This window comes from Xenopus laevis, chromosome 3S (assembly GCF_017654675.1).
Source record: "Xenopus laevis strain J_2021 chromosome 3S, Xenopus_laevis_v10.1, whole genome shotgun sequence".
Lineage (NCBI taxonomy): Eukaryota > Metazoa > Chordata > Amphibia > Anura > Pipidae > Xenopus > Xenopus laevis.
The window spans coordinates 23,043,001-23,115,089 of NC_054376.1; the positions used below are offsets into that span (position 1 = coordinate 23,043,001).

The 72,089-nt window shown below is 40.3% G+C and overlaps 2 protein-coding genes across 5 annotated transcripts in view; one reads left to right on the forward strand and one right to left on the reverse strand.

The window, feature by feature from the left end:
* Positions 1–915: 915 nt before the first annotated feature.
* On the forward strand, positions 916–45,980 carry bin3.S (bridging integrator 3 S homeolog). The gene is made up of 9 exons (XM_018255038.2): positions 916–1,067; positions 32,833–32,878; positions 34,001–34,041; positions 34,595–34,656; positions 34,733–34,869; positions 36,406–36,446; positions 38,906–39,047; positions 44,065–44,199; positions 45,537–45,980. Exons 1-9 carry the CDS (start codon positions 1,060–1,062, stop codon positions 45,681–45,683), a joined length of 759 nt encoding a protein of 252 aa, XP_018110527.1. The 5' UTR covers positions 916–1,059; the 3' UTR covers positions 45,684–45,980.
* Positions 45,981–64,777: 18,797 nt separating this feature from the next.
* The window catches only part of LOC108712697, a 12,341-nt gene continuing 5,029 nt past the window's right edge, over positions 64,778–72,089 (reverse strand). For 3 of the 4 annotated variants that reach the window (XM_018255039.2, XM_041588092.1, XM_018255040.2), the window contains exons 2-7: positions 70,132–70,757; positions 68,822–68,968; positions 68,069–68,234; positions 67,152–67,249; positions 66,937–67,040; positions 64,778–65,789 (exon numbers count right to left, since the gene is read on the reverse strand). In XM_018255039.2, coding sequence (XP_018110528.1) covers positions 65,702–65,789; positions 66,937–67,040; positions 67,152–67,249; positions 68,069–68,234; positions 68,822–68,968; positions 70,132–70,757 — 1,229 coding nt within the window. In that variant the 3' untranslated portion in view covers positions 64,778–65,701. Of the gene's footprint in view, positions 65,790–66,936; positions 67,041–67,151; positions 67,250–68,068; positions 68,235–68,821; positions 68,969–70,131; positions 70,758–71,042; positions 71,667–72,089 lie in introns of those variants that run through there. The other variant, XM_041588093.1, reaches the window with a different exon arrangement.

Here is a 72,089-nt window from a genome sequence, read left to right on the forward strand (position 1 = left end):
CCATGTTATTTTGACAATCTAACATTATTAGTTTTGGAGGAGAGTTGGAACATATATGTTCATATACATTATAAATAAATCCTGCAGTAAGTAATAGCTCCAAGTAAGTTTCATTGGCTTATAGTCAAGTGAGTTAAGGTATCTGCAAAGAAGAACAAATATTATATATATATATATATATATATATATATATATATATATATATATATATATATATTTCTTTAAAACTTAACTTTTATTAATCAGAATTAAAAGGACCGGCAAGAGACTTGTTTGTCTTAAATTGTTACAGTGTATCAAAGTGCAGGTGCTGAGTGTTCTGGGCTCTCTGCCAAAAAGCCTCTTATTTCAATTAAGTTTCAGAAACGTTTTCTCTTTTTACCTCAAGTGGTCTCCAGTAACTTCCTGTAACATCCCCCAAAGAAGAAAAATTTTGAAAATGCCCCAAAATTACCTCTGTCCTCACGCATGTAGCGATGGGTAGTAATGTTAACAAGACACATCTAAAAAGCTCTGGGTTGGCATCAGTGAGACCATAAGGGTTCTTTTTTTTTTGTTATTCTTATATTTTATTGCTAATGTTTGTGTTGGTGCCCTACAGCTTTTTCATCCTCACTTTCAATATGTTGCCTGGTTGCTGAAGCAATTTAGCCATAGCAACCACATAGCAAAATAAATTCCAAACACATTGTATTATGTAAATATGTCAAAAAAACAAAGAATTTGTAAAAAATTGTCTTAGAAAATGTCTGTGTGGGTCACACTTAAGCATAATTCTGAAGTGAATTTGCCCTCGGTAATTATGAATAGCAATAGAGTGCTACTTGGTTTTTTACTCTTCCATTGGTGTAATTGCTACCCATCCTGGTTGCCACGGAGATTTAGACGCTAAAGTAATCGGAGCATCCTACTGGATGCATCGCCGCACGCTTGGCGTCACTTCCGGTTACGTGTAGCTTGGTGTTAGACCTTCCTTGAGGTGGCTTGATGGAAACCCGGAAGTGAGCGGCAGGGGTAAACATCGGGAAAAGAGGAGACAGCCTAATAAACCTCGTAGAGATGAGCTGGTAAGCAGGCGATGTGTATACGTGACTATCTGGCTAAATGGCTCTGTTGTCGGTGGGTTTTCTTTCCCAGACTGCCTTTCTGCAGTTGTTAAACTTTCACGCTCAGACTTTACTTTGGCTGCTGGCGTGTGCGGGCGAAGTTCTGAAAGGGCCAGGGAACAGCTTTATTTTACATCTGCTATTCTGTAGCCGAACTGCAGCAGGCAATATCGTCTGGGCTGCTAAGGGTGGGCTCTTAGCATGACAGGGGGGTGGGTTTGGGAGCTAGTAAAGTGTCCAATCTGCAGCAACCTGCTCCCAGGTCCTGACCAATCAAAACAACAGCAGCTTGACATCCCTTTTGTATTTACTGCCAAAGTCCCCTCATTTGGAGGACATCATTCTTTCTGAATTTCTTCTCTAGCTGTGGCCCTGCTTGAATTTTCAAGGGGTTGTTCACCTTTGAACAACCCCTTAACTTTTATGTATGATGTAGACAGTGATACAGCAATTGGCTTTCCTTTTTTATTATTTGTGGGTTTTCCGTTATTTCGCTTTTTATTTGGCAGCTCTCCAGTTTGCAGTTTTGGAAGTCTGGTTGCTAGGGTGCAGATTACTCTAGCAACCACGCATTGTTCTGAATGAAAGACTGGAATATGAACAGCAGAGGGTCTGCATAGAAAGAGGAGTAATCAAAAGTAGCAATAGCAATGCCTGTGTAGCCTTACAGAGCATTTGTTTTTAGATGCTGTAGAATCAGAAGAAGATTAAATAATTAAAAAAAACTATACAAAATAAACAATGATGATCATCTGAAATGTTGCCTAGGATTGGCCAACTAGGGATGCACCGAATCCACTATTTTGGATTCAGCCGAACCCCCGAATCCTTCGTGAAAGATTCGGCCGAATACCGAATCCGAATCCTTATTTGCATATGCAAATTAGGGGTGGGAAGGGGAAAATTTTTTTACTTCCTTGTTTTGTGACAAAAAGTTGTGCGATTTCCCTCCCTGTCCCTAATTTGCTTATGCAAATTAGGATTCAGTTCGGCCAGGCAGAAGGATTCAGCCGAATCCTGCTGAAAAAGGCAGAATCCTGCCCATATCCCGAACCGAATCCTGAATTTGGTGCATCCCTATGACCAATAAATTAAAAGTTAGTTCAAAGGTGAACCACCACTTTGAGACACTCTCATCAGATCTATCCTTGGGCCCCCCATCTAATCCCATCGCTTTATGTAGATCCTTATTTTCTGTATGAATCCCTTACTGCGCTGTGCAATATGTTGGCGCTCTAAAAATACATGTTAATAATCATAATAATAATAATAGTTCTCAGTTTCCCACCAGTCTGGAGCTTCACGGTCACGTGACACCTCTCTGCCTTTAATTCTGCCATTCCAGCCCACACCTTCACTTTGATACTTCTTACTAATTTCTCCCCATTGAGCCCATTCTCTCAGATTGTTTACAACAACAATGTTTACGGTGTTCCCAAACCTCTTAACTGGTTTTGCTACATGTGATGCAAATAATCAGCTGATGAGATGGTGATAATTACTCCTAAATATGTTAGTATATGGGACATAGATACTGTTACTCATTTTATTTAGAGAGTTACTCATTCCATATTATGTAGAGAATGACATCTAACTGTGAATGACTCCCAACCCCTGAATGAAGAGAGAATGAAGCGAAACAGATGCTGAGAGAGTGAAGACAGTAAAAATAAACTTGATTATTTCAGAAACGTTGCAGAATATTTAATTGATTGTGTTACAAAGTTTCTTATTTCAGTGAGATGAAGCAAATTTTTGTGAAAGTTCCCCTTTAATGATACAGCAGTGTCAGTATTTTCATAACAAAGTGACTCCATCATGTCTATACGTTGCTGTAAAATGTGGGTGCTTTTGTGCCACAATCTTTCTGGTAATGTCACTAAACATTCCACCTTCCACAACAGAACAGACTTTACATAAGCATTTATCAAAGATCGTATCTATGTGAATTTTTTTTTACTCTAATAAATTCGAAATATACTCACAACTTGATTGGGAAGTTATTTAAGAAAAAATTTGAATGTCTCCCATTCGATCGAATAGTCCCGACCCAAAAATTAGAATAGAATTCGAATCTAGTTTTCCCTCTGAAAAAAACCTCAAATGTCAGGAAGGCAATTAACATATTCAAATGGTTCAACTGACCTCTGCCATTGACTTGTACATGAATTCGCAGATTTTAGGTGACGAATATTCAAATTAGAACTGTTTCTGTGGTCGAGTTGTGATAAATCTCATAATTGGAATTGGGGGATTAAAATTCGAATGCATGAATTTTTACACCCAAAAAACCCTAATTTACTATTCAGCTCTTAATAAATCTGACCCATAGCCCTTAGAAATCAAACTGCAACACAAGTAATGCACTTGTATCATCAGTGTTTCTGGCATGCTTGCAATCAAGTCCCTGTGTGTCCCTAGTACTTGTTCCAATATCTGCAACTTCTGACCCCACTGCAAAGAGCCCTACAGATTTGGAGCCTGAGCAAAACAGTTGTTTCCCAATAATTATTTTTGCCTGATCTACATTTGTTGTATCATGTTTGTTTTCTGTGCATCTGTTTTGGTGCTGCTTATTTAATGTAGAAAATGAAAGTACAGGGACAGACCTAATCAATAGGGTGTGTGAATTGGTTAGGGCTCCCCCCCATCCCACCCGCTATTGATTATAATAGATTACGTCAGTGCCCCGGCTGGTGTACCTCTTTTCTGCTGAAGGTACTGTTTTGAGGGTTACACCCTCACCTTGTCAACTAACCAGTGATCATCTGCCCTGGGCTGTATACATACAATAGAGTAAACTTAGAACTTGGACACTAAAATCCAAACTATAGTTCCCTGGGGTCTGAAGTTAGCAATTAGAATTAGTAGGAAGTGAAGTTTTCGTTGAATGATCCCCCACCCCTTTTGGAGCAGTTTTCATCTTGTAAGTACAGTTTGGGTGCATGCAGGCCTTACTAAATTAGGAGAATCACTAGTCGTTTTTGGCCACGATAAGGCTTATTTTACATTAACTTATTTGATTTATATTTTTATTTACATTTAATTTATTTTGTAAAAAGTCTGAAACCTAAGCGCTCATTAAAAAGAGAAAAGTCATTTATACTTGCCAAAAGTTAGGCACCCCAAGTGATTGGGGTTGGGTTGAGGTTGATCTACTTACCTGACACCCCGGGTCTGTGCTGCTATCATCAGAAAACTGCAACGACCCAGGGTTCTGCCAGTAAGCACCACAAAGTGATCTTCTTTTTTTTCTGATTTCCTGGGGCAGACGCCTGCGCAGTAGAATTAAATAGCCTGCTTTTTCGTCGATTTGGCTTTTCAATCTACTGCACATGCGCAGCCATGAGAAGAAAGAAGAAGCCGGAAAAGGAATCCCGGGCCAGTGCAGATTTCGGCTGATAGGCGCACCAGCCTGGGGTGTCTGATAAGTAAATACAATCGCATGGGGTGCCTAACTTTTGGCACCGCCATGTATAAAAATACTTTCCTTCTTCTTTAACCCTTTAACCGCCAAGCACGTACGGCGTACGTGCTGGCGGTTCAGGGCTCAGGCTGCCAAGAACGTACCTCGTACGTTCTTTTGCAGCTGAGCCCTTCTCTCTGCATCGGCGGCTTTTGCCGCCTCTGCAGAGAGTCAGGAGGGTAGACAGCCCCCTGGGCAACGTGGCTGGGGGGCTGTCAAGTCGGATCTGCGACGCGATTGTCGCAGATCCGACTTCAAAGTAGCAGAAGCGCAATGTAAGCGCTGCTGCTGGCTTACCTCCTCCTCGTCGCACCACGCGCCCAGTCACTTCCTGCTGCGCAGTAACTCTGCAGACACGCTGCCAGGAGTCGTCCTTCGGTTCCAGCGATCCTCCTGCTACAAAAACGGTAAGTGCACTTTTTTTTACACACTTACCTGCACTTACACATACCTACAGTACATTTATACACTTACATGAACATTTTAGTAAAAATTTGTGTTTTTTTATTTTTTATTTTAGCACACTTAGTTGATTTTGTACACTTATTTACACTTAATTACATGTATTTGCACACTCAGACAACTTTTATTAGTGCACAAATATGTATACACAAAAACTCACAAACAGGGTTTTTTGTTTTTTTTTTACTTATTCATTGTACTGTTTGTTTTGCCTAAAAGCATGTTATTTTGACAGCGTGACTATTGGATAATCGATTTCGGCCACTAATTACGCTGCCGGATCAATTATTTTGTTATTTCATTGATTTACGCTATTTTTGTGGTTTTATTGCAATTTTATCCATGCATTATTGTTCCTTATGTATCTTTAGTATAGTTTTGCTGTTTGGTGCTTTGGTATAGAAAGATTTATTTTACTTAGTTTGATTCGCCAGAATATATGCTTTCCAAAAATATATGGGTTTCTGGGGGTCTTTTTACAGTTTTGGGGTCTTATGGCACATAACGCACAGTTGGGGCTCTCTTTTCTGCAGCTTAGTTGGCTAGCGTGAAAATTCATAGGCATGTTTTTCATTTGGGGTCTGTACACGCCACATACTTTGGTAAATCTATGCATATTGGGCATCAAACTATTTAGTAGACCTCTGACGTCCATATTTAGGGTGATTTTTCTTTATACGTAAAACAGTGTGTGTGATAAATGCGGCAAACTGCAACAATTTTAGGCGATTTTCAGAAATGTAAAAACCTCTGCGTTTAGAAAAGCTTTGCAGTTTGGTGTAGAAAGACGTCTTTATCTTTTTTGGATTCGTCAGAATGTGTACTTTCCAAAAATATATGGTTTTGGGGGGGTCTTTGCTGTTAGGAGGGTCTTGAGGCATATAATATGAAGTCAAGGGTCTATGTTCACAGAAGGCGAATCGGCAGCAGAGAAAAATCATATGCACTATTTTCATTTTGGGTCCGCACATGCCAGCTGCCTTGGTATATCAATGCATATTGGGCATCAAACGGTTCAATTGACCCTTGGCATCAGTATTTATGGTGTTTTAGAATTGTATGTAAGAAATTGGGTGAGATAAATGCGGCCAATTGCAATATTTTTAGGCAATTTTCAAAAATGTAAAAACTGTTGCTTTTATCGCCAAATTTAGGAAAGGCTTGCGGCTTGGTACTTTGGAGTACAAGGACATGCATACCCAATTTGGATTCGTGGGAATGTGTACTTTCCGAAAATATATGGTTTTCTGGGGTGAATGCACTTTTTTTTACCTTTGCTCCCCCCAAAACTATGTATATGTGTTGATTTTGCAGTACCTGAAATGACAGACCATATGGGGGTCTTCCTTTTGGGGCCCCTATATGCCACGTGCTTGGGTACATCTATACATATTGGGCATCAAACTGTTCAGAGGACCCTAGGCTTTCATATTTGGGGTGATTTGTCTTGATACCTAAAAGTATGTGGGTAATACGATGCTGCAGGGTAGATATTTTGAGGTGATTTTTGGAAATGTCACCTAAATCACCAAATTTAGGAATGATTTGTGGCTTGGTACTTTGGCGTAGAAAGACATGCATACCCAATTTGGATTCGTTGGAATGTGTACTTTCCGAAAATATATGGTTTTCTGGGGTGAACTTACTGTTTTCTACTTTTGCCCCCCCCAAAACGATGTAAATGTGTTGATTTTGCAGTACCTGAAATGACAACTATATGGGGGTCTTCCTTTTGGGGCCCCTGTATGCCACGTGCTTGGGTACACCTATACATATCGGGCATCAAACTGTTCAGAGCACCCTAGGCTTTCATATTTGGGGTGATTTGTCTTGATACCTAAAAGTATGTGGGTAATACGATGCTTCAGGGTAGATATTTTGAGGTGATTTTTGGAAATGTCACCTAAATCACCAAATTTAGGAATGATTTGCGGCTTGGTACTTTGGCGTAGAAAGACATGCATACCCAATTTGAATTCGTGGGAATGTGTACTTTCCGAAAATATATGGTTTTCTGGGGTGAACTTACTTTTTTCTACATTTGCCCCCCTCAAAACAATGTAAATGTGTTGATTTTGCAGTACCTGAAATGACAGACCATATGGGGGTCTTCGTTTTGCGGCCCCTATACGCCACGTGCTTGGGTACACCTATACATATTGGGCATCAAACTGTTCAGAGGACCCCAGGCTTTCATATTTGGGGTGATTTGTCTTGATACCTAAAAGTATGTGGGTAATACGATGCTGCAGGGTCGAAATTTTGAAGTCATTTTTGGAAATGTCCCCCAAATCACCAAATTTAGGAATGGTTTGCGGCTTGGTACTTTGTAGTAGAAAGACATGCATACCCAATTTAGATTCGTGGGAATGTGTACTTTCCGAAAATATATGGTTTTCTGGGGTGAACTTACTTTTTTCTACCTTTGCCCCCCCCAAAACGATGTAAATGTGTTGATTTTGCAGTACCTGAAATGACAGAACATACAAGGAGGGGTCTTCATTTTAGGGCCCCTATATGCCACGTGCTTGGGTACACCTATACATATCGGGCATCAAACTGTTCAGAGGACCCTAGGCTTTCATATTTGGGGTGATTTCTCTTGATACCTAAAAGTATGTGGGTAATACGATGCTGCAGAGTAGATATTTTGAGGTCATTTTTGGAAATGTCACCAAAATCACCAGATTTAGGAATGATTTGCGGCTTGGTACTTTGGCGTAGAAAGACATGCATACCCAATTTGGATTCGTTGGAATGTGTACTTTCCGAAAATATATGGTTTTCTGGGGTGAACTTACTGTTTTCTACTTTTGCCCCCCCCCAAAACGATGTAAATGTGTTGATTTTGCAGTACCTGAAATGACAGACTATATGGGGGTCTTCCTTTTGGGGCCCCTGTATGCCACGTGCTGGGGTACACCTATACATATCGGGCATCAAACTGTTCAGAGGACCCTAGGCTTTCATATTTGGGGTGATTTGTCTTGATACCTAAAAGTATGTGGGTAATACGATGCTGCAGGGTAGATATTTTGAGGTGATTTTTGGAAATGTCACCTAAATCACCAAATTTAGGAATGATTTGCGGCTTGGTACTTTGGCGTAGAAAGACATGCATACCCAATTTGGATTCGTTGGAATGTGTACTTTCCGAAAATATATGGTTTTCTGGGGTGAACTTACTGTTTTCTACTTTTGCCCCCCCCCAAAACGATGTAAATGTGTTGATTTTGCAGTACCTGAAATGACAGACTATATGGGGTCTTCCTTTTGGGGCCCCTGTATGCCACGTGCTTGGGTACAACTATACATATCGGGCATCAAACTGTTCAGAGGACCCTAGGCTTTCATATTTGGGGTGATTTCTCTTGATACCTAAAAGTATGTGGGTAATACGATGCTGCAGGGTATATATTTTGAGGTGATTTTTGGAAATGTCACCTAAATCACCAAATTTAGGAATGATTTGCGGCTTGGTACTTTGGCGTAGAAAGACATGCATACCCAATTTGGATTCGCTGGAATGTGTACTTTCCGAAAATATATGGTTTTCTGGGGTGAACTTACTGTTTTCTACTTTTGCCCCCCCCCCAAAACGATGTAAATGTGTTGATTTTGCAGTACCTGAAATGACAGACTATATGGGGTCTTCCTTTTGGGGCCCCTGTATGCCACGTGCTTGGGTACACCTATACATATCGGGCATCAAACTGTTCAGAGGACCCTAGGCTTTCATATTTGGGGTGATTTGTCTTGATACCTAAAAGTATGTGGGTAATACGATGCTGCAGGGTAGATATTTTGAGGTGATTTTTGGAAATGTCACCTAAATCACCAAATTTAGGAATGATTTGCGGCTTGGTACTTTGGCGTAGAAAGACATGCATACCCAATTTGGATTCGTTGGAATGTGTACTTTCCGAAAATATATGGTTTTCTGGGGTGAACTTACTGTTTTCTACTTTTGCCCCCCCCAAAACGATGTAAATGTGTTGATTTTGCAGTATCTGAAATGACAGACTATATGGGGGTCTTCCTTTTGGGGCCCCTGTATGCCACGTGCTTGGGTACACCTATACATATCGGGCATCAAACTGTTCAGAGGACCCTAGGCTTTCATATTTGGGGTGATTTGTCTTGATACCTAAAAGTATGTGGGTAATACGATGCTGCAGGGTAGATATTTTGAGGTGATTTTTGGAAATGTCACCTAAATCACCAAATTTAGGAATGATTTGCGGCTTGGTACTTTGGCGTAGAAAGACATGCATACCCAATTTGAATTCGTGGGAATGTGTACTTTCCGAAAATATATGGTTTTCTGGGGTGAACTTACTGTTTTCTACTTTTGCCCCCCCAAAACAATGTAAATGTGTTGATTTTGCAGTACCTGAAATGTCAGACTATATGGGGGTCTTCCTTTTAGGGCCCCTATATGCCACATGCTTCGGTACACCTATACATATTGGGCATCAAACTGTTCAGAGGACCCTAGGCTTTCATATTTGGGGTGATTTGTCTTGATACCTAAAAGTATGTGGGTAATACGATGCTGCAGGGTAGATATTTTGAGGTGATTTTTGGAAATGTCACCTAAATCACCAAATTTAGGAATGATTTGCGGCTTGGTACTTTGGCGTAGAAAGACATGCATACCCAATTTGGATTCGTTGGAATGTGTACTTTCCGAAAATATATGGTTTTCTGGGGTGAACTTACTGTTTTCTACTTTTGCCCCCCCCCCAAAACGATGTAAATGTGTTGATTTTGCAGTACCTCAAATGACAGACCATATGGGAGTCTTCCTTTTGGGGCCCCTATATGCCACGTGCTTGGGTACACCTATATATATTGGGCATCAAACTGTTCAGAGGACCCTAGGCTTTCATATTTGGGGTGATTTCTCTTGATACCTAAAAGTATGTGGGAAATACGATGCTGCAGGGTAGACATTTTTAAGTGATTTTTGGAAATGTCACCAAAATCACCAAATTTAGGAATGATTTGCGGCTTGGTACTTTGTAGTACAAAGACATGCATACCCAATTTAGATTCGTGGCAATGTGTACTTTCCGAAAATATATGGTTTTCTGGGGTGAACTTACTTTTTTCTACCTTTGCCGCCCCCCAAAACGATGTAAATGTGTTGATTTTGCAGTATCTGAAATGACAGACCATATGGGGTCTTCCTTTTCAGGCCTCTATATGCCACTTGCTTGGGTACACCTATACATATTGGGCATCAAACTGTTCAGAGGACCCTAGGCTTTCATATTTGGGGTGATTTGTCTTGATACCTAAAAGTATGTGGGTAATACGATGCTGCAGGGTAGAAATTTTTAAGTGATTTTTGGAAATGTCGCCAAAATCACCAACTTTAGTAATGGTTTGCCGCTTGGTACTTTGGTGTAGAAAGACATGCATACCCAATTTGGATTCAGGGGAATGTGTACTTTCCGAAAATATATGGTTTTCTGGGGCGAACATACTTTTTTCTACCTTTGCCGCCCCCCAAAACGATGTAAATGTGTTGATTTTGCAGTATCTGAAATGACAGAACAAATGGGGGGTCTTCCTTTTGGGGCCTCCTATGCCACGTGCTTGGGTACATCTATTCATATTGGGCATCAAACTGTTCAGTGGACCCAGGATTTTATATTTGGGGTGTTTTACATTGATACCTAATGATGTGTGGGAGATATGTTGCTGTAGAGTGGAAGCTTTGAGGTCATTTTTCAAAAAATTCACCAATTTCTATAAAACATTATAACTTTAGGAAACAATTGCAACTTGGTGGTTTGGAGTACAAAGATATTTCTACCCATTTTTGATTCACCAGAATCTGTTCTTTCTAGTAATGGGTAGTTTTCTAGGGTAAACCTACTGTTAGCGGAATGTTTGGCCTTGAAATCAAAAGTATGCCGTTTGGGAAGTGTTGCTTTGGAAATTTGGTTGTGTACTGCTTGTAGATTTTGAGCTATACAAGTGAGAAATCTCCATAAAACTATATATATTTGGTATTGTCGCGTTCAGGAGACATAGACCTTTCTAAATCGGCTGTGTTCTCGTACATAAAATGAATGATGTTTCTGATATATGTGATTGTTCTTCGTGCAACATGATTTTTTTCATTTTATTTGACACTTAGAATCCAATATTTTATTAGAGAAGTAGAATTACACCAAAATTCTTGCATATTGTGAAAGTTCAGGTTGTCCTGAAAAAAACAATACATTGTTTTCCTGGGTTAACTAAAAGACCACCCCAGGAAAGGCCCTTAAAGTGAAAGAGTGCAAAATATCTAAAAACTGCTTGGCAGTAGATGTTCGCATCTAGGACAAAACGGCTGGCAGGGAAAGGGTTAAGGCATAGGTACAGTATGTTTATGTGCTTTTGTTATTACTCAAAAAGGCCAGACAATGAATTAACATTATTATTGTAGCGTGGGGGTGCCCTGACTTGTGGTCTAGTGATGTGCAGGCCGTCCTGAAGCGTGCTGGTTGGGCCGTTTGGGCCGACTTCCACAGTACCTCCTTTTTCCCCACCCACAGCCTTTTACTTCCAGTGTGCACACCTTTGTATATACTCTTGCAGGCCCTGCCCCTTACATGACGTCACAGCGGGGTGGTCACAGGTATATAAAGAGGGGAGGGTTGGGTGTGGGCTGAGGTGCAGCTGGTTAGGGTTGGGTGTGGGCTGGGGTGCAGCGAGTTAGTCGGGGTTGAGTTATTTTTGTGCTCTTCGTTTAGTAGTTATAGTGCCACCAGCTAAAGGCATTGTTCACCTTCAAACACTTTTGTTCAGTTGGTTAGATCAGCAGAAATAAAGACTTTTTCAAATTACTTTCTATTTGTGGCTGTTTTTTTAATATTGAAGTGTAAAGTTTAATTTTTCACCTTCTTATGTCTTTCTGAAGCAAAAATGGGAAGGAATTTGCTGATCTAAATTGATACATTTAATTGCTACATTTCAAATCTTTGTCCCTGCTGAGCAGAATCCCATAATTTCAATAAAGGCAGTTAGAATTGATACAATAATTGTTAATTTTCCACTGATGTTTCTGAGCAATGTATCCACTAATGTAGCAAATTGTAACAGTTAAATCTGCACCTGAGCTGCCAGACTGACACACCAGAGACAAAACATTTAACTTTAAAAGGCAGAATTATCATAATGTGAGTTCAGATTTTAATAAATAAAAATTCACCCACGTGCTATTCATTCCTGTGGAATTTTAGAAGGATTACACTTTCAAAAATCCCATAGGATATTGTGGAGAATAGCTCAAAGCAGCCGGTAGGGCTCAGGTAAAACAGTTCTTACAGAGGAGACAGGAGGCTTAGGTTTGCAACAAAAGTGAAACAGGCTCCTGCCTGGGGTTTTATTGTTCAAACCGGACAACTTAAACAGGCACAATTTCCGTGCTAAACAGTCAAATAATAATGTAAACCTCACCGGTTTGCAGTGTTACAGTCCATAGGAAAGTTCCTTGCGGTGGTAACAAACATTTGCCATTTGGAGTTGCAGTCAAACACACAGTTTGTTTCACAAAACACTTCACAGCGTGTGTTCAGAGGTTCTCTCTGACTCCCAGTACAACACACACCCACTCCCCGCCAGGCTCCCTTAAACAGCCCCACCTGCGGACTAATTGGGCAGCATACTGAACTATATCCTTGCTCCAGGGTCCTAACCTGTCTTACCCTGGAGATTTAAAGGAGCCAATACCTCAGGCTGGGTGCTATATACCTCCCATCATATACAGGCAGCCTATTGGGACATAGCTCTTTGTCACATACCTCCCCCCTCTGTTCGAACCCGGGGTTTCGGACACCATTAGCCACCATACAGTGGACCCTTGACAAGGCATCTGCATTACCTTGCAGTTTGCCTGCTCGGTGTTCCACTGTAAAATTGAAATTCTGCAAGGAAAGGAACCAACGTGTGACCCTTGCATTTCTTTCTTTTGCCTGTGACATCCAGGTTAAGGGAGAGTGGTCCGTAATGAGCACAAACTGGCGGCCCAGAAGGTAGTACCGCAAAGCTTCCAGTGCCCATTTAATTGCTAAGCACTCCCGCTCAACAATACTATAATTTTTTTCTGCAGGGGTCAACTTCCTGCTCAAGTAGACCACTGGATGCTCTTCTTCCCCAACTAACTGTGACAATACCGCACCTAATCCAACACCAGAGGCATCAGTTTGCACAACAAATTTCTCTTTGAAGTCTGGTGCGACCAACACTGGATCTTGGCATAAAACCACTTTCAAATCATGGAATGCCTCCTCTGCCTCTGGACCCCACTTAATCATTGTGGACCCTTTCCCTTTGGTCAGGTCGGTCAAAGGAGCAGCCCTGCTTGCAAAATTTGGAATGAACCTACGATAATAGCCCACCATACCAAGAAAAGTACGAACCTGCTTTTTAGTGAGTGGCTGGGGCCAGTCTTTAATTGCCTCCACCTTGTTCACTTGAGGCTTGATAACACCTCTCCCTATAGTGTACCCCAGATAACGGGCTTCTTCCAAACCTAGGGCACATTTCTTGGGATTTGCCGTCAGGCCTGCTTCTCTAATGGAATTTAGGACGGCCTGTACTCTGGGGAGGTGACTTTGCCAATCCCTGCTAAAAATGACCACGTCATCCAAATAAGCAGAGGCAAAATGTTGATGAGGTCTAAGAATTTGGTCCATCATTCTTTGAAACGTGGCTGGGGCCCCCTGGAGGCCAAATGGCATACGAACATACTGGAAGAGCCCTTGTGGGGTAGAAAAGGCTGTTTTCTCCCTAGCTGTTTCTGACATTGGTACCTGCCAATACCCTCTAGTTAGGTCAAGAGTTGTTATGTACCTAGCAGGACCTAGTCGTTCAATCAACTCGTCAACCCTTGGCATAGGGTAAGCATCAAACTTTGAGACTTCATTTACCTTCCTGAAGTCATTGCAAAATCGTATAGACCCATCTGGTTTAGGAACAAGCACAATGGGACTATTCCACTCACTTACAGACTTCTCAATTACCCCCAAATCCAGCATCCTCTGCACTTCCTCGTCGACTGCCTGTCTACGGGCCTCTGGGATCCGATAGGGCTTAAGGCGGACCCGAACCTGAGGATCAGTAATGACATCATGTTTTATCAAATTTGTACAACCTGGTATGTCAGAAAACACCTCAGTGTTTCTTTGCAGAAACTCCCTGACTTCTTGCTTTTGTGGCTCTGACAAGGTTTCAGCTATTTTCACCTTTTGTATACCGTCCTGGGTAGGAGGAAGGGGTTGAATTATAGCCGTGAGGACTTCTCTGTCCTTCCAGGGTTTTATTAAGTTTACGTGGTAAAGCTGTTCTTTCTTCCTTTTATTTGGTTGGTAAACTTTATAGTTCACCTCACCTATTTTCTCGATTATTTCATACGGGCCCTGCCACTTAGCCAGGAACTTGCTCTCAACTGTTGGGACAAGAACCAATACTCGGTCCCCAGGGTTGAAAGTTCGAACCTTAGCTGAACGGTTGTAAACCCGACTCTGGGCCTTCTGTGCTTGCTGCATGTGTTCCCTGACTATGGGCATGACTGCAGCAATTCTGTCCTGCATGAGGGTAACATGTTCCACCACACTCTTATGGGGTGTTACCTCTTGCTCCCAGGTCTCTTTTGCTACATCCAAGAGACCCCTGGGATGACGACCATACAATAGCTCAAAGGGCGAAAAACCTGTGGATGACTGGGGCACCTCTCTAATGGCGAACATAAGGTATGGCAGGAGACAGTCCCAATCCCTCCCATCCTTATCTACCACCTTCTTTAACATGTTTTTCAGGGTTTTGTTAAAGCGCTCTACCAACCCATCAGTCTGGGGGTGATAAACAGAAGTTCTTAACTGTTTAATTTTCAAGAGCTTACATAGTTCCTTCATAACCCGAGACATAAAGGGTGTACCCTGGTCTGTGAGGACTTCTTTAGGAATGCCAGTGCGGGTAAACATATAGAACAGCTCTTTAGCAATATTTTTGGAGGCTGTGTTTCTTAAAGGGACTGCCTCAGGATACCGCGTAGCATAATCCATAATTACGAGAATATACTGATGGCCCCGAGCTGACTTAACCAGTGGCCCTACCAAGTCCATTGCAATTCTTTCAAATGGGACCTCAATGATAGGCAATGGCACTAGAGGGCTACGGAAGTGAGGTACCGGGGCAGACAGTTGGCATTCTGGGCAAGAGTCACAATACCCCTTCACCTCCGCAAATATACCGGGCCAATAAAACCTTTGTAAAATTCGCTGTTGGGTTTTCTCCTGACGTAGGTGACCACCCAGGGGGTGAGTGTGGGCCAGGTCCAAGACCATTCGCCTATAGGGCTGGGGCACTAACAACTGCTCTACCACCCCCCCTTGGACTTTGTCAACCCGATACAGTAAATCTTGACTGACAGAAAAATGAGGGAATACACTCTCAGCCCCAGGTTCCTGAGGTTCACCATTAATTACCTTAACATTTTCCCAGGCCCTATTCAGGGTAGGGTCCCTCATTTGGGCTGTTCCAAAGTTAACCCGAGAGACCTCCAAGTCTGGCATATCGGATGCTTCGGAGGGCTCCAAGGGCAACTCTGTTTCACCTGCTAGTACCTCTAGGGGAAAATTATCTGCTTCAAGCATGGTCTCCCCTTCAGTTACTACCTCTGAGTTAGGTTTACAAACCCCTGGTGCATCCTTAGGAATGCCTTTCTCAGACCCCTGTGGAGAACCTTCCTTTCCCCAGAGCTTCCAAAAGAGGGGAAAGTCTCGTCCCAAAATTACACTATGCATCAAAACAGAGGAAACACCCACTTCATGACATGCAGTACCAGTAACAGTTTCAAATGTCACTATAGCAGTGGGATAACTTTTACAGTCTCCATGAATACAGAGCACCCCAAGATTACGTTCATTAACTTGGTCTGGGCTTACCAAACTGGCGTGCACCATTGTGACTAAGCTCCCGGAATCCAACAGAGCTTGAACAGACTTTCCACCCACCTTTACCACCGCCATATGCAAGTCAGTGTCTGCGGTGCACGCAGGGTGAGCAAACAACGACACCTGCTGAGCCGAGTGACAATCCATGGGCTCTGCAGGTAGTGGGCACCTGGCAGCAACATGACCCCACTCATTACATCGCCAGCATTGCACTTGGCCTCGACCCTTGGTTGGAGGGGACAGCTGAGTTTTGTCAGCTCCTTTAGACCATTCTATAGCCTTTTGGTCAGCCCCAGTATCCTGAGGCAACGAATCATTGGCTTTTCCTGGGGACCTTGCAGATGGATGTTTTGTGGCTGGCTTGCGGTGTTGTGGAAACGATCCTAAGTTGTCCTCAGCGGCAATATAACGTTCCACCATTTCCACCAGGTGATCGGCTGTCTGGGGATCTGCATGACTCACCCATCTCCTCAAGGATGGCGGAAGAGCTCTCAGAAAGCGATCCATAGTGACCCTTTCCACGACTTGAGGAGCTGACAGAGATTCTGGCTGCAGCCACTTTTTCACAAGATGAATTAAGTCATACATCTGGGCACGGGGAGACCTCTCTTGCTGGTATGACCACTTGTGCACCCGTTGAGCTCGCACGGCTGAGGTGACACCCAAGCGGTGGAGTATCTCCGTTTTTAACTTGTCATAGTCTTTGGCATCGGCTATGGTCAAATCAAAGTATGCCTTTTGCGAATCCCCAGTCAGAAAAGGCGCTACCAGACCTCCCCACTGGGACTTGGGCCAAGACTCCCTCTCGGCAGTCCTTTCAAAAGTATGCAGATATGCCTCAACATCATCATGTGGCGTCATCTTTTGCAGAAAACGACTGGCCTTAATGGAGCTATCTGTGTTAGGGGCCCCACTCGACACATTGGACCCCAGTGCAATCATCTGCTGTACCACATCCGTCAAGAGTTGTCGATCAGCCTCAACCGCTTTTGCTAATGCTGTCAGTTGAGCTGCAAGCAAACAATTAGTCTCTTGCTGGGTGGCCATACTCTGCCTCTGGATGGTATTGGTCTCTTGCTGGGCAGCATTTGCCTCCTGCTGACTAGCATTGACTTTGGCCAGCTGCAACACAAGTTCCTCCATGTTGTTGAACTACAACTCCCACAGTCTGCAGCAGATAGCACTGCCCTTTTAACAATGGTTGTCCTATTATGCTCACTGTCTCTCTGTTGCCCGCATCCGAAACACCATTTGTGGAGAATAGCTCAAAGCAGCCGGTAGGGCTCAGGTAAAACAGTTCTTACAGAGGAGACAGGAGGCTTAGGTTTGCAACAAAAGTGAAACAGGCTCCTGCCTGGGGTTTTATTGTTCAAACCGGACAACTTAAACAGGCACAATTTCCGTGCTAAACAGTCAAATAATAATGTAAACCTCACCGGTTTGCAGTGTTACAGTCCATAGGAAAGTTCCTTGCGGTGGTAACAAACATTTGCCATTTGGAGTTGCAGTCAAACACACAGTTTGTTTCACAAAACACTTCACAGCGTGTGTTCAGAGGTTCTCTCTGACTCCCAGTACAACACACACCCACTCCCCGCCAGGCTCCCTTAAACAGCCCCACCTGCGGACTAATTGGGCAGCATACTGAACTATATCCTTGCTCCAGGGTCCTAACCTGTCTTACCCTGGAGATTTAAAGGAGCCAATACCTCAGGCTGGGTGCTATATACCTCCCATCATATACAGGCAGCCTATTGGGACATAGCTCTTTGTCACAATATGAAAGCAGCTTGTTTCAACTTGAACAACCCTTTTAAAAATGTTACTTTGTTGTGTTGTGTTGTGTTTAAACAAACAGTGACATCCGAACAATTAGAAGTACCCTGAAGGATGATCAAGGATTTCATTGTAATAGATCAAGAGTACAGCATCTATAGCATCTTCTATGCTGTTATTATCACAGGTAGAGGTACTATAAACCTAAGCTTCCATATTGACCTAAACTAAGTTGATTTTTTTCATTTAATAGACCAAGAGGTTTTGTACCCTGCAGAAACTGAAGAGAATTCATTCCCATCTGAACATTAAAGGACCAGTAACATAAAAAAATTGTGTTTTTAAAGGGGTTGTTCACCTTTGTGTTTACTTTTAGTATTATGTAGACTGGTATATTCTGATACTATTTGCAATCGGTTTCCTTTTTTATTATTTGTGTTTTTTCCATAATTTATCTTTTTATTCAGCAGCTCTCCAGTTTGCAGTTTCGGCAATCTGGTTGCTAGGGTACAAATTACCCTAGCAACCATGCATTCATCTGGAAGACTGGAATAGGAAAAGGAGAGGGTCCCCATAGAAAGATGAGTAATCAAAAGTAGCAATAACAATACATTATTATTATTAACATGTATTTATATAGCGCCAACATATTGCGTAGCACTGTAAAGTAAATGTGTTTATACAACTAAATCACATGAATTATATACATAGAACATATGGAGTTACATACATCACAATCAATACAGGTACAAAAAGGTGAGGAAGGCCCTATGCATAGGCATACACTGTAAAGGGAAGGGAGTAATACACACTTGAAAAAGGGCCTGTGACGCCTGAAACATGTCGTGTGGATAGCAATAAATTGCACATTGGCAGTCATCCTGCATATTGTCCCTCTGTCCTCTTATTTGAATTTATAGTAATACACAAGGTGTAGGAGTGGGCAAGATCGAATTAAGTGGGTGAGAAATGTGGTACTGTATTTGGTGTTGTGTTTGGTAGTTAAGCAGAGTGAGGGTCGGCTTCTTGAAAGAAGTGCGTTTTCAGAGATTTCTTGAAAGCAGAAAGGTTGGGAGAAAGTCGGACAGACCGTGGGAGAGAGATCCAAAATCTTGAATGTGAGCATGTGAGGAGGTAATGAGAGAAGAGTTGAGTAGCAGGTCAGTAGAGGAACGTAGTAAGCGTTTGGGTGAGTATATAGAGATGAGTTCAGAGATGTAGGGTGGGGCAGAGTTATGAAGTGCTTTGAATGTCAGGGTCATTAATTTGAATTTGATTCTGAAAGGTAATGGAAGCCAGTGCAGGGATTGACAATGGCGTGCCTTACAGAGCATTTGTTTTTAGATGGGGTCCGTGACCCCTATTCGAAAGCTGGAAAGAATCAGAAGAAGACCACAAATAATTCAAAAACTATACAAAATAAACAATGAAGACCTATTGAAAAATTGCATAGGATTGGTCATTCTCTTTGAACCACCCCTTTGAAGTAATGAAAATATAATGCAGTGTTGTCCTGCACTGGTAAAACTGCTGTGTTTGCTTCTGAAACTCTACTATTGTTTATATAAATAAGCTGCTGTGTAGCAATGGGGGCAGCCATTCAAAGTAGAAAAGGCTCAGGTTAAACAGCAGATAGCAGATAAGATCCGTGGAACATAATAGTGTATTTCTGTTATCCACTATTTAATCTGTGCCATATAGCCTTTTTTTCAGTTCCTGCCATTGCTACAAAGCAGCTTGTTTATATGAACTATAGTAGTGTTTCTAAAGCAAACACATCAGTTTTACCAGTGCAGGGCAACAGTAAGGGGGTTATTTATTAAAGTCCGAATGCCAAAAACTCGAAAAAATTTATTTTTTTTTACTATAAAATCCCAGCTTTTAGTGAAAAGAAAACTTTAATTTTTGTGGATTTATTATACCCTGAGGATGGAAAAAGTCAGATTCTGAAAAGCCGGCATCTACGCTGGGTTTCATGCAATAATCCGAAGATTTCATGGTTTTCTGGCAAAAATCCGAAAAAATGGTACAGTGCAAATTTTAAATGATTTTTTACAGTTTTTTCCCCACAATGGAAATTTTCGTGAAAACGTATTGATAAATAAAGGAAAATAACCGTGCGGATTTGGTTGGAGTAGATTTCAGAAAATAGTGAGATTTTTTCGGATTTTGATAAATATACCCCTAAATGATATTTTCATTACTTTCATTTTTTGGTGTTCCTGTTCCTTTAAGCATTTGTCTAAATGCAAAAACGATGGTTTCAGTGCATCTCTATCATGTCCACATCTCTCCCATACGAGAATACATAGGCAAATTTAGGCATCTATAATAGAGAAAGTACCATAATATGACCCACGAACCCAAATGGGGCACCAGTGCACAGGGAAATCCACACAGCCCTTTCCCTGGTTATGTGTAGATTTAGATGTCCGCTATATAATTAGATTAGATTATTTTCTCATTTATTTTCTTTTATTGCCAGTACATTGGAATATCCAAATTATACACCCAGGTACATAAAGAATTGTGTAGGACTAGGCATTCATGCTTTCAGTTGAGCTGGCATAGGGATGCTGGAAGATGTAGTTTTGGAAAAGGCAGATTGTATTTGTGATTAATTGTATTTGGCTATGCTGTTGTTGTCGGGGTAACAGCAATAAGATTGCAACAGTGCTTAATTATACTATACTTGCTTTTATTTTTTGTGCTGATTTTAAATGACATAGCTATACAATTTACAAAGAATAATGTAAAGCTTCAATGAAAGGGGACGCAATTGATTGAAGCAATTAAGGTCACTTCTGGATCCTTGTCGCTGATGTTCAGCTCCTTTGGGAGGTGCACATATATTCCTTGGCAGTTCAAGGGTTAATTAGCCCACCATACGCACAGCATTCTTCTATGTAGAGCCCATTCTTCTATATTTCTGGCCCAACTCCAGAGCTAAATGAAAAATATCAAATGCAGCCAAAGAAACTCAGCAAACATAATCCCCCTCAACATCCCCCCACTCCCCAGTGTTTTTCCTTACTCACCCCCTACTGTTCTAAAGTGTTGTGTGTGGAACAGGCACAGCCTTCCATAGTGTATCCCTATATTATTATAGGGAACACATTGCATTGTATAATAATTGAGTATCTCTATATACTGATAATGACATTGCTGCTCTGTATAATGATGCTGAGTATCTAAACACACTGATTATGACCAGGCTGCTCTTTATAATTATAGTGAGTATCTCTGTACATTGATATGGAACAGTCCATGATGTATAATGACGTGAGTATCTAAACACACTGATAATGACCAGGCTGCTCTGTATAATGATGATGAGTATCTCTATACACTGATAATGACCAGACTGCCCTGTATAATGATGCTGAGTATTTCTATACAGTGATAATGACCAGGCTGCTCTGTATAATGATTCTGAGTATCTAAATACACTGATAATGACCAGGCTGCTCTGTATAATGATGCTGAGTATCTCTATACACTGATAATGACCAGGCTGCTATGTATAATGATTATGAGTATCTAAATACACTGATAATGACCAGGCTGCTCTGTATAATGATTATGAGTATTTCTATACACTGATAATGATCAGGCTGCTCTGTATAATGATTGAATATCTATATATGCTGATAATGAATAGGCTCCGATGTGTAATTATACAGAACCTCTCATACCCTGGTGATGATCAGGCTGCTCTGTATAATGCTAAATATGTCCATATACCGATAATAACCAGATTGCACTGTATAATGGCAGTGAGTATGTGTATATATACTGATAATGAACAGGTTGCTGTGTATAACAGTGCTGAGCATCTCAATACAGTGATAATGACCATGCAGCACTTTATAATTATAGTGAGTATTTCTGTGATATTGAACAATCTGAGATGTATAATGATGCTATGAGTGACTACTGCCCGGATAAACTGCCAGTTGATGGTGCTGTGGAGCACCTTGAGGCACAGCTAGATAATCAGAAAGCTACGAAGTAGCTGTCATCTCCCATAGATTCTATTTTAAGCAAATAATTCTGTAATTATTACCTCTTTATCTGTAATAATAAATCTTCACATTCTACTTGATTGCAATTAAGCTCCATGAATCCTTATTTGGGCAAAGCAATTCTATTGAGCTTATGGTATAGTGACCCAAGTTACAGTAGTCCCTTTATCTGTAAAACCACAGTCCCATGCATTAATGATAATTAATCCCATATATGTACTAATTGTGCAAGCTGGAAATGCACTTGGGGATATAGCTACACAATGGTTTGTGGACAGGCAAAGTGATATTCTAACTCCCTGTCACCTCAAGTTAAAATTATTTTTATTTTAGGATTCCACATTTTATATATTGATACATAAGCAAGGATATAAAATAGTCCCATCATTTAAATGCTTATGCCAACAGGGGCATTTTACATTGCATGTGTATCTTGAGGAAGGAGTACAAGCTGCATAGAAACTGAAGTAAGGGTTCCTGGAAAGAGAATCACTTGAGTGCAGTGGGTGCTTGATATCGACATCAGGAATCATGTGCGTCACTTTACCTTCTGTTCCTCATGTTTATTATTATTGTTTATTGCAGGGAAGGACAATTTTTGACATGTTGGCTGGGGCAGAACTACAAGCCCCAGAATTCCACCATTGAACGTAGTTGTAGGAAAATTCTGCCAGTTCAGAAGAACTAAAAGGAGACGGAAAGCTATGGAGGCATTTTATTGCCAATAGATTAGCTGCAATAGTAAAAGCTAGAATGCTACATTTATTCTGTAGAATATTTTACCATACCTGGGTAAAAAGCTCTAGAAGCTCTCTGTTTGTTTAGGGTAGCGGCTGCAGTATTTGCTTGGTGTGACATCACTTCCTGCCTGAGTCTATCCCTGCTCTGGGCTCAGATTACAGCAGAGAAGGGAGGGAAGCAAACTGAGCATGCTCACGCCCGGGGCAAGGAGGTTTAAGCTGACGGCAGGAAGTCTAATACAGAAGCCCATGTGTACACAATAGAAAGAAAGAAATGCAGTGTTTCTTTTGACAGAGGACTCAGAGCAGCACTACTTTGAGGGTTTACTGGTATATTTAGGTGGACCTTTCTAATAAGGCTTACTTAGTTTTAACCTATCCTTCTCCTTTAAAGGGATACTGCTATGGAAAATTTTTTTTTTTAAAACGCATCAGTTAATAGTGCTGCTCCGGCAGAATACTGCACTGAAGTCCATTTCTCAAAAGAGAAAACCGATTCTTTATAATTTTGAAATCTGTTATGGGGCTAGACATATTGTCAGTTTCCCAGATGCCCCAAGTCATGTGACTTGTGCTTTGATAAACTCTTTACTGCTGTACTGCAAGTTGGAGTGAAATCACCCCCTTCCCCCCCCTGCAGCCTAACAACAGAACAATGGGAAGGTGACAGCTCCCTGGTAGATCTAAGAACAGCCCTCAATAGTAAAATCCAGGTCCCACTGCGACTCCGTCAGTAATATTGAGTAGGAGAAACAACAGCCTGCCAGAAAGAAGTTCCATTCTAAAATGCTGGCTATCTGAAAGCACATGACCAGGCAAAATTACCTGAGATGGCTGCCTACACACTAATATTACAACTAAAAAAAAAATTCAATTGTTGGTTCAGGAATTTTTTTTTATATTGTATAGTGAATTATTTGCAGTCCATACCGTGTAATTTAGAAATAAAAACGAAAATCGTGACAGAATCCCTTTAAGGTTTCCAAACCCTGCCTTATGGGCTTGCGTTTACCATGCTTAGCACCCGACGTGGCAATCAGGTGGTTAATTGTGCCTTTCTCTTGAGATTTGATAAAAAGCTGTGATATATCTGTGTATTTTACTTGCAATGGATTGTGCTTTCCACGAGTCCATCTGGAGATCTGTACTGTAAACAAGCTGTGAGTCAGGCCTTCTAAATATACCAAGGCACAGACAGCCTCCAAAAAGCGGTCCAGCCAGTGCCGCCATCCCATTGGCTGTTAGCAAGCCCGTTGCCATGTGCATAATTTTTTTCTGAAATAATTATTTTTTCTTTCTAATTATTCTTTGCTGCCAGAAAGCCCCCATTGCCAGGGCTCTGGCTTATCCATTTTCCATGTGTGTGTGTGTGTGTGTGTGTGTGGTGGGAGGAGAATGAGTTTGGAAAGGGGATATAGGGATAAAACGCATAAACAGATTGAGAAGGAATATGGGTTCTCATTGCACTTGACCTTGTCTCATGGGCCTGACCGCAGTCTATCCATGTGTCTCCTAATTTAAGTCCTGGGGCACAAGAACAAGCCAGAGTTGAAGAATACTGGATGCACAGTAGACTCTACGGGGCACATTTACTTAGCTTGAGTGAAGGAATAGAAGAAAAATAACTTTGAATTTCAAATGATTTTTTTTGGCTACTTCGACCTTTGACTACGACTTCGACTACGAATCGAACGATTCAAACTAAAAATTGTTTGACTATTCGACCATTCGATAGTCAAAGTACTGTCTCTTTAAAAAAAACTTCGACCCCCTACTTCGCCAAGTAAAACCTACCGAACCTCAATGTTAGGCTATGGGGAAGGTTCCCATAGGCTTTCTAACAATTTTTTGGTCAAAGGAAAATCGTTCGATCGATGGATTAAAATCCCTCGAATTGTTTGATTCGAAGGACTTAATAGTTTTTCCTTTGATCGAACTTATTGCGGTAAATCCTTCGACTTCGATATTCTAAGTCGAAGGATTTAACTTCGACAGTCGAATATCGAGGGTTAATTAACCCTCGATATTCGACCCTAACTAAATGTGCCCCTACATGTCAACAGGCACATTTGGCATTATATTTCAGCACTGTACTGGCTAGACTAGGCTATAAGCACCATTGCTCTAATCAAGAAGGTGGAATTCTGACTTCAAGCAAAGGTTGAAAGGATTAACCTGTTTATGCACAAACAGAGCCTACCTATCAACATTTGAGATGCCCAGAAGTCTCAGGTGTTTTGTCAAAGATGTAATATTCCATACACTTAAAGGAAAACTATACCTCCAAAATGAATACTTAAGCAACAGATAGTTTACATCATATCAAGTGGCATGTTAAAGAATCTTATCAAACTGGTATATATATTTAAGTAAATATTGCCCTTTTACATCTCTTGCCTTTAATCACCGTTTCGTGAAGGTGTGTGCTGCCTCACAGATCACCAGGCCAGAAATACTGCAGCTCTAACTGTACCAGGAAGAAGTGTGGGAGCAAAAGACATAACTCTGTCTGTTAATTGGCTCATGTGATCTAACATGTATGGTTTGTGTGCACCGTGAATCCTAGGATCCCAGGGGGTAGCCCCTTATTTTTTAAAATGGCAATTTTCTATTTAGGATTACCCAATGGCACATACTACTAAAAAAGTCTATTATTGTGAAAATGGTTTATTTACATGAAGCAGGGTTTTACAAATGAGCTGTTTTATGCAATATATTTTTTATAGAGACCTACATTGTTCGGGGGTATAGTTTTCCTTTAATATAATGGGTCTAAAGCAAGTGCTGCTTGAAATTTAAAAGTGAATGGGACCTTGAGCTTTTTCCAGTATCACTGGATCACTGTGTCATGTCACAGGCAGCAGTGGAAAGCTTAACCTTCCTTACTAGCAAATCCTACAGGCAGGGTAATTGGGACTTGATAACGTTGACCATAGCATGTGTGTATGTGATAGGGTCCTATAAGTGATAACAAATATTGAATCTATTAACAGGCATCACTCTGTTCTGATAATGGGTATGATGTATAATAAAAGAACAGTATAAACAGTGCAGTGCAACAGGTAAGCACTTACAGTACAGAAAAAGATAAAACATTGACATTTTCGAAAATTAGTATTGCAGCATATAGTGTCAATGACCATATTCCTTATTGCATTATTTCACATTTTCATTGAGAGGCGATTAGCCGCAAGAGTAAAGACAAATAATAAGATAACAGGGAAAATTGGGGGAAGTAAGGAAAGGGGTGAAAAAGGAAGGCCAGAGCATTGCATTAAACACCCACTTCTGTCTCATATATCTATCATGAATAAATAGGGTGGAGTGGCTAGACTGTATCATCAAAATAGCTTACATACAGAATTTGTATATAGTAGAATAAACACTATACAGAGGATTGTTTAGCCTTGCCTGTTCAGAGAATATAGTCTGGAGTGGATTCAAAGAGGATCCAGACTGTGCAAAAATTCCTGAACATTTGGTTGTTTATTACTCCTGCTTTATTACTTATCCACAGTAATGCTGAATCTATACCCCAGTCTTCCTCAGCAGTGTGCTGTTACTGTAGAAATAGCAATATATTTCATCTTTAAGTTTAAAGGGGAGCCGTCGCCCAAAAAAATTATTCAAAATCCTATTTTATCGCTTTAATTACACTATATAAATTATTTGAATATTGTTTCCTTCAGTCTGGGAACTCATAATTATAGCAAGCTGGCAGGAGCCATTTTGTGGACATTGTTAATAAGGCAAGTCTTACATCATCTCAGAATCTTGTTTGTGTACCAGAATGGGGGGACCCAATATCCATCCCCATGTCCTGACTACACAATTAAATAGTGAAGTGAACTGGGGGAATGTGGGGAGAGCAGTGACATCTAGGAAGTGCTGAATGGAAAGTGAAAGTAATTGTCTGCCCCGCCTCCTCTATGCCCAAGGCATAGAGGAGGGGCAGACAATATTTGATTGACGGCTGAGATTTTTAAATGAGTTTACAACAGCTATGAATGATTTAATATTAAATAGAAATTGGATTTCATGTTTAATTTGAAAAGGACTTTTATTATACAAATTTGTGTCTGGGTGACAGGTCCACTTTAACTACTAGTTCTGTCTGTTGGTTCCTACTATGTGATGCTATTACATACCTCCAAATCATCTGTAGCACCTAAGGGATTAAAGGGATTATAAACCAAAAGAATGCATGTTTGCCTACTGAAATATGTGAATATCAATTATATTATTTCAGTTATTGTAAAGTTATTTGTAAATATAATTGCTATTCTCTGACCTGGTGGTTGTGATATTTACAACAATGTATCCTGATAAGTCTTATCAAACTTAAAACCATTACATAACTTTAACATAATTGAACATCTGTAATTAATAATTGAGATTTATTATACCTTGACCCTGGAAGTAACTCTAATTTGATCACCGCCTAAAACCTTCCGAGTTCATGTAGAAGTCACTGGTAGAGATCCGTTGACCCATTTGAAGATGTTAATAAACCCCCAGGTCCTAAGCATTCTGGAAAACAGGTCCCATACCTGTATATATATATATTCAGGTATTGGACCGTTATCCAAAAACTCGGAATTTGGAAAGACCATCTCCCATCAACTCCATTTTATCCAAATAATCCAAATTTTTAAAGATTATTTCCTTTTTCTCTGTAATAATAAAACAGTAGCTTGTACTTGATCCAGACTAAGATATAATGAATTCTTATGGGAAGCAAAACCAGCCTATTGGGCTTATTTAATGTTTATATGATTTTCTAGAAGACTAAAGATATGAGCATTGTAGTTAACTGGCCCCATACGTGTACGTGTGTTTGTGTGTGTATATTTTGGTGGGATTAAAATGTTGAATTGATGCTCTTTCCATATGTAAAATAAACATCATATTTTTTCATAAAGTTAGTGCTGATCCATTCTGTATATATGTATATATATATATATAGGTGTGTGTGTGTGTGTGAATGTATAATATGTTTTATGTATGCATGGTTTTATGAAAACAAAAAATGGATGTAGACGGGGCCCTTTGTGTGTCTAGATGTTGTGCAGTCTCTCATTGTCTTCTGTCTTTTGTTCTCTGCAGCTCATGTGCCTGGATTCTTATCAAACATTTGGAAAATTGGATGACAGTTGTGTATAATTTGCTGTGCGATTTCCCATTCCATTCTTAGCGCATGCCAGGAATCCGAGTATCTTTAATATGTAATGGAAATCCACCCCTTTCCCCCTTTCTGCAAGTAGCTGTCATTTGAGTGCAAATGCATATTTTCGAGCGGGCCTAAAATGTGCCTAAAAAGTCTCAGCGGAATTCAGATATTTTTCACATGATGCAGTTTATCTGACATACTAATAAGTTATGTCATAGCTTAAAGGGGTACTATCATATTTCATTACCCCAGATTTTAACTCCTCATGTACTGTAAGTCTGTAGTTTCTTTAATACATTTTTTGAATAGCATTACTTATCATTTCATGTCATGTCATTGCTGTTAAAGGAGAAGGAAACCCTGGGGGGAGGATGGGGGGGGTCTAACTGGGGTGGGGGGTACAGGGTTTTTTTGCAAAAGGGCTTCCTTTAAGCAGAGTCTGGCTGTATTATTTAGCTCATTGATAATGCCGGGCATGTAGGGCAGGTGATCTTAAAAAAATTCTTTGAAAATAAATATAATTGAGACACTTTATTTATGAAGAGAGGACATATTAAAGGAAAACTAAACCCTAAAAATTAATATGGTTGAAAATGCCGTATTTTACATACTGAACTTATTGCACCAGCTTGTCAATAGCAGCAATGATCCAGGACTTCAAACTTGTCACAGGGGGTCACCATCTTGGAAAGCGTCTGCTCAGTGGGCTTTGAGCAGCTGTTGAGAAGCTAAGTTTAGGGGTTGTCACAAATTATCAAGCAGAAAATGAGGTTGGCCTGTAATATAAACTGATGCTACAGGGCTGATTATTAAATTCTGTTGCTAGTTGTTCTAGTTTCTGAGCTACCATGTAGTAATTATCTGAATGAATTACTAAACTTATATAGTGACATTTATATTCTACATGTACTTTATATTGTGAGTGGGTCCCTAAGCTCAGTAAGTGACAGCAGCACAGAGCATGTGCAGTGAATAAGCAGAAAAGAAGATGGGGAGCTACTGGGGCATCTTTGGAGACACAGATCTTTACTGCTAAAGGGATGTGGTTGCCTTGGGCTGGTGAAGAAGCCCAAAACATAATAAGCAACATTTCTATCCTACTTCAGTTAAATAGATACTGACTATAACTGAAAATAACTTTTTTTTATATCTATCACAACATTTTCTTTGAATGCTATTTACAATATCTCTACCCTACTTCTTTGGTTAAGCTTTAATTTTCCTTTAAGTGTGGCTTTACAGAGGTTTCTTGTAGACCGTGTCCTGACTGGAATCTAACCTAGAACACTAGGGGCATATTTACTAAAACTTGACTTTTTCAAATTGACCAAACTCCCACGGATGCCCTTTATATATCAATAACCACGGATGCCCTTAATATGCCCTTAATATACCAATAGCATTACTTATCTTAGTCATGTTATTGCTGTTAAAGGAGAAGGAAACCTTGGGGAGAGGATGGGGGGTCTAACTGGGATGGGGGGTACAGGGTTTTTTGCAAAAGGGCTTCCTTTAAGCAGAGTCTGGCTGTATTATTTAGCTCACTGATAATGCGGGGCATGTAGGGCAAGTGATCAAGCAATCGAGCGTCTATTTGAATTGTTCGACTTTTTCTAATTGACGCTCTGAAAAATAAGATTTTATCAATTTGTCGTCCCAAAAAGTTCTAATTTATCAGATTATGACCATTGACTTCTACATTATATTTCAAGAAGTTTTAGCTGGAGTATTTTCAGATTTGGATTTTAGCTATTTAGGAGCATAGTAAACCTCTAAAAATGTTGAGTTTTTTCTTTCCTATACAAAATCTGGATTCTTTTGCCGTTTAAAACTCATCCAGAAAAATTTGAGGCTTGATAAATGGGATCTGCAACCCAACCCTAAACCGCACCCGGCCGGCTGCTGCCCCTCTGTTTATAGACCCGCCCTTCAGTGATGTCACAAAATGGGCAGGAGCAAGTCATAAATTTTGGCAGTGGAAGTGCTAGGTCACGGGCAGTGAGAGCAGTAGAAGAACTCGACCCGGACCTGTCCGCGACCCGAAGATTTTGTGCAGGAGCCAATCCGAACCCGCCAAACCCGTGGGTTTCTGGCCGGCCTGCACATCACTAGATCCTAGCTCTCCCTTTCATATGATAAATACTTTGTCTTGGTAATCATTATTATTAGCATGTATTTATAAATCACCAAGAACTTCAGCTTTGTGCAATAAATATACATATTTATATATATACATTAAACATACAGGAAAATAAGCAAAAACTACCAATGACCAATGCAAGAGGTAAAGAGGGACCTGCAAAAAAGCTTGCAATCTAAAAGCAAATCTGGTTGAGAAACGGGGTGTGGGGATGGGAAAAAACAAAACTCTGCAAGGTGAGAGATGTGGAATTCAGTTTTGCTTATATTTCTGTCTTCAAAAGATCTTTTAAAACACGTCTATTTGTTTGCTACATTTAGTTGCTACATTTCTCAGCAGCATCTGTGGAATATTAGCAACTATTGTATCAATTCTAATAGCTGCCTTTAATAAAACTCAGGGTTTCTGCTCAGCAGGGACAAAGATAAATGTATCAAATAAATGTATCAATTTAGAACAGTTACAGAGTCTGGGACTCCTCAGAACTGCTTTAGAAGGTGAAAAATGAAACTTTATACTTCAACATTAGAAAAACACTCACAAATAGAAAGTATTTGGAAAACATCTTTATTTCTGGTGAACTATCTGAAACGAATAGAGGGGGAGGGCAGCAAAAACCCCAGAAACGCCCCTGATGGGAACCATCAGTTTTTTTTGGAGAGGAAAAGGTTACAATCTGCTACTGCTGGTTTTGGAAACGTCTGTGAACAGAGTTGTAACAATAAACAGGATGGAGGCCCAGCTGCAGCTAGTGGTTACCTGCCCATAATTATAGATACTGTGGGCACAGGGAATAGAATGAGACGGTGCTAGGAATAAACAGGACGGAAGTGCCAGCCTGACTGCCAGCTCATGTGTACAGGGAGCTGTCTGCATGTCCCTAACAGAGGCGGGGAAAGTACACACCAGCTAATGGCAGCGCACACACAATTTATTTAAAGGATAAAGTCCCCTCTGGATATCATGGGAAGGTATGACCTGGAGAGACAATACATGTAAATGTTGCAAACAAGAGAGTTTGATAACACTGATAGGAAGATTTTTTTATATTTAATTTTGAAATCTGACATAGGTCTAGACATATTGTCAGTTTCCCAGCTGCCCCAGTCATGTGACTTGTGCTGTGATAAACTTTAGCTACTCTTTACTGCTTTACTGCAAGTTGGCGTGATATCACCCCCTCCATTTCCCTCCAGCAGCCTAACAACAGAACAATGGGAAGGTAACCAGATAACCGCTCCTAACAAAAGATACCAGCTGCCTGGTAGATCGAAGAACAGCACTCAATAGTAAAATCCAGGTCCCACTGCGACACATTCAGTTACATTGAGTAGGAGAAACAAAAGCCTGCCAGAAAGCATCCTAAAGTGCTGGCTCTTTCTGAAAGCACATGACCAGGCAAAATGACCTGAGGTGGCTGCCTACACACCAATATTACAACTAAAAAATACACTTGCTGGTTCAGGAATTATATTTTATATTGTAGAATGAATTATTTGTAGGGATGCACCGAATCCACTATTTGGGATTTGGCCGAATCCCTGAATCCTTGGTGAAAGATTCGGCCGAATACAGAACCGAATCTGAATCCTATGCAATTTAGGGGCTGGAAAGGAAAAATTCTTCTTTTGTGACTAAAAGTAACGTGATTTCCCTACCCACCCCTAATTTACATATGCGGATTCGGTTTTTCGGCCAGGCACAAGGATTCGGTGCATCCCCTAACTATTTGCAGTGTAAAGAGTGTAATTTAGAAATAAATAAATACCAAATAAAACCATGACAGAATCTGTTTAAGTGGGTCTGTCACAATCCCTGGAAATGATATTGATGCAAAGGGTCTAGATTATCATTTAAACTCAGGGGGGATTATGGCAGTGTTATTCACTGTGAAAATCAGACACTCTATGACAAGTGATGGCAATGGGCGATGGCCTGTACCAATGACAGTTTTAGCAGGGGATCCCCATCTTTCATACAGCATTTCTTTTTTTATTTGCATGGGAAGCCTATGTGGGATGGGCACTCTTAGGAGTATGTTAGATCACACCTACATATTGTTGTTCATGTTATTCAATAAATACAGATGTTTCCAGGCTGCAAAGAACCAGTACCAGAGATGAATGGGAGATAGCAGTGGTGGTTTTAGGTGTTTCTCCAAGGTTGATATAAGGTGCTGAGACTAAGGGGCAAATTTACTTAGCTTCGAAGTTGCGCCAGCGACATCTTCGCTCACTTCGCAACACTTTGCCATGCGTAGATTCGCCAGGGCTGCGTAAAATTCACGAAGATCCAAAGTTGTGCACAGGTTACCGAACGGTTGCCAAGTTGCGCTAACAATAATATGATGAACAGTCCGAAGTAACGCTTGAGATGCCTAATTAGCATACGGCGGCAGTTAAAGTACAATGGCCATGTGCGCTGCAGCAATTACATTACACCACACAAGGCCAGGGAAACTTAATAAAATTAAATAGAGGTCTTCTATTGCCCTACACATGTGCCCACTGTATAATTTAGGTGCCAAATGTAAGGAGGAAGGAGGGTACCCCAAAAAAAAATTCAATCTTTTTCAGCCTATCACCCAGTAAAAAGTAAAAAAACGCCAGCGTTTTTTGGGACTTCTTTCAACTTTTTTTTGACCAACTCCTATCTATTGTACTTCGCCTGGTCTGAGATGGCGAAGTAAAGTCTGGCGCAAGCGGTAACGTTCAGTAAAATCCGCAACTTAGCATAGTTATGTCCCTTCGTCAGAGCGCAACTATGCCTGGCTTAAGGATGAGAAGTATAGATAGAGGCTGTCTTTTTTAAAAAATGACGTTACGCTGGCGAATTTTCTCTAGCGTTAGCCACTTTGCCCTTTAGTAAATTTGCCCCTAAGCCTGTGTGCCATAGCCCTTAGGAACACAGTAACACAGTTTCAGAAGCCATTTGTGCATGGAGTTGTACTGTATTTCAACTTAAAGTCATCTATCTCTCTTTTTTTCCTAAGGAATCTGTTCAAGGGCGGACCTAAGAAGCAGATTGTCCCCAAGACTGTAAGTAGTTATATTTTTGGTCAGATTTACATCAGTTTGGATAAAATGTGCATTATTGGGGACTGGACCATTGCATTTAAATGCCATAGGTCAATGATACATGAGATTAGTTGCCCGCAACAGATCTCCTCTTCTGCGTGTGGTTAATCTCCTCCAAATACTTTCCCACTGGCAATAAAGTGAATCACCGGTGGCAAAACCAATGTTTGGTTATTGCAAAATCGCCTAAAGTTTCCTGGGAAAAACAAAGCAATTTATTGGTGGCAACTAATCTCCTCATGTTCTTTCTTATTAAATTTGTTTCACCAAAAAGTAAACTAGGCCTTGTGACAGAGTAAGCGAAGGGGGGGGGGGGTCCATGTCAGTACTGGAAAGCAAAAACCCGGCCTGGACTGACAAAGGCTAGGAGGACTGCAGTAAGTTGTCAGAGACCAGTGCTTTTAATTGGCCTTTAACCTTGAAACACCAGGGCCATTACCGACCTTTAAAGGAGAACTAAACCCAAAAATGAATGTGGCTAAGAATTAAGAGGGGTACCCAGACTTTTTCATATGACTGTACATGCTGTACACACACATATATATATTATACCACTTTGTGCAGTGGCGGAACTACCAGGGGAGCAGGGGGTATGAGCGGGCCAGGGCCCGCACCCCCTCAGGGCCCCCCGGCAGCTCGCGCGCCACTGAAATCCGGGTGGAAAATTGCATACGGAGGGGGGCGGGGGTCCCGGCTGCGCGTCGCACCAGGGCCCCCCCCCTCTAGTTACATCACTGACTTTGTGGTAGGAAGTACATGGCCTTCAATCCCTCACCTTGGATGTTTACATTGCACCAAAACACAATACACACGCACTTTCAGCCCTAGGAACTCCCACCTTGTTGTCTGCCATGTCTCCCTTGTATGTGGGGACTACAGAAGGTAGGAAGTAACGTCTGATATAGTCGATTGAGTAAAATCTATATGGAAGACTGAGACAGGCCTGTATTGATACCTAAAAATGAGTTAATACAAGATATACAGTACAGAGATAAAATAGAAGTGCTGGAAACAGGCAGCAGATTCAGGGCCATATTTGCACTTTGTTATTTATTATTCCTTGCTGTCTGTTTTTACCTCCAGGTTGAGAGGGACTTTGAACGAGAAAATGGCAAGCTCCAGCAGTAAGTATGAGCCCCCTTTTTCCACTTGCTTCCCAGTGGATTATCTTACTGTTTATTGCTGATACAGGTATAGGATCCCTTATCCGGAAACCCGATATCCAGAAAGCTCCAAAATACGGAATGGCTGTCTCCCATAGACTCCATTTTATCCAAATAATCCAAATTTTTAAAAATGATTTTCTTTTTCTCTGTAATAATAAAACAGTAGCTTGTACTTGATCCAAACTAAGATATAATTAATCCTTATTGGAAGCAAAACCAGCCTATTGGGTTTATTTAATGTTTAAATTAATTTCTAGTAGACAAGGCATGAAGACCCAAATTATGGAAAGATCCGTTATCCGGAAAACCCCTGGTCCTGAGCATTCTGGATAACAGGTCCCATACCTGTACTCCCCTTTCTTCATCTGTTTGTTGTATAATGTTCCTAATCCTAAACACTACATAGCTTTCTGTTTTCAAGGTGCACATCTATATTTCACACCCCAGAGCAGTCAACCTTTCCTCTCTCTTTCCTCCTTTTACTTATTTATATCCATCTCTTTCCTCACAGGTTGGAGGATCAGATCAAGAAACTACAGAAGGATATGAAGAAAAGCATTGAGGCTGATTTAGGTACATATTATCTTTACTTCCCTACACATGATGATTTGACAGAGCTTTTCTTATAATTCTCCATACTCTTTCCTAGCAATGTCTAAGTCAGCAGTCAGGATCTCCTCTGATCTGTTGGGAAATCCCTTGTGTGAGCCAGATGTGGATTTCCTTCAGATGGTAACAGCACTTGATACAGCCATGAAACGTATGGATGCCTTTAACCAGGAAAAGGTATATAACTATGATCACTATAGTTTTGCACTATTGTTTTGGGACTGAAAGCTAGCATTTTGACTCCTAGAAATGCCAAAAATCAGCACTACCCCCTCCACTCCAAGTACCTTAAAGGACAACTATCGCAAAAATGAAAAATTAATATAAGCTTCAGCATACTGAAATAAATTTGTAAATACAATCAATTAAATATTTTGTGCTGTTTCTGAAATAATCAAGTTTATCTTCACTATTCCTCTCTCAGCATCTGTTTCTCTTCATTCTCAGTTACATCCAATATATCTTATAGGGGGGCTCCTTTTGCCTAGAAGATGTATTAGAGCTCACTCTATTAAAGGAAAATTATACCCCCAAAATGAACAATTAAGCAATGAATAGTTTTATTATTATATATTAAGTGGCATATTAAAGAATCTTACCAAACTGGTCTATATATTTAAGTAAATGTTGCCCTTTTACATCTCTTGCCTTGAGCCACTATTTCATGATGGTCTGTGTGCTGCCTCAGAGATCACCTGACCAGAAATACTGCAGCTCTAACTGTAACAGGATTAAGTGTGGAAGCAAAAGTCAGAACTCTGACTGTTAATTGGCTCATGTGACCTAACATGTATAGTTTGTTGGTATGTTTGTGTGCACAGAGAATCGTACGATCCCAGGGGTGGCCCTTATTTTTTAAAAAGGCGATTTTCTATTTATGATAACCCAATGGCACATACTACTAAAAAAAGTATATTATTATGAAAATGGTTTATTTACTTGAAGCAGGGTTTTACATATGAGCTGTTTTATGCAATATATTTTTTATAGAGACCTATATTGTTTGAGGGGTATAGTTTTCCTTTAAAATCACTAGACATCATGGGGTATATTTATCAAAGAATTAAGTTAGAGATCTCCACAGTCCACAGAGTGAAATATCGCCTCTCTCCATTCATTTCTTTGGTATTTTTAAAGGCGTATTTATCAAAGGGTGAAAGTTCACCATTTGACAAAAAGGCCTTTAAAAATCCCATAAAAATTAATGGAGAGAGGCGATATTTCACTCTGCGGACTGTGGAGACCTCTAACTTCACTCTTTGATAAATATACCCCCATGTCTCTCTACATGCAGGATTTGTGCAAAAGGCAGTTATTTTGTTAGATTGTGTTTGTACTGGAATCAGTTATTTGAGTGAACTCAAATACATCTGCTAGGAAAGGAAGCCCCCTTTAAGATATATTGGATCTGTCAATAAATATTGCAACTAAAAAAATATACATATTGGTTGAGGAATTAAACGTTATGTGTTAGAGTGAACTATTTGCAGTGTAAACAGTGTAATTTAGAGATAAAAACTACACCATAAAAATCCAGAATCCATTTTAAGTATTATGCATAATGTACCTTTCTCAAGCACTATAGTAAGTTTTGGGTGTGTATCTGGTGAAGGGGAGCTTCACCAAACCAATACAACTGGGTTATTTATTTGTGTTAAACATATATGGCTTTTATTTTATTTGTACATAAGTAACTGTGCCTCCCTTTCTCAGGTCAACCAGATCCAGAAGACTGTGATGGATCCTCTGAAGCGGTAAGGAGAGAGCCATTTTAATAATCTATACTCAAATTTGTGATTAATTGGTGTATAAATATATATCCATGACTTTGAGCGATTGAATGAGCCATGCTGCTGGTTTTTATGCAGTGTAGGTTAGACATCATCTCAATATATGATATTTGTGTTTATCCTGGCTTTCTTTTCTGGGATTTGACTCCAAGTCAAGGGGACTCCCCACTATCCCCACTAAATGGATGCAATTTTCAGGTCTTTCCTTAGTATGATCTACACCAAGAAGTATCAGTGACATATGGTTATGGTTTGTACCCCACTCTAGTGTCAGTCTTTGTTGTATCAGTGGCATTCTGCTGTACCGTCTCAAGGCTGCTTCCTATTTGTTGTATAAATTTGCCCATTCCCTTTCTGTTTTTGGGTGCCTTGTGCTTGATGGTTGTGGGCATTACCCTGCTGCAGTGGGCAGAAGAGAAGTTGCCTTCTCAAATAGAACTAAGCTTGCCAGGGACAGTTCAGTATAAAAATAAAAAATGGGTAAAAAGATAGACTGTGCAAAATAAAGAATGTTTCTTATGTAGTTAGTTAGCCAAAAATGTTATGTATAAAGGCTGGAGTGACTGGATGTCTAACATAATAACCAGAACACTACTTCCTGCTTTTCAGCTCTCTAACTCTGAGTTTGTCAGTGACTATAAGGGGGCCCACATGGGACATAGCTGTTCAGTGAGTTTGCAATTGATCCTCAGCATTCAGCTCATATTCAAAAGCAACAGTTATGACCCATGTGCCCCCCCTCAAGTCACTGATTGGTTGCTGACTGGAAACCAAGAGAGCTGAAAAGCAGGAAGTGGTGTTCTGGCTATTATGTTACACATCCAGTCACTCCAGCCTTTAAACATTACATTTTTGGCTAACTAACTATATTAGAAACATTTTTTTATTTTGCACAGCCTATCTATTTACCCAGTTTGTAAATTCCTTTAAAACCGAACAGATATGGAATCCACAGCCTGCATGGCTAATTAGCAATTCATTTAGATGCATGCTGCAGACTGAACTGATTTATGTGTAGCCATGTTTCGTGCATCTTAATGAATTGCTAATAGCCATGCAGGCTGTGGATTCCATATGTGTTCAGTTTTAAAGGGGTGAGGTGGCAACCCTAAGGGCTCTTACAGACGAGCGTTTTTACCTGCGCTCCCCTGCGTTCCGTTTTTCTGCGTTCAGCCGCATGGGAGCGCATTACATTTTTTCCCAATGGGGCTGTACTCACACAAGCGTGTGTAGGCGCCGAACGCAGGAAAAATGCAGCATGTTGCGTCTCAACCTGCGTTCGGCGCCTACACGCGCCTGTGTGAGTACAGCCCCATTGGGAAAAATGTAATGCGTCTATTCCTGCGCTCCCCTGCGGCTGAACGCAGAAAAATGGAACGCAGGGGAGCGCAGGTAAAAACGCTCGTCTGTAAGAGCCCTAAATAGAACAGAGCAGTGTTCCCTGTTCCAGGCAAAATGTGCTAGTGCTAGTCTTTACAGTGGATTCCAGGTTATAGAGAGAGAGTCTGATAGCTGTGTTGCAAATTGTCCACTGAGTGGGAAGTCCCCTGGGAAGTGGCCACATTGTTCTGAGTAGGAGGCTATATTTTAATTAGTATTCCCTTCTGATCATTGGATTAGCTAACCAAGCGTGCAAAAGAAGATGCACTAAATACTATGTTCAGATTTATGTTACCATAAGTCTATATAAAAATCTATAGGGAGAATGTAATAAAAGCCGGTAACGGGAAAAATATTCGCAATGCGAAAAGGTAAGTTTGTGCCAGTTTGCAGTGAATGTAATAAAACTTTTTACTTAAAAAGTTATGTTATTTGGAGGATTAAGTAAAAAAGTCGATGGCTAAAGCATTACGCTAATGCGTTACGTTTTAGTTTTTTGACATTGACACCACTTATATGGGTGGTTTACAGCTCTGTTTTTACAGACTGAAAACTTCCTATATCAGTAATGTCACTAGGATTACATTGACATGAATGAGAGGGGAGCTGTTTGATTTCAGGCATATCTATGTTGGTGGAGAAATTGCAGAGCAGATTTAGAATCAACTTTGGTATCGAGAGAAAGGCCTGGAAAAGGGATTACAGATATGGGATCCATTGTCTGGAAACTCAGAATCCTCCGTATTAGGGGAAGGCCATCTCCCATAAACTCCATTTTAACCAAATAATTTAAATTTTTTAAAACAATTTCCTTTTTTTTCTGTAATAATAAAACCATACCTTATACTTCATCCAAAACTAAGATAAAATTAATCCTTATTGTATGCATAACAATCTTGCCAGGTTTATTTAATGTTTGTTGCATCCCTTATTTCGAAAACCCTAGATCCCAAGAATTCTGGATAACAGATCCCATACCTCTATTGTTGTTTTTTGTAGTTAAGCTGCCATATGTGTATTTGAACTAAAAATCTGTCCCACAGGTATAGCAGTGTGTTCCCGTCCCTAAACATGGCAGTTAAGCGCAGGGAGCAGGCCCTTCAGGAATACAAACGACTTCAAACCAAGGTGGAGAAGTACGAGGAAAAAGATAAGACTGGAACAATGATTGCAAAGCTGCACCAGGTAAGATTTGGGGTATAAAGAGGAAGATCCCATGAGCTCAGCATCTTTGAGAGTAACTGGGGATGCATTATGGGGTCAATTGCAAAGAACAGTAGTAAGGTAGGTACTTTTTAATATGGAATTATTCCCTTTATACACTTTGGAAAGTAGACTATGAGGTCATAGTTTAATGTGTGTATGGCTGGATCCTTCTAAATAAAGGGTTTCTGAACTATAGATCCCATATTTGGCTGTGAGAAGAAACCAAACAATATAGGGTGCCAGGTTTTTATGGTTTTACCAATAGTAGATCTCAAGAACCATGCTAAAGCTGTAATGATAACATGTTGAGTGGTTTGTTTAGTACACACTATACTTATTTATATAGAAGCTTATTGGCTATGGCCAGCCTATAGTTCTAACATCATGCATCCACTTATCTCAACTTCCATTCAGATCTGCCCTACAATACTGGGACTGTTAGTTCAGACGTAACTGAAAGAGTCAGTGGTTGCAAGTTTTCCATAAGGTTAAATGATCTCATGGAGAATTGTAACAGTGATGTGTCATTTGTGATTCTAGCCCAGTACATGACAAATAAAATAAATGTTCTAGGTAGATTTGCGAGTCATATTTCACTTATGCTAGAACTGAATCATAGTGATGCTTGTTTTTGGGACCTTATTTTGTGTAGGAGCTAATTCAGTTGTAGCTCATCCAACCCACATGCTTAATATGTATGTATGCCCGTCAGTTAGCCTTCATTTAAAGGGTGGTTCACCTTTAAGTTATCTTTTGGTATCTTCTAGAATGGCTAGCAACTTTTCAATTGGTCTTTGTGATCTATTTTTTTTTTATAATTTTTTTCATTATTGGCCTTCTTCTTCTGACTCTTTCCAACTTTCAAATAGGAGTCACTGACCCCATCTAAAAAACAAATGCTCTGTAGGGCTACAAATGTATTGTTATTGCTACTTTTTATAACTCTTCTTTCGATTCAGGCCTCTCCTATTCATATTCGTCTTTTATTCACATTGATGCATGGTTGCTAGGGTAATTTGGACCCTAGTAAACAGATGACTGACATTGCAAACTGGAGAGCTGTTGAATAAAAAGCTAAATAACTCAAAAATCACAAATAATAAATAATAAAAGAAGAAAACCAGCTGCAAATTATCTCGAGAATGTCACTTTCTACATCAGACTAAAAGTTAATTTAAAGGTGAACAAGTGCTTTATGTATATAATATGTTCAAGAGTTCTTAGGGAGTATCTGGCCTGTGAACATTAAAGGGGTTGTTCACCTTTGAGTTAACTTTCCGGTTGCTAGGGTCCAAATTACCCTAGCAACCATGCATTGATTTGAATAAGAGACTGGAATATGAGCAGGAGAGGCCTGAATACATTTATAGCCTTACAAAGCATTTGTTTTTGAAAGCTGAAAGGAGTCAGAAGAAAAAGGCAAATCATTCAAATACTATAAAAAAAAATAATGAAGACTAATTGCAAATTTGCTTAGAATTGTCCATTCTTTAACATACTAAAAGTTAACTGAAAGATGAACCACCCCTTTAAAGCAAGTAATCATAAGATCAAAAGTCACAGCTCTATATAGCAATGCATGTAATGGCTGTATATGGCTTGTGCTGCTATACTAATGATCATTGCAATGATCATTCTCCCTAACAATCCTATATACTAACCGAAGGCCTATCTATGTCCCGAGTGGAGGGGAGGCAGATGCGCACGCAACTTCGGTTAGGATCTATGAGATGCGCGCGCAACCTCAGCCGAAATACATAGATGCGGCCTTCGATTAGCAGATGTGCTGGAAGGTTAGGATCAGAACAGGTTAGGATCGGGGAGGCAGATGCGCTGGAAGGTTAGGATCTAGGGAGGCAGATGCGCTCACCGTCTCCTTCTGCCTCCCGCCGCCTCTTCTTTCCTGCTCACTCAGGCGGCGACCGCTGGAAGGTTAGGATCTAGGGAGGCAGATGCGCTCACCGTCACACTAGGGGAACCGGTTGCGTACCTGCACGAAAGTCTGTATAAGCGTCGGCCATCTTGCTACTCCTCTGCGACTTTGTCATCCGCCCACTGCCAAATCCGCCCACTAAAGTCTGTATAAGCGTCGGCCATCTTGCTACTCCTCTGCGCGTTTGTCATCCGCCCACTAAAGTCTGTATAAGCGTCGGCCATCTTGCTACTCCTTTGCAAGTTTGTCTAATGGCGGCGCTAGCGTCACTCTAGGAGGGGAACCGGTTGCGTACCTGCACGAAAGTCTGTATAAGCGTCGGCCATCTTGCTACTCCTCTGCGACTTTGTCATCCGCCCACTGCCAAATCCGCCCACTAAAGTCTGTATAAGCGTCGGCCATCTTGCTACTCCTCTGCGAGTTTGTCATCCGCCCACTAAAGTCTGTATAAGCGTCGGCCATCTTGCTACTCCTTTGCAAGTTTGTCTAATGGCGGCGCTAGCGTCACTCTAGGAGGGGAACCGGTTGCGTACCTGCGTGGGTGGCCATTTTTAGCAACTGACTGTATTTAGTACTGACTGTATTGATTCTGAAGACGAAAGTGAGAAACTTAACTTCCCATTAGAATATTTAAACACTATCAACAATGCTGGATTACCACAACACAATCTTATACTCAAAGTAGGAACAATAGTCATGCTGTTAAGAAACCTTAAGGGTAGGGGCACACGGCGCGATTTCGCCGCGATTCTGCGCTAAGCGAGTTGTCGCTGCGTTTTTTAAGCCGAAATAGCTTTGCTAACTTTGGCGCTGGCGTCAATGCAAATCGCGGCGAAATCGCTGCGCTAATTCACACGCGGCGATTCGTTTTCTATTGTCGTCCGAAGTTGCCTCGCTGAGCGTTTCCGGGCGACAGTAGAAAAAGAATCGCCGCGTGTGAATTAGCGCAGCGATTTCGCCGCGATTTGCATTGACGCCAGCGCCAAAGTTAGCAAAGCTATTTCGGCTTAAAAAACGCAGCGACAACTCGCCCAGCGCAGAATCGCGGCGAAATCGCGCCGTGTGCCCCTACCCTAACACTAAGCAAGGTTTATGTAACGGTACACGGTTGGTTGTGAAGAGCATGAGACAAAATGTTATCAAGGCAGAAGTGCTTACAGGATCCCATAGCGGTGATACTGTTTTGATTCCCAGAATTGACCTTACCAGTTCTGACCAGGAATTACCTTTTAAACTTAAACGACGACAATTCCCCATTAAGGCTGCATTTGCCATGACAATCAACAAATCACAAGGACAAACATTGTCATTTTCATTTACCTATCTGAGCCTGTGTTTGGTCATGGTCAACTTTATGTTGCATTTTCAAGAGTGCAGCGTTCATCTGATGTTAAAGTCAAGATTTTAAGTACAGCTCACCAGGGAGAACTCATTCAAGGACAGGAGAACATTTTCACAAAAAATGTTGTTTATAAAGAAATTTTTCAGTAACACTTTACTACCAATAAACTCAAAATTTAAGAATTCTAATAGCAGATAGGTAATAACAAGCAATAGGCACAGATTCACTCTACATCCCCACAAATTAGCGTCGCCAGTTGCTGCCTGGGGATGCCGAGTGAATCAGCACCCATCGCATTTTGCTGCCTCACTGTTGTTACCATTCTTTCATTAACGATTCTTTAGAGAATCGGGGGTTTACTGGTTATGTCCTAATGTGAATGCTGGGACACAGGCCCATTTGGAACAAAGGTTATGTGCTGTTGCCAGATAGATGTTGCACTTGTTTTATGTTTAATAAAAGGCCAATTGCAACATGAAATGTCTATGCCATGAGTTCTGGATAAATGCTTTATATCATTTTCTAAGACTGGTGCCACACAGAGGTCATACAGGGCAGATTTTGGGAACATGCTCTTTAAACACGTGAAAAGGAAAATTTAATATAAGCTTCAGCATACTGAAATAAGAAACGTTTTCTCTTTATTCTCTCTTCATGCAGGAGTTGGGTGTCAGATATTCATTGACAGTTATATCCAATATATCTTATAGGGGGGCTCATTTTGCCTAAAAGATGTATTAGAGCTCATTCTTTAAAAAACACCAGATATCATGTCTCTCTACATGCAGGATTTGTGCAAAGGCTGTTATTTTATTAGATGTTGTTTGTACTGGATTCAGTTATTTGAGTGAGGTCTAATACATCTGCTAGGAAAGGAAGCCCCTCTATAAGATATATTGAATCTAATGCTGGCCATAGACGCAAAGATCCTTGATTCGTACGATTTTCGGACCGTGTTTGGAGAGTCCTGACATTTTTTTGGTTGTTTGGTCGATCAGCCAGGTTAAAAGTTTTCTGTCGGCTGCCAATAATTTCTCTGCATGTATTGTCGATCGTATGATTTTCAGTGGGAGACTGTCACCAGCTTTGTCAGACATAACTTTCATACGATTACTGTCAGGGGCTGAACATCTGTTCTTTTACTACTTTATTTGATCGGAATGGTTAGTGGCAGGTCGGGAGATGGGAAAAGTCGAATGATCGGATCTTTGCATCTATGGCCAGCTTTACTGTCAATGAATATCTAACAAGAAGAGAGAATGAAGAGAAACAGATGCTGAGAGAGGAACAGTGAATATAAACTTGATTATTTCAGAAACAATGCAGATTTATAATTGATTGTATTAACAAAGTTTATTATTATATTACATTTTTATTTTCGCAATAGTTCCCCTTAAAATTCACCTGTTCATCCAGTTTTGTTATATGGGGTAGACAAATGTATTAAGTAATGCATAGTTCATAAATGTATATTCCTTCGCATCTCAAGGTGGCACAGCAGTCATTAGTTTGTACCAAATAGGAGAAACTTCTCAAGTGCCTGCAGAGGAAGGCTAAGGAAGAATCATACAAGATGGCTTTGCACCCACCAATAGACAAAAGGTTCCAAATGGTGGTGGGGGTTGCCTTGGATTAGATTTTTGGCAAACACAGACCCCTGTATGTATTATTTTGTTGTAAAACACATTCACTTATTCGGTGCATTACTGTCTTCTCTCTAGGCTCGGGAAGAGCTGCGTCCTGTCCGTGAAGACTTTGAGGCTAAGAATCGCCAGCTCTTGGATGAGATGCCGAAGTTTTATAACAGCCGTACAGATTTCTTCAATCCTAGCTTCCAGTCGCTCATCCGGGCACAGGTGAGGACACAGAAAAGCCAGAGGTTTACGTTACTATAGACTGAGAATAATGAAGATTTAGGCAGGCTGAGCCTCCCCAGGAAAGATTGATTCTGTATATTCATTTTAAATTATACATTGTTAGCCACCCCAAACAAAAATTTCACCCATGTTCCCTATTATGCATGCTCTTTAAAGGAGAAGGAAAGTCGTTAACCACTTGGGGATGCCAAATATTAGGCACCACCAAGTGAATGTATTTACTTAACTGAAACCCCAGGCCGGTGCTACTATCAGCAGAAAACGGCACCGGCCCGGGGTTATTCCAGTGAGCATCACGGATCGCTTCTCTTTCGACTTTTTCCGCCTCCCTCCTCGCGGCTGTGCATGCGCGTTAGAATGAAAAGCATAACTTTAACTAAAAATTCGGCTTTTTCATTCTACTGTGCATGCGTCTTCCCCAGTAAATTTGAAGAAGCCAGAAGAGGAACGCTCCATTTTGCTCGCTGGAATAAACCTGGGCCGGTGTAGTTTTCTGCTGATAGGAGCACTGGTCCGGGGTTTCAGGTAAGTAAATACATTCACTTGAGGGTGCCTAACATTTGGCACCCCCCAAGTGGTTAACGGCTTTCCTTCTCCTTTAAGCAATTTGACATTTAGGGGTAAATTTGTCAAAATGTGTGATTAGAACTGCAAAAAGCTCGCCTGCTTTTTATTCCCAAGGTTTTTTTTGAAAGAGTATTTATCAAATTGTGAACTTTAACTTCTATGTTAAATATGCTTCTAAAAGTCCCACAGGAATGAATAGAGCTCGCCAAAGAAAAACTCACAGCTTTTCTAATCTCACATTTTGATAAATATGCCCCTATGTTGTGTTAGTTGGTATACAGTATGTCTCATTCAGTTCAATGCGTTTCCCGAAATGTTGCCGTTTTGCAAATTTTTTCGCAGTTTCACACATTTTTCGGCGAAACTGGACAGATTCGCTTATCACTTGCTCTTTTGAAAAATGGATTCCAGTGCAGAATTCTGCTGGAGCAGCACTATTAACTGATGTGTTTTGAAAAAAAGAACTTTAGCCCCTTCCATTTCTCCAAATAACCCATTCTTTCCTATCCCATTTTTACTGTTGCTCTTTATAATGCCTTGTTATAACATCTCCTCGTTTTCCATATAACTCCTCCTTCCTGCATATCACCTGTCATAATTCCTACTGTTTCTTTTTATAACCCCTCCTTAGAACATCTGATATTGCACATTATAGCCCCTATAACACCTCCTATTACTCCATATGTGTTTTCCCTATAATGCCTCCTGTTGTAATTTCCTACTAATCATTATAAATGTAACTTTTACAGGTAGTCTATTACACAGAGATGTCCCGAGTGTTTGGGGATCTGGCCCAACAGGTGGACGAGGTGCAGTTATCTGATGCAGAGCGAGAGCAGGAGAATGAATCCAGACTGGCAGAGCTACGCTCACTTTCCATCGTTGCAGACGACTGACCACTGAACTCCACTGACTCTCCATCTTTAATAATATAAACTGATAGAGTTTTTAACCCTCAGGTAACTGTAAGCTAGGGCAGTCAGGCACTGGGCATCAGTCCAATCTGAAAGGGCAGTCCGTACTATTGCTGAGGCTGTACCATGTATAGGGGTATCAATCAATCTGCAATAGCAAAGGACTGCTCAGCTGATGATTGCTTCTAACTGGTTCTTGTTGCTCATATCTGTTTCTCATTATGGTGATTTCTGTAAATACTTGGGGAATTCTAAGTAGTTGAGGGATAGGAAAATGCTCACACACACACACAGAGAGTAGATTAGCAGACATTGATGGGAGTAACTTTTTAAATTTGACTTTGGTTTCCAGCACCTTCTCTAAAGACTGCTCTTGTCATTTGGTGCAAGAAGCTATTCTGAAGGGTCAGATATACCTACATGCTTGAAATGTTGGGCAAGGTTTCATTTAATAAACATACAAAAAGGAAAAAACTTAATCAACGCACCTTCCCTGGTCCAGTTTCACAAATTAATTTAGTATCTAAACTAATGCATGTATTTTGCAAAAAAAAGGGTTTTTTATAGTTACATAATTATGATCATTAAAATTGATACCATACGACATCAATGCAAACCCATATGGTGTTCCTAACTATTTACCTCTGGTCAAGTTTTTTTCTGGATTGGCTCCTCCCTGGAAAACTGCATGTCTCAGGGTCAGTGTCTCCAGACCAAGGCATCATCTTAAATGGGCTTGATCCTCCCCCATGCCAGTAGCATTTTATAAGGGGAGAGGTTTGCCAATACCAAAGTATTTTTTTAGGCAGGCTTGTTTTTTCCTTCCCATTAAGAGGCTTGTAAAAGAGATTCATCCAACCAGCACCAAATTACTGATCTAACTGGGCTTGATCCTCTCCTATGCCACAGCATTTATATGGGAGGGGTTGCCTTGATCTAAGCAATGGTGGACACATAAAAATCTGCATAATGAAAGTCCTTTGCAAATTTAACACAAAACACAAATTATTATTTCATTAAAACATCCATACCTGTTATAAAGATGTTTAAATATCTAAGCTGTCAATCAAATATTATCTGCCCCTCCTCTATGCCTGAGCCATAGAGATGGGGCAGTCAATTACTTTCACTTTTACTTAGCACTTCCTACTAGTGATGTGGGGGCCGACTAGTGATGTGATGTGGGGGCCGACCCGATACCCGCGGGATCCGCGGATCGGGCAGGTTCAATTCTACCTCACAGTGCTCCTCGCGGGTGGCTGGCGGGTGCGGGTTGAGCTCTGCTCTTGCTCTCCCCGCCCGCCACCTTCAAATGCCGGCATCCGACTTCCGGGTTTTATAGTCTCGAGTCTGCTCACCCCACCCCTTTTGTGACGTCATCAGCAGCTTCCGGGGGGGGGGAGCGTCACTGACCCGCACATCACTACTTCCTACATGTCACTGCATTTCTCACATTGTCCCTTCCCTCCCCAGGCCCTATAATTATTTATGGCATTGTGTATGAGCATTAGGTTCCCCATTCTCATGCTTACACAAGCTTTTGGGGTGATACACAATTTATCTTAATAACAGTGTCCACAAAATGGCTGCTGCCTGCTTGCTGCTAGGGTTGCCACCTGGCCAGTATTTTACCGGCCTGGACGGTAAAAATGATGGTTGATCCCAATGTTATTAATAGGGAAAAAAGTTAAATATATAGCAAGGCCGGTATTTTTTTCCAGAAAAGGTGGCAACCCTACTTGCTGTGATAGTGTAATTCTAAGACTGAAGGAAACAACATTTAAATAATAAATATAGTGTAAGTAAAGTTTATTTTGCTCAACTAACATGATAGAAAATAATTTGGTATTGTTTCTTAGGGTGACAGGTCCTCTTTAATAGGCTTGTCTTTCCTTCCCTGTCAGCAGCTTTAAAAAGAGAGTAATTGCCCAAACCAACACCTATTTTTAAAGGCAAAAGACCACCATTAAAGGGACGGGTGTAGGGTTGTTACAACCCCATGGAAGTCTGGCCATTCTTCCTGCAGTAGAACTCTAGGCACTCTGCTGGAATATACAAGTTTACCATGACGTGGTATCGATTTTAATTATCATAATTGTATAACTAAAAACCCCTGTTTTGCAAAATATATGCATTAGCTTAGATAGTAAATTCATTTGTGAAACGGGACCAGGGAATGTGCGTTCATCAATTTTTTCCTTTTCGTATGTTTGTAACCATCCTGGTCAGGTCAGCCGCACTTTCTTTGTATTTTTATTTGGCCTTGGAGTGTTTCGACAATTCACCCCTTTTTTGTAAGGTTTCCTTTAAAGGAGAAACAAACCCGTAAGTAAAAAGTTAGGGCCATTTGCCCCGGGTACCACCTAAGGGGGGGGACAGAAGGGAGGGGGGTCTACAAAGGGTAGGGCGGTAGAGTTTTTTTTATGTTACGTGTTTGTTTCTCCTTTAATACTTGAAGAAAGCGAGCAAAGGTATCTACTTTTACTGTTGGGCTACTATGGATTGACTAGTGGAGATCTACTGGTCAGCCTTAAAGGATAAGTAAACCTTAAAAATAAGTGAATGTGAAATTGATGGGGGTGCAATTATAAGCACTTTTGCAATGTACATTCATTATTTATTTATTTTTTCAATCCCAAGATACATGTGCTGTTAACATAAAATTAATTTTTTTACAGCTGCGCCACCTGCTGGTCATTTTCCAACCAGTCTGACCACCAAGTAGTCAAGGAAGTTGTCAGGAGAAAGAAATAGTGCTGCTCTGATGTTATTCTGGTTAGGAAAGATTTTAAAAAAGTTTCTGTTTTTTTTTCCTAACCAGAAGAACATCAGAGCAGCCTCTTTCTTTCTCCTGACAACTTCCTTGACTACTTGGTGGTCAGACTGGTTGGAATATGACCAGCAGGTGGTGCAGTACATGTATTCTTTAATTTCTTGTAATTTAAAAAAATAAAATAAATAAATAATGAATGTACATTGCAAAAGTACTTAGAATAGCGCCCTCATCAATTTTACTTTCACTTATTTTTAAGGTTTACTTTAATTAGCAAGTCACAGGAAGTGTCTCTTCATGTAAATATGGTGTAAAGTGTTTACCAGTACCTGTTTTTTTGGGGTGCTTTGGGGATTACTATGCTCCAGTAGATTCTGAGGGCAACCTGATATCAGCCCTCTGGCAGCTTACAGACAGTTGTAGCAGCTGATTGGAAATATCCTCTTAGGTGATCTTCATTATAGTACTATTGTTTTTATTGCGTGAGACTTTTGTTTAGTAATCCAGTTTACTACCTTACTCTATATCCTGCCATAAGGACAAAAACCCCAGATCCGTCCAGTAATCCGCACTGATATTAGTTACTGATGTATGATATGCTACTAAGAAACATTATGCTTCTGTTCTCCGTATAGACAGACAGCCATTTATACTCTCATGTCCACATCATCATCTCCTCACTTTTCTATTAGTCTCTCGACTCTTTCCTCTTTCTCCTACTCTGTCTTACTTACTAAAGGCCTTTACAATCCAGTTTACAAACCTGCTACTGGAATTTGTTCTATGTAATTAAACTGTATACAGATAGGTCCTTTATTTTACTACTAGTATCTAATCTTGTTCGGTATTGAAGGCATTTTTAAAAATAAAATACTCAATAATATGTGTTTTGTTTGCATTGCTTGTACTCAGAGGGACACTGCTGTTACCTAACAAGCTCTTGATGAATTTTTGCATGTTTTAATGATGCTGGTATTCTTTGTCACTAGAGGTTCCGATTTCTTCCATGCCTTTATTTTTAAGTTCCTTTGTTTCGTTTGTTTTCTTTTAACCAAGCTTTATACCTGTACCTATCTTGCGAATACAGTCACAGGCATCTCCATGCAACAGTGCAGCAACTTTAAATGCTCTTTGAAAGAAGAAGGAAAGGTTAATCACAGAAGGATGCCATATTGTTAGGTACCCCCAGCAATTAAAATCACTTACCTGAGACCCAAGGCTGGTGTTCCTGTTCACTGAAAACTACAACTACTGCTATTACTATTACTACTACAACTACTCCTACTATTATTACTATTACTACTAATACTCTTACTACTATTACTAATGCTGCTACTATTGCTACTTATATTTCTGCTACTGTTACTGCCAGGCCCGGACTGGCAATCTGTGAGTTCTAGCAAATGCCAGAGGGGCTGCTGTAAGATGCCATACAAAGTCACTATTTAGTGGGCTGGTGGGGCTGTTTGGGCCTCTGTGTGGGCTGATTGGGCCTCTATGTACCTGAAATGCCAGGGCCTATTTTAATTTTCAATCCGGACCTGGTTACTGCTACTGTTACAACTATTATTACGATTATTACACATATTACTATAGATGTTACTATTGCTACTATTATTACTAATACTATTATTGATACTCTTACTATTACTACTATTACTTTTACTGATTACCATTACAAATACTACTATTATTACTATTACTACTACTATTACTATTATTAATATTACTGCTAATGCTACTATTACTACTACTGTTACTACTAGTACTACTGTTGCTATTGTTATTACTACTGTTATTACCACTGTTGCTATTATTACTACTGTTACTAGTATTACTGTTATTACTACTACTTTACTACTATTACAACTGCTACCACTATTACTACTACTAATACTACTATTGTTACTACTATTACTACTACTACTTTACTACTACTACTTCTGTTAGTATTACTACTACTATTATTGCTATTACTACTACCATAACTACTACTGTTACTACTATTACTACAATTACTATTACTGTTACTACTACTACCCACTATTACTACTATTACTCTTACTGCTATTAATATTTCTACTGTTACTACTACCATTACTACTACTATTACTGTTGCTACTATTATTACTATTACTACGTTTGCTACTATTACTTTTACTACTGTTAATAGTGCTGCTACTACTATTAATACTGTTGTTATTATTACTATTACTAGTCTTACTATTACTACTATTATTACTATTACCACTAATCTACTATTACTATTACTACAATTTGTATTATTACGTACAATTGTTATTATTATTATTATTACAGCTGTTACTATTATTACTACTGTTGCTATTATTACTACTGTTCATAGTATTACTGCTATAACTACTATTATTACTATTACTTCACTACAATTACAACTGTTACCACTATTGCTACTAATACTATTAATACTATTGTTACTACTATTACTACTACGACAGTTACTATTACTACTAATTTCATTATTGCTACTACTACTATTATTACTATTGTTATTACTACTAGCAGTACTACTGTTGCTATTATCACTACTATTACTCTTACTAGTACTCTTACTATTGCTACTATGACTACTATTACTTTTACCACCACTATTACTTTTACCACCACATTACTTTTACCATTACTACTGTTACTTATACTACTGTTACTATAACTACTGTTAATGTTGCTACTATTAATACTATTACTATTGTTACTACTACTGTTACCACTAATATCACTATTACTATTATTACTAAATTTTCTATTATTACTACTTTTACTTTTTTACTACTTTTACTATTACTGCTATTATGACTATTATTACTATTACAACCATTAACGTTGTTACTATTACTACTGTTACTATTACTACTACTACTACTATCACTACTACTTTTATTACTACTATTACTCTTAGTATTACCATTATTGCTATGACTTATATTACTCTACTGTTACTACTATTGCTATTATTACTGCTATTACTATTATTACTACTGTTACTAGTATTAATGCTAGTTCTACTATTACTACTATCACCACTATGTCTATTATTACTCTTGCTACCAATACAATTAATACTATTATTACTACTATTACTACTATTTCTGTTACAATTACTACTACTATTATTATTACTACTATAACTACCTTCGTAACTACTACTTTTGCTATTATTACTGCTATTACTCTTACTATTACTTCTCTTACTATTACTCCTACTATTACTCCTCCTTCTATTTATATTTCTACTGTTACTATTACTTTTACTGTTACTTTTACTACTACTATTACTTTAATAGTACTATTACTACTATTACTATTCATACTATTCTTACTATTACTACCATTACTATTAGTACTGTTACTATGATTACTGCTGTTGCTATTATTACTACCATTACTGTTACTACTACTACTTTACTATTACATCTGTCACCACTATTGCGCTTACTCTTAATACTATTATTACTACTACTGCTATGTCTGTTACTATTACTACTATTGCAACTATTACTTTTACTACTGTTACTATTACCACTACTATTAATATTGCTATTACTACTATTACTATCCTTTCTACTATTACTATTCATACTATTACTACTACTAATATTACTATTACCACTAATACTACTATTATGAATACATTTTCTACTTTTACTTTTATTGCTACTTTTACTATTACTATTATTACTGCCATTACTATTAATACTATTACAACTATTGATATTACTACTACTACTACTGTTAGTATAACTACTATTACTACTATTACTACTATTACAACTATTACTACTGTTACTCTTACTATTATCTTAATTGCTATTACTACTATTACTATACTATTATTACTATTGCCACTATTACTATTTCTACTATTACTTATATTGCTATTACTACTACTATTATTACTACCATTATTACTGCTACTACTGTGGCTCTTACTATTACTACTATTACTCTTACAATTACTACAATTACTCTTACTATTACTACTACTATAAATACAACTATTAATACTACTATTACTTCTACTACAAATATTACTACTTCTGTTACTATTATTACTATTTTTACTACTTTCAGTAGTATTACTATTACTGCTATTACTATTGCTACTATTACTACTATCATCATAGCTATTACTACTGGTACTATTATTACTATTATTATTGCTGCTATTACTACTGTTGCTATTATTGCTACTGTTGCTATTACACTTACTATAACTACTATTACTACTACTTTTACTTATATTAGTGCTATTACTACTACAACTACTGTTACTATTATTATTTTTACTATTTTCACCACTATTACTACTGCTGCTACTATTATTACTTTACTACTATTACAACTGTTACCACTATTACTCTTACTACTACTATACATTTTACTACTGTTACTATTACAACTATTCCTACTGTTAATATTACTACTACTTTTACTACTATTACTACTAATACTAGTAGTACTATCCCTACTTTTAGTCTTGCCTACATTTTCTATTACTACTTTTACTATTACTGCTATTACTATTATTACTATACCAACTCTTAATATTGTTACTATTACTGCTAACTCTATAACTCTTAGGGTCGAATATCGAGGGTTCATTAACCCTCGATATTCAACTGTCGAAGGATTTACCACAATTCGTTCAATCAAAGGAAAAATCGTTCGAAACGAACGATTCAAAGGATTTTAATCCATCGATCGAACGATTTTCCTACCACCAAAAAATAGTTAGAAAGCCTATGGGGACCTTCCCCATAGGCTAACATTGAGGCTTGGTAGGTTTTACTTGGCGAAGTAGGGGGTCAAAGTTTTTTTTAAAGAGACAGTACTTCAACTATCAAATAGTCGAACGATTTTTAGTTCGAATCGTTCGATTCGAAATCGTAGTCGAAGGTCAGCCAATTCGATGGTCGAAGTAGCACAAAAAATCATTCGCAATTCGAAGTTTTTTTTTAATTCTATTCCTTCACTCTAACTAAGTAGATGTGCCCCTTACTGTTACCATTATTACAATTTCTATTACTATTGCTAGTATTACTTCTATTGTTTTATTACTAATACTATTACTACCACCATTATTACTATTACAACTGTTACTACTATTACTGTTGCTATTATTACTACCAATAAAATTACTACTATTGTTTTTACTACTATCACTATTACTGCTCCTACTAGTACTGCTATTACTACTACTAGTACTCCATCATCTTCCTGTTTCCTCTTTACGGCCCTGTCTAAATGTCCATGTGCAGTAGAGCAAAAGCCTCTGACTCTAGACCTGTGTGTAATGCAAGCAGCCCCTTATGTTTTGTCAGGTAGAGATGTCGCGAACTGTTCGCCGGCGAACTTGTTCGCGCGAACATCGGGTGTTCGCGCTCGCCGGAAGTTCGCGAACGTCGCGCGACGTTCGCCATTTTGGGTTCGCCATTGTTGGCGCTTTTTTTTGCCCTCTCACCCCAGACCAGCAGGTACATGGCAGCCAATCAGGAAGCTCTCCCCTGGACCACTCCCCTTCCCTATAAAAACCGAAGCCCTGCAGCGTTTTTTCACTCTGCCTGTGTGTGCTGAAGAGATAGTGTAGGGAGAGAGCTGCTGCCTGTTAGTGATTTTAGGGACAGTTGAAAGTTTGCTGGCTAGTAATCGTTTTGATACTGCTCTGTTATTGGAGGGACAGAAGTCTGCAGGGGTTTGAGGGACATTTAAGCTTAGGTAGCTTTGCTGGCTAGTAATCTACCTTCTACTGCAGTGCTCTGTATGTAGCTGCTGTGGGCAGCTGTCCTGCTTCTGATCTCATCTGCTGACTGCTGCAATAACAGTAGTCCTTGTAAGGACTGCTTTTATTTATTTTTTTGTTGTTTTACTACTACTACTACTACTACTATAAGAGCCCAGTGCTATTAGTCTAGCAGTGTTGGGGAGTGGGACTGGTGTGCTAATCTGCTGCTCCTAGTAGTTCAGCAGCACCAACTTTAATTTTTTTTTTTTAATATTCATTTTTTTTTATTTTACTTTTTTTATTTTACTACCGCTGTAGTAGTGTATAAGTTGACCTTTTAGGCATTATTTGCCCTGTAGGCATTTTTTGCCCAGTGTGTTATTCAACCAACTGCCATCTAGCTGTGTGACCTTGTTCACATTCTGTCTAAATATCCATAATATTACCGTCTCCAGAAAAAACACCGGAGTGACTTTTTTCAAGCAGCCATAATATATTTTACGTAATCCGTATCCACCGCTGTAGTAGTGTATACGTTGACCTTGTAGGCATTATTTGCACAGTGTTTTCTTCAACCCGCCATCTAGCTGTGTGAGCTTGTTCACATTTTGTCTAAATATTGATAATATTATCGTCTCTAGAAAAACCACTTGAGTTACTTTTTTTCAAGCAGCATTCATATATTTTACGTAATCCGTATCCACCACTGTAGTAGTGTATACGTTGACCTTGTAGGCATTATTTGCACACTGTTTTCTTCAAACTGCCATCTAGCTGTGTGTATTATCGTTTCCAGAAAAACCAACTGAGTTTTTGTTGTTGTTGTTTTTTTAAAAATAATGCCAGGCAAAGGCAGGCCGCCACGCAGAGGCCGTGCTAGGGGCCGTGCTGCTATGCAATCCTGTGGCCCTAGCAAATTGCCCAGTTTTAAAAAGCCAATGACCCTGAACTCCCAAAATGCTGAAGAGGTAGTTGACTGGCTTACACAGCACACCCCATCCTCTACCGTTTCTAACTTACCACAACATCCTCCTCATCCTCCACTGCTATGGACACCCCACGTAACACTTCCTCCACCACCGGTGCCCCTTCTTCACTGGAGTCAGAGGAGTTATTTTCCCATGAGTTTCTTGAACTGAGTAATGCGCAACCATTATTGCCAGAAGAAGATGAAGGAGATGAGGACCTTACACCAGATTTAATTCTGGCAGAGAACACGATAGAGATGGACATAATGAGTGATGAGGAGGAGGTCCCCGCTGCTGCTTCCTTCTGTGATGTGTCAGAAGAAATTGATGCATCTGAGGAGAATGATGATGAGGAGATTGATGTTTTGTGGGTGCCTAGTAGAAGAGAGCAAGAGGAGGGTAGTTCAGATGGAGAGACGGAGAGTCAGAGAGGCAGTAGGAGAAGTGTGCTCAAGTGTGCTCTCAGAAAGGACCTTCAGTGCAGCAGGAGGGATTGTAACTGAGAAGAGAACTCGCCTAGGTCACAAAAGTGTCGATTACCTGACCTTTATTAAAATGAATGAGGGGTGGATCTCGGAGGGTTACTGCACGCCGGAAGACTTGTTCTGACTTCTATGCAGCTGTCCTTCTCTTCAAGCCTCATGACTCCACACACAGCTGTCCTTTAGCGTCCTCCTCCCTCCGCCACCGTTACAAACTAGGGTGCAAACCCTACTGGTTTAATTTTTTCTGGCCTCTGTGCTTCAGTGGCTGCAACCAAAAAAACTGGGCAAACAATGTCTACAAGGTCAACGTATGGCAAAAAATGACTATTTTCAGCATTTATATGGCATATTTTTTCTGGCAACTGTGCTTCAGTGGCTGCGACCAAAAAAATGCATATTTTCAGCATTTATATGGCATAATTTTTCTGGCCTCTGTGCTTCAGTGGCTGCAACCAAAAAAATTTATATTTTCAGCATTTATATGGCATAATTTTTCTGGCCTCTGTGCTTCAGTGGCTGCAACCAAAAAAATTTATATTTTCAGCATTTATATGGCATAATTTTTCTGGCAACTGTGCTTCAGTGGCTGCGACCAAAAAAAATGACTATTTTCAGCATTTATATGGCATATTTTTTCTGGCCTCTGTGCTTCAGTGGCTGCAGCCAAAAAAACTGGGCAAACAATGCCTACAAGGTCAACGACGTTGACCTTGTAGGCATTGTTTGCCCAGTTTTTTTGGCCGCAGCCACTGAAGCACAGAGGCCAGAAAAAATATGCCATATAAATGCTGAAAATAGTCATTTTTTGCCATACGTTGACTCAACGTATATGGCAAAAAATGACTATTTTCAGCATTTATATGGCATATTTTTTCTGGCAACTGTGCTTCAGTGGCTGCGACCAAAAAAACTGGGCAAACAATGCCTACAAGGTCAACGTATGGCAAAAAATGACTATTTTCAGCATTTATATGGCATATTTTTTCTGGCAACTGTGCTTCAGTGGCTGCAACCAAAAAAACTGGGCAAACAATGTCTACAAGGTCAACGTATGGCGAAAAATTACTATTTTCAGCATTTATATGGCATATTTTTTCTGGCAACTGTGCTTCAGTAGCTGCGTCCAAAAAAACTGGGCAAACAATGCCTACAAGGTCAACGTATGGCAGTTGTTTAAAGAGAACAGTAGATTACTAGCCAGCAAAGCTACCTAAGCTAAAATGTCCCTCAAATCCCTGCAGACTTCTGTCCCTCCAATACAGAGCAGTATCAAGCAGATTACTAGCCAGCAAACTTACTATCATCTGTCCCTGAAATCACTAACAGCTCTCCCCCTACACTATCTCTTCCAAGCACACACAGGCAGATTTTTCAGATACATTTTTGCCCTTGATCCCCCTCTGGCATGCCACTGTCCAGGTCGTTGCACCCTTTAAACAACTTTAAAATCATTTTTCTGGCCAGAAATTTTTTTTTTAGATGTTAAAGTTCGCCTTCCCATTGAAGTCTATGGGGTTCGCGAACCGTTCGCGAACCGCTCGCATTTTTGCGCAAGTTCGCGAATATGTTCGCGAACTTTTTTTCCGACGTTCGCTACATCCCTATTGTCAGGATGGCCTGCTTAATTTAAAATTGCAGGAAGCATCCCCTGATGTGTCTCTGCTCGGTTCTATAGCTCCTATCATGCTGAGTGATAGATCTGAAAAAAAAGAAAACATCAGGAAACACTCATTTAATATTTTGCCACCCTGTCCTGCTTGGACAGAACAGCTCTTATACATTTATAATATTGCCTACCTCCCAACATTTTGGAAGTAAAAAGAGGGACAAAAAAAATTTTCCCGCACGTAGCGCAGCAATTTTTTTGACCACACCCCTTTCTGTGGCCACACCCCCTAATTACCATATTTGTTATACAAAATTTGGCAGGTTATGGAAGTTTGAAAATATTTCTCCTTATCTAAACTGTGTTTTTGTGTCTCAAAATTGTTACAAAGTATCTTATTTGCACCTGTTAGCTGTTCTGGGCTCTCTGCTAAAAGCCAATTAAGTGAGAAACTGTTTCTTTTTCTGGCTGTTCAGTGCAGAGAAAAGAGGGACTTTCCAGTACAAATGAGGGACTGCAGGTTGAGCTGTCAAAAGAGGGACTGTCCCTCCGAAAAAGGGACAGTTGGGAGGTATGATGTTGGCAGTTTAAAAACTGTGACGAAATTTAAAAATCACAGTCATTTCAATTGAAAATTGCTCCGAACAGCACTATGTATGTGTCCCTTTTAAATAATGATAAATGTTAATTTTATGGTAAACTGTTAAGATGCATAGGGACAGCAACATGTCTTCTTTGATGTCTAAGATGTCTGTTTCCCAATTACTCATAGCTCTTTAATGATCTATCACTGTGGTATAACTTTCATTTAACTTCCGTTATATGCCTGTGTACAGACAAAGCAGCCATTTAAATCCAGGGTAAGTGAATTGATGGAATACCTTCTGAATGGGGAGCTCCTATATTGAATGCTCTAACAGGTTTCATCAATAGATGGTGCTATTGTCTCAATTGTTTCTGCAATACCGTGGGTTACACGATGGGGGTTATTTATCAAAGTCCGAATTTAACTCAATATTTTCTGAAAAAAACTCAGACCAAATCCACACTGGTTTTTTCGCCTTATTTATTAATACACTTTAAAATTACATTTATATCAATATAATATATGGGGAGGGAGTTGTGCTTCAGGAGCTCTCATGCCATTACCTTCGTGGTATTTAAAAATTTTAGTCTCATCTATCCCTGAGCCTAGGATAACATCAAATACCTAGGGCACATAACCGAGAACGAGGCACTAATATTCTTTGATGCCTTGAAAGGTAAATATAATCTACCCAACAAAATGTTTTTCCGCTATATCCAACTCAGACATGCCATGAAAGCCCAATTTGGGTATTCAAATATAGACACTACTACCCGCAGATTAGAAGAAAGTATATCCACCCCGGAGCTACTAAGGCCAGCCTCCCAGTTTTACTCGCTTCTAAACAAACCAGGGAGTCCAATTCTACCTAAACTGAAAAATGGACCCATGATTTACCACACCTTACTCCAGACACATGGTCAGACATCCTGGAATCTATGTACCGGTAGGTACTTTCATAGATCCTACCTCACCCCTAGGGTTGCCACCTTTTTTGGAAAAAATACTGGCCTTCCTGCATATTTAGATTTTTTCCATTTTGATAACATTGGGGTCAAGCATCATTTTTACCAGTCAAGCCGGTAAAATACTAGGCAGGTGGCAACCCTACTCACCTCACACAGGCTCCATCTCATGATGTGAGTAGTGATGGGTTGAATAAATGCACCAGGCACAAACTTGAGGCGAATTTCCACCTTTCACCGCCAGTGAATACATTCACGATAATTTCCCTCGACAAAAAATATTTGTTACGTGTCAGAAAAGTCACGCAATTGCGTCAGAATTGTCTCGCGCGTAAAATTGACCCTCGTCCATATTATTCGGACGCCCATTGACTTTAATGCATTTGGACAAAATAGTTGTGCTTATAAAAATTTTGCTCACGTCAAAATTGTCGTGCGTCAAAATTATTTTGACTTCAATGCGTTTTGCTTATTTTTTACTAGTCCAGATTCGCACATCACTAGATGTGAGCTCCATTGAGCAGGACGCTATTGGTTTGTCAATGACTATTACATTACAGTGAAATTCCTGGTCTGATGGAGATGTAGGGTTGATCGCTAGAATTTAGAAGTAACCTGTTTCCAGCTCCTCAAAACCTGTACTGGGCTGCCTTATCTGGAGTTAAAAAAAGATGTAATATTTTATAGATATTCACTGGCTTTTTCACATACAGAGGTTTTGGTTGTAACCCAGCCACTTGTAGCTGGAGCTAATCAGATATCAACCAGGGTTTCAGACTCTCGTGTGACTCGTTTCTGAAGGAACATAGAGGAAACAGAAATATAAAAATTAGCTTAGGGCAGAGACACACATGGAGATTCTGGGATATTATTCGCCTGGCGACAAATTGCCTTTTCTTCGGGCGACTAATCTCCCCGAACTGCCATTTTCTGAAGTCACCGAAGTTTCCTCGTGTGGCAACTTGGGGCAACTTCAGAAAACTAAGCGATCCAAGTGACATCCCACCGCGGATTTAGATTCTAGCCGGCAGGGAGGCAGTTCGGGGAGATTAGTTGCCTGAAGAAGAGCCGATTTGTCACCAGGTGACTAAATCTCCCTGAATGTTCTCGTCTGTCTCTGCCCTTACATTTTAGACATTGTAGTCCACCTGAATGGCCATGTGAATGTCTTATATTTGGTGCCCAGATGTCAATGACCTTTATTTGGCTTTCTCGTGTTGTTGGCCCATGCTGATCTTTGCACTGAACAACAGTTCTGCATATTAGTGCGTGTGTGTAAATTGCCCAGGTTCTTTGAACCACCGTATGAATTGTGGTTCTTCCACAAACATCCCCTCACTGAATGCAAAACTAACAGCTCCTCCTTTGCTAATCCCAAAAAGACAATGCCTCGTCCCTTGTCTCTGTGGGGTGCCTACCTTTGTTTGCTACTGCTGTGAAACTACAAAGTCTAAGAGCCTGATTCTAAACTGCTATCTAATAAATTAGCATTTCTAATAACATTTGCTTTGGTACAGGTAACAATACCACAGCTGTTTGAGAGCAAGCGGATGGCACAGAGGCAAAGCTTCTATAAAGAAAAGGAACGTCTTTATTGCATCATAGGCCTATGGGATTCCTAGTAGAACTTCACTCTGTAACCAGATTATGAGGTCAACGGGGGACAATTATCTGATAAAGTGCTACCTGTGCAGATTAATGTGTTCATGTAGAATAATAATAAGGTAGTTATGAATGTGCATGTACTTTGTATGTAGGTATCCAGCTGACGTGAGGTCATCCATTCCGATTAGAAGAAAAGCTGTTCCACCTAATATTCGGAAGGCGGGAACTGTGATAATGTGGAATTCTCTTCCTGAATCAGTGGTACAGGCTGATACATTAGATAGCTTTAAGAAGGGGTTGGATGGTGTTTAGCAAGTGAGGGAATACAGGGTTATGGAAGATAGCTCATAGTACAAGTTGATCCAGGGACTAGTCCGATTTTGGAGTCAGGAAGGAATTTTTCCCCCTTACTATGTTACTATGTAGGCACCCTTAAAGGGATTGTTCAAATGTAAATGAAATTTTAGTATGATGTAGAGAATGATATTCTGAGACAATTTGCATTTGTTTTTTTTATTATTTGTGGTTTTTAAGTTATTTAGCTTTTTATTCAGCAGCTCTCCAGTTTGCAATTTCAGTGTTTGCTAGGATAGCAACCCTGCACTGATTTAAATAAGAGACTGGAATAGGATAGGACTGCATTGAAAGAGCAGTAATAAAAAGTAGCAATAACAATACATGTGTGGCCTTTGTTTTTAGATGGGGCCAGTGAAGAAGAAAGAATCAGAAGAAGAAGGCAAATAATTCAAAAACGATACAAAATAATTAAGACCAATTGAAAAGTTGCTTAGAATCGACTAAAAGAAACTTGTAGGTAAACCACCCCTTTAACTTTGTATGGAAATAATGCTGGCAAGACATAGCTCTGGACTGATCATGGCTGTACAGACGATGGCCCGGCTGCAGTGGAACCAGTCACACACATGGAATCAGAGCAATCCGTTCAATGAGACCTTCTTGTGCATCTGTGCTTTATGTATTGAACCCTCCAGTTATGGTTGCCACCCGGCCGGTATGTTACCGGCCTAGCTGGTAAAACACCTGCCGAGGCCGGTATTACAAATTTACCGGAAATGTAGCTGCCGGTAAATTTGTAATACCCTTAAAAAGACCCCTCGGCCCGCCCCCAATACCCTGTAAACTTGCTTTTGTTCTCCGTCTTGAAAGCTCTGCGCCGTGGCACCACCCCCTTTTACGCCATGACCCGCCCATTTTGATGCCACACTCTGCCCCTTTTTGTTCCTGCCGCCCCCCCATCAGCCGGTAAATAAAAATAGAATAAGATGGCAACCCTACCTCCAGTGTATGGCTTGTGCATATTCCTCTGCTTTAACACTGAAATATACTGGAATTAATGGCTGAATTCCTCTTAACAGATCGAGGTTAGTGTTTTTTCTTAGGAGAATAGATGATAAAGCTGGAAGGCTGAGGGTTAAATTCCCTTAGAAACTGTAAAGGAATAGCAGGAGGGGCAATTTGCAATGGAAACAAGTCCCACCAAGTATATTCCAACATCTGGTGAAACCTTCCCTTACAAGTAGAGGTTTTTGTTCACAATATTTTCCACTATATGGTGTCTGTTAAACCAATTAAGTTAACTGTCAGTGTTTTTATAGAACTTTTCAGATGGTCTTTTATAAAAAAAAAAAAATTTTATTAATGGGCCTTCCTCTTCTGCCTCCTTCAAGCTTTCAAATCGGGGTCACTGACCCCAACAGCTGAAAAAACTATTGCTCTGGTTCATTGTTACTGTTACTTTTTTTTACTTTTCTTTCTAGTCAGGCCCTCTCCTATTCATCTTCCAGTCTCTAATTGACGCCACTGCGTGGTTGCTAGGCTAAATTGGACCAGATGAATGGCTGCTGACAATCCAAATTAAGTTAAAGTTGATATAAAGGTGAATGACCCCTTTAAGAGCTTTCTTTTGCATTGTCCTCCACTATACAATGAAACATCACTGGATACATGAAAGATGGAGTAGATCAAATGGGTAGAAATAGGGAGAGGGCAGTTATACAGCAGAAAATACTGCAGGGTAGTTATATGGACATAGAGCAATGGTGCACTGAAAGGTACAGGGTAATTATGGGGGCCATATAGCAGGACCCATAGGCCAGAAACATATACAGGTTAGTTATGGGGGCAGAGAAATGAGGTATATGGGACAGTTATAGAGGAGGAATAAAGCTGTGGGGTACAGGGCAGTAATAAAGAGAGGGGATTGTAATTAGGGTTGCCATCTGGCTGGTAAAAATGTTGCATGTTGATGAAATGTTAAAGGGCATGTAAAGGCAAAAAAATAAAATCCCATTTTTACTTTACTTAATGAAAAAGAAACCTATCTCCAATATACTTTAATTAAAAAATGTGTACAGTTTTTATAAGAAACCTGACTGTATGCAGAGAAATTCTCCCTTCATTTACTGCTGTGGATAGGAATTGTCAGATGGTCCCTAACTGCTGAGCAGGGAAACAATCATACTTATGAACAGCAGGGGGAGCCCCCGTCTTACTTCCCAGCTATGCAGAACTCAAGCAGCTTTGTTTATGACGATCCCTAAGCAGCCCAGACCACACTGAGCATGTGCACAGTCTTAGTCTTGCAAAGATGTTTAACAAAGTTACAAGATGGTGACCCCCTGTAGCCAACTTTGAAAGCATAAATTATTTGTTTGATTAGGCTTGTGGTGCCGTAAGTTCATGTTTATATTTAGTATACAAAATTCAGCATTTCTAACCTTGTTCTATTTTAGACTTTACATGCTCTTTAAGTATAGGAAAAAAACAAAACATAGGAATCCTGGTATTTTTTTTCTAGAAAAGATGTCAACCCTACTTGTAATAAAGCTGTGGGGATACAGGGCAGTAATAGAGAGAGGGGCTGTGGGGTAGAGGACAGTAATATAGAGAGAGAGGGGCCTGTAATAAAGCTGTGGGGTACAGGGCAGTAATATAGAGAGAGAGGGGCCTGTAATAAAGCTGTGGGGTACAGGGCAGTAATAGGCCTGTAATAAAGCTGTGGGGTACAGGACAGTAATATATAGAGAGAGGGGCCTGTAATAAAGCTGTGGGGTACAGGGCAGTTATATAGAGAGAGAGGGGCCTGTAATAAAGCTGTGGGGTACAGGGCAGTAATATATAGAGAGAGGGTCCTGTAATAAAGCTGTGGGGTACAGGGCAGTAATATATAGAGAGAGGGGCCTGTAATAAAGCTGTGGGGTACAGGACAGTAATATAGAGAGAGGGGCCTGTAATAAAGCTGTGGGGTACAGGGCAGTAATATATAGAGAGATAATCCTGTAATAAAGCTCTGGGGTACGGGGCAGTAATATAGAGAGAGAGAGAGGCCTGTAATAAAGCTGTGGGGTACAGGGCAGTAATATATATAGAGAGAGAGGCCTGTAATAAAGCTGTGGAGTACAGGACAGTAATATATAGAGAGAGGGGCCTGTAATAAAGCTGTGGGTTACAGGGCAGTAATATAGAGAGAGAGGGTCCTGTAATAAAGCTGTGGGGTACAGGGCAGTAATATATAGAGAGAGGGGCCTGTAATAAAGCTGTGGGGTACAGGACAGTAATATAGAGAGAGAGAGGGGCCTGTAATAAAGCTGTGGGGTACAGGGCAGTAATATATAGAGAGATAATCCTGTAATAAAACTGTGGGGTACAGGGCAGTAATATAGAGAGAGAGAGAGGCCTGTAATAAAGCTGTGGGGTACAGGGCAGTAATATATATAGAGAGAGAGGCCTGTAATAAAGCTGTGGAGTACAGGACAGTAATATATAGAGAGAGGGGCCTGTAATAAAGCTGTGGGGTACAGGGCAGTAATATATAGAGAGATAGGCCTGTAATAAAGCTGTGGGGTACAGGGCAGTAATATAGAGAGAGAGGGGCCTGTAATAAAGCTGTGGGGTACAGGGCAGTAATATATATATAGAGAGAGAGAGAGAGAGAGGCTTGTAATAAAGCTGTGGGGTACAGGACAGTAATATAGAGAGAGAGGGGCCCGTAATAAAGCTGTGGGGTACAGGGCAGTGATATATAGAGAGATAGGCCTGTAACAAAGCTGTGGGGAACAGGGCAGTAATATAGAGAGAGAGGGGCCTGTAATAAAGCTGTGGGGTACAGGGCAGTAATATAGAGAGAGAGAGAGGCCTGTAATAAAGCTGTGGGGTACAGGACAGTAATATAGAGAGAGAGGGGCCCGTAATAAAGCTGTGGGGTACAGGACAGTAATATAGAGTGACCTGTTATAAAGCTGTGGAGGTACATTTCCATTAGTGTCATTAGAGGCTCTGATTTCAAAGTGATTTGTTTACAGTCTGGTAAAACAAATATTGTTTATTATAATTTAAAGCAATGCAATTAAACCAATTCATAATATATTTCATACATAGGTAACAAAATATTCAATACTGACTGCTGTGTACAACATTTAGCAAGTTTGCAGTTCCATACAAGCGTTAACACTTTTTATGGTACAAGCATGAATTCAGCCATGTTGGACAGGAAGTAGTATGTTGGCCTGCTAAGGTGCCTCTCGATGCAGGGAGCTGGTAACTGGGAGTAAGTAAGAGTGGCTTATATGTGCAGCAGCATTAATTGAAATTTCTGCCAAAACATTTGCACCTGACTCTTTTCTTCTTATCAGTATCCTTCTTCCTACCGCAGTAATGTCTCTGGTTGAGTTACACAGTTTGATGTCACTGTCCCTTACACATCATATCGATAGTCGGGACATCACTTTCTTATCCTGGATCCACTGAGACCTTGGTTGTCCGGTTAATGGGGGAGCAACAATCTACTTTCTCCATCCCCCTGGGTGTTATGATACCATCTTATTTGCTTTCTGTGTATCTTCTATTTTATTTCCTCTACTGCAGCCCTGCCTCAATTCCCAGCATGCCACAGTGCTTTACACAAACCTCAGATATGTGTAGACACATTTCCTGGTTCCTCCATGTGCCTGTCCTGGTTTCCCAGAACCCCATGAGTGCTCCCTTGAGTCATCTATTTATTGCACAGACCTGCATCCTTGTCCCTGTGTCAATATTTCGGCTCCGTCCAGGTTTCTCAGACCACCACACTTATGCTGATACTTAGTCTGAATTCCGTGGGCTGTTCCTGGTTCCTCTGAGAACATTGCAGTGTTATCCTGTTTCCCCTCTGAGAGACTCTCTGTGAAGTGCAAGTGCCGGATGATTTTGGGCAGAATGTTTATTCCTCACAAGATGCAGCTCAGTGGATTGGTCACCTTTGATTGCGGGGCCTGATCACCAGTCCTGGAAAGATTAGTCTTTGAGGGTGCTTAGAGGAACCATCAAGAGTTACTTGAGATCTACAGAGGGAAAGAAAGGGATCACATTAATTTAACTAGGATCTTGACTAACTGGCAATCTGGGCAGCTAAGTGGCAAATGAGATTCAATGTTGATAAATGTAAAGTCATGCACCTGGGATGTAAAAATTTCCAGGCCACTTATACCCTTAATGGGACTGCACTAGGCAAATCCATTATGGAAAAGGACATTGGAGTCCTTGTAGATGATAAACTTGGCTGTAGCAAGTAATGCCAGTCAGCAGCATTAAAGGCAAATAAGGTCTTGAGCTGTATTAAAAGGGGCATAGAGTCATGGGAGGAGGGGGTCATTCTTCCACTTTATAGAGCACTGGTAAGCCTCCATCTAGAATATGCCGTACAGTTGTGGTCTCCATCACTCAAACAGGACATTATTGTGTTAGAGAGGGTACAGAAAAGGACAGCTAAGCTGGTAAAAGGTATGGAAAATCTTAGCTATGAGGAAAGACTGGCCAAATTGGGGATGTTCACAATAGAGAGGAGGCATTAAGGGGTGGTATAACTGTATAAATATATAAGGAAATTATATAATAATCTCTCTAATGCTTTATTTACCAGTAGGTCACCATTCCGATTAGAAGAAAAGAGGTTCCGTCTAAATATTTGGAAGGGTTTTTTTTACAGTGAGAGCTGTGAAGATGTGGAATTCTCTCCCTGAATCAGTCATACAAGCTGATACATTAGATAGCTATAAGAAGGGGTTGGATGGCTGTTTAGCAAGTGAAGGAATACAGGCAGGGGGGCGCCGCCAACGAGGCGAGTTGAGAAACTCGCCTCAGGTGGCACGCCGGAGAGGTTTCCAGGGGCAGCAAAAAGCCGCTCCTGGTACCTTTTAAGAGACAAATTTCCGGTTTTTAAAACGGAAATTCGGCTTTACTAATGCGAGAGAGCGCAATAGCGCTCTCCACATTAAAGTTCCTGCCTCCCCTCCCGACTGGTAAACCGGGGAGGGGGGGCGGCATTGCAGGAGCCGCCTCAGGCGGCGTTTTCCCCTGAATCGGCGCTGAATACAGGGTTATGGAAGATAGCTCATAGTACAAGTTGATCCGGGGACTAGTTTTGGAGCCAGGAAGGCATTTTTTCCCAATATGAGGCAAATTGGAGAGGCTTCATATAAGTGTACTAACCTGCAAGTGCCTTGCTTGTCGGCAGACATGGAGCCTGACCCTGCAGCTTTCTGTGCCAGTTTGGAGACCAGGTCCTTGAGCCGATGCCACTGAGAAACCTCTCCCTGTAAGGACAGAGTGAGTTGTATGACTCTGATACTGCTGTTCATCACAAAGAATGATTGTGCCCCCCTATTTATACACACATTAGAGATAGCTTTGTCTGTAGGACTTACCTTAAGGTTCGGCACGCTGTTTTGCCTGGCTTCTTCCTGCAGGTTTGGGACACTAATAAAATGAGGATCTCTTTTATCTGCTGATACCAGACTGCGACCTGTAAGGAGCAAAGCTTTCATTATTTCAGCTCAACTATTGCCTTGTTTACTAATGCATATGACATTTGGGTTTTCTTGCAGAGACCTACTGGGAACCACTACCTTTTCCCTTGACTGCTACACAACAGCTCTCAATTCGCCTTTCTCTGACCATTCCTCTTTCTGATACCTAATGAACAAAAATGCCATTTCTTTGCCATAGACCTACATAAGGCGACGGCATTAGACTTTACTTTGTAGGATCATTGGGCAGGTCATGTCAAAGTATTAAAGGAACAGTTCAGTGTAAAAACTGGCTAAATAGATATGCTGTGTAAAATAAATGTTTCTAATATAGTTAGTTAGCCAAAAATGTAATCTATACAGGCTGGAGTGACTGGATGTGTAACATAACAGAACAGAATACTACTTCTAACTGAGTTAGTCAGCAACTCTAAGGGGGGCCACATGGGACATTACTGTTCAGTTAGTTTCCTCGGCATTCAGCTCAGATTCAAAAGCAACAGTTATGACCCATGTGGCCCATCAAGTCACTGATCTGTTACTGCCTGGTAACCAATCAGTGGAAAACAAGGAAGCCACAAAGCAGGTGTAGTGTTCTGGCTATTATGTTACACATCCAGTCACTCCAGCGTTTATACATTACATTTTTGGCTAACTAACTACATTATATTAGAAACATTATTTATTTTGCATCTATTTAGCCAGTTTTTAATTTCATACTGAACAATTCCATTAACAAAGACTCAACAGAAGACAGAGGAGTAGCGAGTGGGGATTTTATACAGTTCCCTGTAGGTATAGAGAGTCCCACTCACCTGGATTCCTCTCTAGACTCCATAATACTCCTGTGTGGGAACTTGATCTCTTCCGGTAGTGTTTGGGCTCCCAAGGTCTTTCATCAGTTAATGCACCATCTGTAGAATCTTGTGCTGGAACCATTAGAGACGTGGTGCTTCCACATATACATGAATCTATCGGCATCTGTACAGATGAACAATTTAGTGCTACTTAATAAAACGCAGGGAATTGCCAACGTCATGTGATTCATAACGCATACAGGCACGGGATCTGTTATCCAGAAACCTCCAATTCCAGGAAGGCCGTCTCCCATAGGATCCATTTTAATCAAATAACTAAAATTTTTAAAAAGCAATATCCCTTTCCTCTGTAATAATAAAACAGTACTTTGTACTTCACCCCAACTAAAATATAATTTATACTTATTGAGGCAAAAAAATCCTATTGGTTTTATTAAATATGTTATTTATTTTTAACTAGACTTAAAGGAAAATTCAACCCTTACAGCAAAAAACCCTACCCTACGTAGACCCCCCTCCCTCCCAGCCTAGCTGAACCCCTCCCCCCCTCTGCCCTTGGTGCAGATTCAAGGATGGCAGTTCACAGCAGCCATCTTCCGGGTCTTCGGTAATCTTTGCCTGAGACCGGCAAAACAGCATGCGCCAAAATGGCCGAAATTGCCGAAGCAATTCTGGTTTATCCAGAAACTCCATGCCCCAACCATTCTGGATAACGGGTCCCATGCCTGTATTATATGAGGTTCTACTTACTCTGTGACGAAGTCTGTGTTCTTCGTCTCTCTTCTCTTGCTGTAGTGCTTGATTCCTCTGTTGGAGCTCAGCTATCTGTTCCATCATGTTGCACAGACTTTCTAGGTACTTGAGGCCCTCACCAGGGAGAGACAAAGGATCTTCTTTCTAGATTAGATCACATAGGGGAATCAAGAGCAGGGACAATCATGTTTTGGTATATGACATGTAAGAGCCTGATCACATCTTATTTTTGATCTATGCCTATGCTATATTCTGCATTTCAGTTTATAACGGAACCTTAATTATCTTTTAATGGCTGATGTCTAGCTGGAGCCCAGCATACTGGATGAGGCCCTCTCTGATGTACCCAAGTCTTATTAAGAGCTCCATAAACTTTTTTTTGTACATAATCGCAATTACACTTTAGCCCTCAAACATGTGCAGTAAAAAAGAATCAGCCTCCTCAATATAGAGAGTTGGACTGTACTGCACTAGATCGCAGGGCTTTCATTCTGTTATGTATTAAGCTCATCTCTGTTCTGTATCTCAGTTTATAGGAGGGATCCCCGGTGTATATCCCATTTATACAATAGGGCTTTTCACTGGTCTGTATCTCAGTTTATAGGAGGGATCCCGGTGTATATCCCATTTATACAATAGGGCTTTTCTCTGGTCTGTATCTCAGTTTAAAGGAGGGATCCCCGGTGTATATCCCATTTATACAATAGGGCTTTTCTCTGGTCTGTATCTCAGTTTATAGGAGGGATCCCCGGTGTATATCCCATTTATACAATAGGGCTTTTCTCTGGTCTGTATCTCAGTTTATAGGAGGGATCCCCGGTGTATATCCCATTTATACAATAGGGCTTTTCTCTGGTCTGTATCTCAGTTTATAGGAGGGATCCCCAGTGTATATCCCATTTATACAATAGGGCTTTTCTCTGCTCTGTATCTCAGTTTATAGGAGGGATCCCCGGTGTATATCCCATTTATACAATAGGGCTTTTCTCTGGTCTGTATCTCAGTTTATAGGAGGGATCCCCGGTGTATATCCCATTTATACAATAGGGCTTTTCTCTGGTCTGTATCTCAGTTTATAGGAGGGATCCCCGGTGTATATCCCATTTATACAATAGGGCTTTTCTCTGCTCTGTATCTCAGTTTATAGGAGGGATCCCCGGTGTATATCCCATTTATACAATAGGGCTTTTCTCTGGTCTGTATCTCAGTTTAAAGGAGGGATCCCCTTATGGCCGGTGTGCGACCAGATACTGTGTAGAGTATAATTGTTTCTGTTCTGCTGTACCAGCCTTACATATTCCACTCACCTCTTTAACCTGTTCTGGCCGGGGTGGACTCCTTTCACGATTATGGAGGGTATGCTTCAATGACCCATGGTAATGGCGGCTACGTGACCCAGCTCTGCTCTGGTGCAGATCTTTGTGCCTGACCCTCCGTGTTCTGCTTCTCAAGACTGCCTGTTCGAGCCTACAGGGAATGTCAAACGCATCTGTTTCCCGCTGCTCATCCACATCTAATTCTGCTATCCCACCATGGGTGAGCACCCTAAAGCTCTCTGGTTTCTCTGAGGAGGCAGAGGCCTGGGGGAGATCAGTCTGATCTGGAGTGAAATCTGGAAGGTCATCTACCTTCCCATGTGTGAAGGTTTTTAAACTCTCTGGCTCAGGGGGGTTCTCCAAACTCTCAGGCTCTTCTGCACTGTAACTGCTTTCTGATCCAAGCGGTGAAGGTGGTGGAAGTTCAACCCCAGAATCCTCAGATTCCGATTTCATAAATTCTTCCCTTTTCTTTGTGGATCTCCTGTCCCTCACATAATGCTCCACCTCGTGGTCATAGCTGGATGTATCCCCTTCACAGCAAGTATCTGAAGTGTCCATGATCTGCCGATAGACAGCAGTGCTGCTGAGCAATACACAGCCTTCGTCGAAACGCTCTGCAAACATACAAAATCCTGATTAAAAAGGCAGCCCGCTCACTGGCAAAACAGCATGTGATACTAACAAAGGCAAAGTAAAAAAAAAAAGTTATAATCATCACCATCAGATGTTTGTATTTTCATGGAGTTGAGCAGAAATGGGCCACTGGGCTCTGCTATTTGAGTAGAACATGCACAGCACACAGGGCACCCTACAGGGTCTGAAGGTATTAAATCATCTTATGACTGCTTTGCACTTTGACCCATAGTTCAAGTTGTTTTATGCACTAAACTGCCACTTACTATTTCTGTGTGTTCTCCTACACCCTAATGAAGTGCATGCTCACTGGGGCAAGGACCACTGCATGCTCATTATCTTCCTCCTCGTTCTCATTCATTAATTTATATTGCCTTATGCTTCTCCAAGGCCTGGCAGTGCACTTTTATCTGTTAGTATGACTTAATACACAATAAGTAGGGGGGTTAGTTGCCCTTTGCCTTTAGGATAAATAAGACAGTGCCATTCTAAATTATTTAAACTTTTTGTTCTTCAGGGCTCCAATTTTGAATATAGCCTGCTATCTGGTAGCTAGGCTAATGGAACCTAGAAAAGAACAGAAAGTTAAGCAATGCAAATAATACAAATGTAGCCTTGTTTTCTGGTTGCTGGCTCACTGTTGACCTATTATACAATCAAATAATAAAGCATGCATCTATGTACCGGTAGGTATTTGTAGGTTATGTGCCCATGTAGGATATTTAGTAATAGTAATTAGGAGTGCTCTACCTTCATTAAACCCGTGTGGGTCTCAGGTGCTGAACTGGAAGACCCTTGCCTGATTTTTGGGTACACTTCACATCCAGAACAAAAAATCCAGCAGCACACTTGAATTGATGCAATAATCCGTAGTGTTTATTAGCCCATATATGAACAAACAGAAGGGCCATGTCTGTTTGTTCATATATGGGCTAATAAACACTACGGATTATTGCATCAATTCAAGTGTGCTGCTTGATTTTTTGTTCTGCATGTAGGATATTTAGTCATATACATATACAGTAAATAGGTGCAGCGAGGAGCATCCCTGCAAACATGTAGTTAACTGCCAGGAGCAATAAATAAATAAACTCACTGCCGCACTCACTGGGACTTAATACAAAGAAAAAAGTTTAATTACAAGAAATCCAACGTTTCGAGCACAAATGGTGCTCTTCCTCAAACCTGGGTTGGTCCCTGAGGAAGAGCAACGTTTGTGCTCGAAACTTTGGATTTTTTGCAATAAAACATTTTTCTTTGTATTAATTCCCAGTGAGTGCAGTACTCTGTTTCATTATATATGGATATATATT

Bases quoted from the DNA above. Each gene is read 5' to 3' on its own strand.
- bin3.S (XM_018255038.2), top strand. The intron at 32,879-34,000 runs GTAAGTAGTTAT...TTTTACCTCCAG, and splicing joins AGCAGATTGTCCCCAAGACT to GTTGAGAGGGACTTTGAACG. The intron at 44,200-45,536 runs GTGAGGACACAG...TAACTTTTACAG, and splicing joins AGTCGCTCATCCGGGCACAG to GTAGTCTATTACACAGAGAT.